The sequence below is a fragment of the Malus domestica genome, chromosome 05 (genome assembly GCF_042453785.1).
Source record: "Malus domestica chromosome 05, GDT2T_hap1".
NCBI classification, from domain to species: Eukaryota; Viridiplantae; Streptophyta; class Magnoliopsida; order Rosales; family Rosaceae; genus Malus; species Malus domestica.
Genome location: NC_091665.1, coordinates 46,531,613 through 46,600,550, shown reverse-complemented (window position 1 = coordinate 46,600,550; position 68,938 = coordinate 46,531,613). Strand labels below are relative to the sequence as shown.

At 38.9% G+C, this 68,938-nt stretch overlaps 7 protein-coding genes and 1 pseudogene across 10 annotated transcripts; 1 reads left to right on the top strand and 7 right to left on the bottom strand.

Moving 5' to 3' along the window:
- Positions 1-6,773: 6,773 nt before the first annotated feature.
- LOC114825049 (BTB/POZ domain-containing protein At5g47800) lies at positions 6,774-12,436 on the bottom strand. Of its 3 annotated transcripts, none has more exons than XM_029103372.2 (7): positions 12,078-12,436; positions 10,394-10,465; positions 9,567-9,714; positions 9,281-9,350; positions 8,538-8,936; positions 7,681-8,418; positions 6,774-7,538 (listed from the first exon to the last, which is right to left on the bottom strand). In XM_029103372.2, the coding sequence occupies exons 3-7, from the start codon at positions 9,623-9,625 to the stop codon at positions 6,936-6,938; spliced, it is 1,869 nt and encodes a 622-aa protein (XP_028959205.1). In that variant the 5' UTR covers positions 9,626-9,714; positions 10,394-10,465; positions 12,078-12,436; the 3' UTR covers positions 6,774-6,935. The 3 variants fall into 3 exon arrangements, with proteins under 3 accessions (XP_028959205.1, XP_028959204.1, XP_070679007.1); XM_029103371.2 differs by having other exon boundaries at positions 11,978-12,335; XM_070822906.1 differs by lacking the exon at positions 12,078-12,436 and having other exon boundaries at positions 10,394-10,756.
- Positions 12,437-30,986: 18,550 nt separating this feature from the next.
- Positions 30,987-32,487, bottom strand: LOC103419624 (pentatricopeptide repeat-containing protein At5g04780, mitochondrial-like; annotated as a pseudogene).
- Positions 32,488-32,691: 204 nt separating this feature from the next.
- LOC103419588 (protein phosphatase 1 regulatory inhibitor subunit PPP1R8 homolog) lies at positions 32,692-35,578 on the bottom strand. Its single transcript, XM_008357688.4, has 2 exons — positions 34,674-35,578; positions 32,692-34,103 (listed from the first exon to the last, which is right to left on the bottom strand). Exons 1-2 carry the CDS (start codon positions 35,123-35,125, stop codon positions 33,281-33,283), a joined length of 1,275 nt encoding a protein of 424 aa, XP_008355910.1. The 5' UTR covers positions 35,126-35,578; the 3' UTR covers positions 32,692-33,280.
- Positions 35,579-37,501: 1,923 nt separating this feature from the next.
- Positions 37,502-43,668, bottom strand: LOC103434398 (C2 and GRAM domain-containing protein At1g03370-like). Its single transcript, XM_008372739.4, has 9 exons — positions 42,674-43,668; positions 41,109-42,341; positions 40,558-40,740; positions 40,094-40,377; positions 39,851-39,967; positions 39,425-39,687; positions 38,956-39,121; positions 38,442-38,714; positions 37,502-38,323 (listed from the first exon to the last, which is right to left on the bottom strand). Exons 1-9 carry the CDS (start codon positions 43,020-43,022, stop codon positions 38,135-38,137), a joined length of 3,057 nt encoding a protein of 1,018 aa, XP_008370961.2. The 5' UTR covers positions 43,023-43,668; the 3' UTR covers positions 37,502-38,134.
- Positions 43,669-44,279: 611 nt separating this feature from the next.
- On the bottom strand, positions 44,280-49,447 carry LOC103434399 (farnesyl pyrophosphate synthase). Its single transcript, XM_008372740.3, has 12 exons — positions 48,097-49,447; positions 47,736-47,760; positions 47,515-47,630; positions 47,305-47,391; positions 47,093-47,209; positions 46,922-47,010; positions 46,158-46,209; positions 45,357-45,452; positions 45,215-45,259; positions 45,036-45,125; positions 44,712-44,783; positions 44,280-44,620 (listed from the first exon to the last, which is right to left on the bottom strand). Exons 1-12 carry the CDS (start codon positions 48,205-48,207, stop codon positions 44,492-44,494), a joined length of 1,029 nt encoding a protein of 342 aa, XP_008370962.1. The 5' UTR covers positions 48,208-49,447; the 3' UTR covers positions 44,280-44,491.
- Positions 49,448-52,268: 2,821 nt separating this feature from the next.
- Positions 52,269-54,497, bottom strand: LOC103408739 (U-box domain-containing protein 35). Its single transcript, XM_008347564.4, has 4 exons — positions 53,807-54,497; positions 53,148-53,266; positions 52,902-53,017; positions 52,269-52,802 (listed from the first exon to the last, which is right to left on the bottom strand). Exons 1-4 carry the CDS (start codon positions 54,273-54,275, stop codon positions 52,514-52,516), a joined length of 993 nt encoding a protein of 330 aa, XP_008345786.1. The 5' UTR covers positions 54,276-54,497; the 3' UTR covers positions 52,269-52,513.
- Positions 54,498-59,076: 4,579 nt separating this feature from the next.
- On the top strand, positions 59,077-62,727 carry LOC103426881 (SEC14 cytosolic factor-like). 2 transcript variants are annotated; one of them, XM_008364962.4, is made up of 11 exons: positions 59,077-59,504; positions 59,622-59,650; positions 60,159-60,242; positions 60,363-60,416; positions 60,541-60,618; positions 60,755-60,808; positions 60,947-61,006; positions 61,075-61,170; positions 61,445-61,546; positions 61,700-61,780; positions 62,070-62,727. In XM_008364962.4, the coding sequence occupies exons 1-11, from the start codon at positions 59,450-59,452 to the stop codon at positions 62,385-62,387; spliced, it is 1,011 nt and encodes a 336-aa protein (XP_008363184.1). In that variant the 5' UTR covers positions 59,077-59,449; the 3' UTR covers positions 62,388-62,727. The 2 variants fall into 2 exon arrangements, with proteins under 2 accessions (XP_008363184.1, XP_008363185.1); XM_008364963.4 differs by having other exon boundaries at positions 59,124-59,504; positions 60,965-61,006.
- A 133-nt stretch (positions 62,728-62,860) lies between these two features.
- On the bottom strand, positions 62,861-65,716 carry LOC103426882 (WEB family protein At1g12150-like). The gene is made up of 3 exons (XM_008364964.4): positions 65,239-65,716; positions 64,817-65,068; positions 62,861-64,666 (listed from the first exon to the last, which is right to left on the bottom strand). Exons 2-3 carry the CDS (start codon positions 65,054-65,056, stop codon positions 63,083-63,085), a joined length of 1,824 nt encoding a protein of 607 aa, XP_008363186.1. The 5' UTR covers positions 65,057-65,068; positions 65,239-65,716; the 3' UTR covers positions 62,861-63,082.
- Between the last annotated feature and the right edge of the window lie 3,222 nt (positions 65,717-68,938).

The window sequence follows — 68,938 nt, the reverse complement described above, 5'->3', positions numbered from 1 at the left end:
CTGCAAGAAAGTAAAGAACACAAGATGTATCATGGTTCACCCCAATGTTTGGGCTACGTCCACACTGATATTGTATTTCTCTGAGAGGATTGTGATGGAGAGAGCCTCTGTAATATGAGAGCGAGGCTTTGAGAGGGTGAGAGTCAGGCCTCATAATTGACCTCCCTTAATGAGGAGAATGAAGGGTCCTTTTATAGAATAAGGGCTCCTCACTTATTACATACTTACATTTGAGTCCTCCTAGTATTTATACGAGATCTAAATACGGAGGCCCTAAGTATGGTATAAACAGTAGTCCTCCAAGTCTTCAGTCAAGAGAGTCTTTTAGCTTGAGACTTGAAATTCAATCCATGTGTGGGCCGAAATAACTAGATGTCATCTAGGACTGATACTCGATATGAGGCGGTGCTCAATTTGAAATGATGCTTAACTAAAAGTAGCACATGTTACAAGGCTGCTTTGCTTGTGACTTATGTTGTCTTGGTTGGCTCGGCTTGTGGTGTTGAAGGTGAGGGAGACCCTTTTATAGAATAAGGGATCGCTCTTCAATACATAAATGATGGGCTAGAGTTGAAGCTCGCGGCGAGGCGGTTGCTCAGTAGGCGGCAATGCTCTCTAATGATGGTGAGGGAGTCATTTTTATAGAATAATGGCTCGCTCATTAATACATAAGTGATGGGTTAAGAGTGATGCTCGCGTCGAGGCGGTTGCTCAGTAGGTGACGATGCTCTCTAATGATGGTGAGGGAGTCCCTTTTTATAGGATAAATGCTCGCTCCTCAATACATAAGTGATGGGTGCTCTCTAATGAAAGTGAGAGAGTCCATTTTATAGAATAAGGGTTCGCTCATCAGTACATAAATAATGGGCTAAGTCCCTCCAGTATTTTTCATGTGGCCCAGTTGAGGCCCAATATATGGTACATAATGTAGTTCCCCAAGTCTTCGGTCAATAGAGTCTGTTGCCTGGAAACTTCAAATTGAATCCATGTATGGGCCGAAGTGGCGGTTGTTTGGAGGTGGTATTTATATACCCTGCACTGAAGCTTTGTAGGTGAAGCTTTTCAAGTGAAGCTTTTAAAGCTGGAGCTTTATAAATGAAGCTTTTGAAGCTGGAGCTCTGTAAATGAAGTTTTCGAAGCTGATTGACATGAGTGATGCTCATGAATGTTTATGTTGATTAACATGAGTGATGCTCATGGATGTTAACATGAGTGATGCTCATGAATGTTAACATGAATGATGGTCATGAATGTTTATGTATGATTGACATGAATGATGCTCATAAATGTTTATGTATGATTGACATGAGTGATGCTCATGTATAATTTTATAGTACTGGACGTACTTTTGATCACCTGGTTGGTGATAATAGCGGCAGGCTGCCGAATAATTTTGGAGTACTGGCGTACTTTTGATCACCTGGTTGGTGGTAATAGCGGCAGGCTGCCGAATAATTTTTTGTAGTACTAGACGTACTTTTGATCACCTGGTTGGTGGTAATAGCGGCAGGCTGCCGAATAATTTTTTGTAGTACTGGACGTACTTTTGATCACCTGGTTGGTGATAATAGAGGGTCTGGCTCTTTTGGGCAGGGCCTTTGCCTTTCATATAACATTTTAGCCCATTATTTTGGGCTTGTACAGATGTCTCCGAAAAGATAAGAAAAATAAATCACATCATTCAAAAACAAGAAAAGTAAATCTTATCATTCTGGTGGGGTGTTTATACCTTGCTTTTGCAGTGTGTGTGTTTATTCCTTGCTTTTGCTTTTGTTTCCTACAGCTCATTTGATTGCTTTTGCCTTTCCTCTGTACCTTTATTGCTTTTGTTTTTGTTTTTGCTCTTACTTTCTCTTTTCACTTTCTCAGAAGATGATTTCACATGGCTTTCTTCTTTTGCTTTCTCAGAAATCAGAAAATGATTTCAAAACCGCGAGCACATGGCTTTCTCATTTTGCTTTCTCAGAAAACGATTTCACATGGCTTTCTCATTTTGCTTTCTCATAAAATGATTTCACATGCATGAAAACGCCATCACCGACAAGAAATTTACAAAGCAAGTCTGGGACTTGCTCTGCGACCGATGTGGATGTTGGTGGTGATGGCTTTGGATGGTGCGATTGGAGAGAGGTCAGTCGACGGAAGAGAGAGAGATGCACAACTGACAGAAGTGAGCTTGGTCGGTGGCTTTCGCGTCTCTGTCCTTGGCTTGCTGTTTCGAACCCGAGGTGACCATCCAGTCACATACAAATTATTCCCCCGGTTCTGCACAGACGGACTTCTTGACATGTATCTCGACCTTGAAACAGACCTCGAAAGGGAACCACTGTATCGTTTCGGGGATGGAGAGTAGGAATACCTTGACCTTCTGGGGTACGACATCGTAGCAATCGCAGGCAAAGATTAATCACTCTTCACTTTCCGAAATCAACGATCAATCTCTCGCATTCTCTCTCCTATTTCTTTCTCTCCTCACGCTCTGTGATGATGGTTGATCTGATCGCACACGGATTGAAGGCGGTTAATGCGGCGAGCGATGGCTACGATTTGGCAGCCGGCTTTAGCCAAGTCTAAGCACAACTCGCGACCGAGGCCAGAGGAAGGGCCGATGACCATGACAACTTTGCCGTTAAGGTGGCTCCAAGGCTCCAGGTGGGGGCGGGGATTATGAATCGTCTCCCATACGGAGTTCTAGTAAGTTCGCATCTGTCATCTTTTGATCTTTCAACATCTGGCACAGTGATCATAGTCGGATCCAAAGCGCGTTGATTCGCAGCCAGGTTTTCAATGGCGGGCGGTGCTGGGCCGGGTTATGAGCCAGGATTGGGTTCAACAGTGGCGTGAAAATAAGACAGGAAATAGACCTTCATAAATGTCTCTGCAGTGGAAGAGGTTGCATCTGCTGCTCCATCACCTTGGCCGGCAGTAGTGGGTGTGACGCCGTCATACCCCAGTTCATGCTAATGGATCCGTAGGTGGAGACGGGGGTCGCCAGGAGGAACATGAGTGTGCAGATATTTGGGGGTATTTTCTGGGTTTTTGTAACCGTTTGTTTGGGTTTTTCTAGGAAGTGATTGGAAAAACTGTGATATATCTAAAATCAGATTTGGGTGTTTTGATTTGTTTGGTAGATGAAAATGGAGATCCGTAGGCGTTTTGGATTTTTTGCAGATCCACGGTGGACAGTGGTTGTGATGAAAAAAATGGGAAAGAACTGACATAGCTTTTCGTGTCGATTCCCACAGATGGCACCAAATGTTGATGCACAAAATCGGAGGGGTCTTGGAACAACTTAAATCCGACCGTGAATCTGCAAGAAAGTAAAGAATACAAGATGTATCGTGGTTCACCCTAATATTTGGGTTACGTCTACACTGATATTGTATTTCTCTGAGAGGATTGTGAGGGAGAGAGCCTCTGTAATGTGAGAGCGAGGCTTTGAGAGGGTGAGAGTCAAGCCTAAGAATTGACCTCCCTTAATGAGGAGAGTGAGGGGTCCTTTTATAGAATAAGGGCTCCTCACTTGTTACATATTTGCCCCTTCATTTATTACATAATTACATTTGAGTCCTTCGAGTATTTATACGAGATCTAAATACGGATGCCCTAAGTATGGTACAAACACTTTCCATCTTGGAATCTGATGAAACAAATAGAATTTGTTAATTTTGATGTATTCCCTCATAAACTTGGAAGAAAGCCGATAACAGACCTAGTTCAAACAATTTTTTTGTTCAGGCGTCATTAAGTTTTGTAAGACATAAGTAAAATAATGGGGAGTAGAAAAAGAAGAAATAGAAGACCAAAACCATTGAATTAGACATTTCTACTGTCAACCGTCAACTGGATTCATACAAGGACTGAAGAAGAACTAAAAGAGCCTGAAATGTGATAGCTTAGAGGATTTAGGAATTTTGTGTTCAAAGGCGCTGACTTCGAATCCAATTGAAGCGGAAGTGGAATCCGTCTAATATGGCTTGCGTATTTTAATTTTGTGTTTTGGTTATTTTAAGGGTATATTAGTACTTTTATATCAACTTTTGATTATAATTATCATAAACTAAAAATGGTGGCTATAATTCTATATAAGGTCTTTTCTTTGGTTATTTTTCCAAATTTCTCAAAATAAAACCCTACTTATATTAGCATTGTTGTTGGTGACTTTGATCTCTTGAGTTGGTGGAAATCAAACATAAAAGAGTTCCTAATTATTTCACATATAGTCAATGATATCTTTGCAATCCCCACTTCTATTATTGCTAGTGAAAATGCATTTAGTCTAGGGATGATGGTTATAGACCCTTTTAAGGCATCATTGACTCCTAAAATGGTAGATGCAGTATTGTGTACTAGTGATTGACTTAGGGCGGATGAAGTAAACTTCTACAAGGAACCAACGAAAGATATACTTCAATTTTACAAGGAAATGGAAGAAGTGGAAACAAGTAAGATATGCTTTAATTTTTTTAGTAAATTTGTTATTAAATGGTTTTCAACTTTAATTCTTGCTACTAATATGTTTTCTTTGTTTGTAATGTAGGTTTGACACAAGCTCAATCTTCTACGAGTTCAATGCCTCCTTCAAAAACTTCGACAACTCAAAATTGAAGAATTGATCAATGAATTTTACTTTTTGAAGTTTAGTTCCAATTTTCATTTGGTTTGAAACTTTAACTTCTATTTGGATTGTCAACTTCCTTTTGTTTTGGTTTGTAACTTCTATTTGGATTGTAAGCTTAATTTTCATCATGAACCTTGATGCTTCATTTGAATTATTGTGTGTGTGAATTGTGAATGATGAATAATAGATGAATTTAGGCTACAATGTATGAGATAAAGGTACCCCAAAAAAAAAAAAATTTCCCTTGAATTGGGTTAAAAAAACAAAAATAAATTTTGTCCCAAAACAAAGTGACAATTACCATTGTCATACCATGCCAACCGAACTATTTGACAATATTGAACTTTTGTATACCAAAAGTTTGGTACGGTAATGGTAATAGATTTTGCCAAACTGAAAGTTTGGTACAGTAATTAGTACAAGAGTTTTGGTACGATAACCGTACCGAATCCACCCTTCTTCAAACGAGACAACTATGCCATTTCACTCCTATTTATTTTATGGGTAAATTACACAGCAACCCCTCAGGTTTGAGGTCTTATACAAACTCATACAACATCTTTAAAACATTTCACTTTCATACCTCACGTATCATTTTATTTCAAAATAATACATCCGTTACATTTTTCATCCATTAATCTGTTAAGTGCTGACGTGGTTGCCACATGGCTGCCAAATGTGTGCCACATAGCAAAAAATTTTTTTTTTTAAAAAACCTAAATCTTCTAAATAAATAAATATATATATATATATAAACAAAACTGAAATAAAGCACCCTCATACCCTCCCCACCCTACCCCATCCACCCACCCGCCCGCTCCCCCCAAACCAGAAGCCCATAAATGATAACCCCTCAACCCCCCCCACACCCCACCCCTCCCCACACCCCCACACCCCACCCCTCCCCACCCGCGTCCCTCACCCCAAAACCAGAAACCCAGAACACACCCCCTAACCTGCCACCCTCCCTCCCCAGATCCCCATTCCTATAACCAGTTCGTCTTCTCCCCACATCCGCACTCACCCTCCTTCCCCCTTCTCCTTCCTCCATGTTCATCTTCTTCCCCTGAAACCCCTTCTTGCAACCCGAAAAAAAAAAAAAAAACCAGTTCGTCTTCCCCCTGCACCCGCACCCACCCTCGCACTCAATTCCACCTCACGAACTCGGCGATGGCAGCGTAGATGTGATTTGGGTTTTTTTTTCCTTCCCTTTCTTTTCTGGGTTGCAGGGGAAGAACACGAAGATGGGGGAGAAGAGAGGTGGAGGGGGGAAAGACGAACTCAAGGTTTTTTTTTTCTTTCTAGGTTGCAAGGAAGAAGATGAAGATGGGGGATATGGGTTTGGGGGTTGCGGGGAAAAGAGAGGAGGATGAGGGAAGGCTTCAATTTATTTTTTTTTAATATTTATTTAGAAGATTTAGGTTTTTTTTTTTAAATTTAAAAAAAAATTGCCACGTGGCACACATTTGGTAGCCATGTGGCAGCCACGTCAGCACTTAACAGATTAATGGATGAAATATGTAACGGATGTATTATTTTGAAATAAAATGGCACATGAGGTATGAAAATGAAATGTTTTAAAGATGTTGTATGGGTTTGTGCAATACCTCAAACCTGAGGGGTTACTGTGTAATTTACCCTTATTTTATTTTAAGCCCCTCTTGTAATTCTTGAGAGTTTTTTTGCTTTTTGCAGACGGCTCACTACAACAAGTGTAATAATATAATTGGTTGAAAACTTAAAAAAAAATCAACTAATTCTATTATGACACTTGGTGATGGTGTACGGGACTATGTTTTCAGCACAATAAAAAAATTCTCGTAATCCTGATGGCGTTGACACTAACATTTCAATTGAAATAAAGGCATGTACACTGACAAAAAAAATTAATGAATGAAAATTAAAATCATTCAATTTTATCTATGCTAAGAGGTGAACGAAGTTGCCTAAATCCCACAATAGGCTAGTTATAAAAATTTAGTTTGAACCTTTCTTTCTCGAGAATCAAACCTTAGACATTTCACTTACAAGTGTTGAAGAATACCGGTAGACGGTACTAGTTGCATGGTTTTAAAGTCGTCTTCTAATGGATGGTAAAACCATCCAGATATTGGTGCCATGGCAAGAAGTTCCCACCTTTAAGTTTAGAGTATGACACAAATGGTGGACAGTACTCATCATAAGATAACATTGTTCAGAACTGAAACATTTTCTCCAATTCCAGAGGAATAAGGAACAAACAAAAAGAAAAACTTAATTACAAGAAGTTAGAAGTGCAATGGGAACGAGGATGAGATGTTCGTGTACGTTTTTGCTACCTATCTTTACCTTTGTCGCGGCCATGGTCCGGCCTACTTCCCCTTTGGATCATCTTCTTAGCGTCCAACTTGCTCCCTGCTCCTGCAGATCCAGATGCTCCTTCTCTTAGGATTTCCCTTCTGGTATTATGTCCTTGATGATCTACTTGTTGCGTTTCCGATCTGACACCTTTCCTTTCGTTTTCGACTGTTAACCTTCCGTCTGATCTTTTGTTTTGCATCTGCAGCAGCGCATAATCTCTCTTTCCAGTGGTACTACTACTGAATTTATCATGAACATTTGCTGCTCCAAATTTTACCTTATCATGACTATGACTATCTGATTCTCTGCTAGTTGGCACTGTTTGTTTCCCTGGCTCCTGGGACTGGGAGGGTGTAACCGGCAGTGGTTTATGTTTGCGACGATCAGGAGTTGCTGCTGCTGCCTTGGAGTTGGAATCTCTGTCTCTCTCTTGTTCAAAGAAGAGGACTTGCACAACAATCCTCAATGGTAGCCGCTCATTTTTCACAGCGTGAGCACGTACCTCAGGCGACAACTTCTGGCAGTCTAAAATGTGGCACAGGCGCTTCTTGTCTGCCTTGCTCAGATCCCCATGCTCCTGCTTATTAACACATAAGTTTCATCAATGAATTAGTCAATCAGCATTTAGTAATTAAATATACTTATGGATTCTAAATGGCAATGACATTCACTTCTTATATTTGCCTTTGTCGCAGCCATGGTCCGGCCTACTTACATACCTTCAGATAAATGTTAATAGCCTTGTAGATGCTGTCATGGTCTTCCCTTGCAATATCCGGCAAAGCTTCAGCCAGTGATACCACTTTTGAAACTGGCATGTTGACATCCTTGGCAACGACTTGAAGGTACGAATCAATGAGTTTCCCAACCTTTCTCATTGTTCCTAAAACCTGAGCGCTTCTGTTCAATTCAGAAGCAGCTGCAGGGGATTGTCTTCTCCATAGCACCAAGAAACTTTCTAACACTGCCAAAACCAAGTCAATATCGTAAAATTCTGGGTTAGCGGGAGAGTGTGAAGGAAAAATCAGGTCATCCACCGTTGCCTCTTCGAGTTGTAGACCGGACCTCCTTAACAATTCTGTCTTTGTCACTGGGGACACTCCCAAGTAATTGGCAATGACAATAAGCCTTAGCAAGAAACCAACAGAAACTGCTCCCTTGTCTTCGGGAATCATGTTCACAATGCTATCAACAATTCTTCGATTCTTTTCCATAAATTCCTCACCTGTTTGTGGAGGTGTTCTTGTGGTGTCTGGCAGCCAACGACAAGCATAGACGTGCAAGGCTTCCCCAATGAGCTGCGGTGGCAGCATAGACGTGGATCTAACAGCAGTAATTATACATCGAAACAGGTCTACATCAAGGTCTGATATATCCTCAGTCCACCAATCCTTTGGGACAGAATGATGTTGCTTTTTGGTGTAGCCAGGCCTGGTATAAGTGTAGGACCATGAAACCTGCAAATTAAGATTGACTAACCTTTCTTAGTTTGAGCAAATCAATAAGGAAGAATAAAATAAACCGATTGCTGACAGAAGAAGAAGAATAATAAATTTTTAAGTACGCATTATGCGACCTTTGCTGTAGGAGTATGGATTTTCTCAACAATTGAATCAATGCACTTTCTGATGATCCCAAGATTCTCAGACCACTCAGGAAACTTCACTGTAGTTTGTAGTGCAGCAATAGAGTCTTTCCAACCTTCAAGAATGCACGAATTGAAGAAAGCCTCAAGTTTCGGAACAAAATTTCCCTTCTCTACTGACTCAGTCATTCGGAGGAACTTAGCAGCACAAAATGCAGGTACAAAGTTATAGGCGCTGAGATTAATCATAATTCCGTAACAGAACTTAGCACACATTTCGAACGCATCTTCACCTCCTGGAATATCGTGAAGCTCTATGCTGATCTTTTCCGAATCACCAGAGTGAGAGCAAAGCCGTTGTAAGAGGCCAAATTTTGGAAGAAGTGGAAACTGCAGCTAACAAAAGCACAATTATCCCTTGACCAAGAGCAAGCACATCTATGTGTACATGCAGAAGAAGTGCCAGCTGTATTAGTCTGCTGTATGATTTTACAAAATTGGGAGAAATAGTGAAATGTTCATTCTTATTCAATGTTTTTCCTTTCCTTCATTTCTCCAGTACTACTATCACGCACTGAAGAACTTTTTTTTGCTTTAAAAACACTGAAAAATTCTACACAGGAATGCGGAGGAAGTACTGATCAGCAGAAAAATTGCACATCCGTGACTGCACGAGAAAATGAAATTGGTGCATTTCCACAAAACATTATTCCTTGTAAATGATCAGTTCATACCGTATGGAGAAGATAACTTATGTCGTTAATTTGTATGACAAAGTCGCTGGGTACATCTGAAATCACGGTCCTGCACACATAGTGAATGCAAAATCAGCTGAAATAAAATTGTTGTGAGGACAGCTCACAAATCAACAAATCAGTTTAATTAAAACCGAAGTGCACAAAGTAACAATTTCATTATGAACGTGAGCTGTGAGGACGTACTTGTGAGGATATTGATTCTATGCATAACCATTCAACCTCATCTATGGAAAAAAGGTGGGGAACAAGTCATAGCAAGTACCTGGTAGCATCTTCAGTGTAGAAGGTGTCCGGCTTGGTTCCAATTTTCATAAACTTCATTTTCAGATTAGTACTTCGCTTTTACAAGAGATGATAACAGGTTCTCCCTTCAAAATACTTGTGCAGCAACACACCCTTTTGGATGATTTCTGAAAGAGATTAGTTCAATTTCAGAACTAAACTAAATCATTCACTTCACTACCTATAAGCCTAAAAGAATGCTGTATATATGTGGAAAGAAGAAACATATATGGGTAATGCATTTTGGGAAAAGTATCTATTCATGCGTGATATAATTTTCCATATTAAGGGAACCAAACTGTAAATCGCAAAGGCTATATGGCAGGGAGATTTTAATTGACTAGCTAGCTAGAAATTCACCAGACAGACCAAAGCTATTTGTCTGATCGAATTATATCTCCATTATATACACAAATTTTATACCAAAAATAACATAAATATCTTGTTAATGAAGCTGAAACATTAACTAATTAGTAACAATTAGCATGTAGATGGTTGCAAATTATGAAAGTAGGAGGCTGGTTTTGATTGTCTCAGAAGCCGAACAAGGATGCAAGTTTGAATCGTCAAAATCCACAAATAAAGATATAATCATGGAAATTCTATATATATATATATATATATATATATATATATATATATATATATATCTCTCTCTCTCTCTCTCTCTCTCTCTCTCTTTCTCTCTCTCTCTATATATATACATATGAATTAATTGTGAAGTAGTAGGATTTATGGCCCTTAATTACAGAAATTTAAGAATATGAATTAAGTTGTGAAGTAGTAGAGTTTATGGCCCTTAATTACCTGATAATCATCTTTCGTCCAGCCAACAAGGTGTCAAGGATCCACGAACATCAGCATACATTGTTAATCAACCTGCAACTCCTCCAATTTATACATACATAAGATACAAATACATATATACACAACCCAAATAATTAGTTAAGGGATTTTTTCCTAAACTGCATTAATAATAATTAATAACAAGAAGTTAAAAACAAGTGGAATTAATTTTTGCTCTGAGAATAGTCAGACTCGATTAGTAGTGCATTGTGAACTTTCAAACTACTCTCATTCAACTTTCTTGTGTTGCCACAAGAACTAAGGATGCCATGCAAATCATTTTTTTAATATTTTGTATGCATAAACTTGTTTAATTTGGAAGTTACACCGTCCATGGATGTATTTGTATTAGTGGACGAGTTGGATTAATAATTGTGGTTGAAAATCATTTAATTATAAGAAGTGAAACACGGCCACATGGACTAGACACTGACTACAGATAATTGACAAGACGTATATTAATAATCAACTATATGCAGTACAGTGAGCAAGCAGGACATTAAGTTGTTTCTCTTGTATATAGCCTTGTGTGTGCCAATTTCTCACAGTATGATATATGATCCAACCCAACCCAAGCCCCAGACTCATGACTCGCATCGCATGACCTAGCTTACTTTTGGTCTGAATATCTATCCTTGAAAGAGTAACCATATATATACTGCTAATGCGGCACAACACGCAGTACTCTTATATTTTTCTTCCAATTAGCAGGCCAGAAGGAATATTACAAACATTTTTATATTAAAAAAAATTCAATATTAGTTCATATATATAGCAGAAAAGAGAAGCATCGATCGGAAGAAACGTTTGTTAATTAAAGGTAGATTAGCTATAACAACTTAGCTAGAACACCATAAACAATCTACTTTCTACTCATATAACCTTATGACGTCGATACATATAAACTATAATATATGAGTGTGCATGGCCTCTCAAGTTGTATGTGTGTATATTATACATACGAATATATACGTACTGGAGGGTGGAACCGTTTAGCTATTTAGGGACGCGCTCACTTTTGACATTGATAAAGAGCCCCTCCACAAGCTTCATATATATAAGATGGTTTTGTTCATTTCTTTTTGTCCATATATTCATCGAATTCAAAAAAAATTTGGCAACTTTTTGGCTGACTTGTAAATAATTGTTAAGGCTCTCCCGTCTTACAGTCTCCTTTGGACAGTGTATATTTATCCTTTAGCAAAGTAGGGCAGAATCTTTCTTTCATTGCTGAATAACAGAATGGAAAGACAACCAAGTTATTTACCTATATATGTATATATAATACATATACATATACGCATGAACTTATGAAGTTAATTATAACAGGATAGAGTTAACTTGCAAGCTAGAAGATTAAGTTTTATGTATGTCAAATAATCACACTCCAATTTCCCTCTATTTATACTAAATAGCATATATATCATTAACAATATTGAGTAGTAACTGGGACTAGGACGACTTAGCAACTGATATATATACAGGCCAATATTATTCCCAATGAACAGTAATTAAGAAATATAATGATCAAAAGAAGGTACGTACCGCAAGTAAACAATTGAGCTGAAGGAACGTTGAATTCCAAGGCAGCAACAGCAGCTAATTTATACAGTCGATCGGAAAAGAAGCAAAGTAATTTAATTACCTTCAAATGACTCCAAGTGATCGAGTGGACCGAACGATGGATTGGAGAGAGCAACTGTATAGATGCGCAGCCAAATTAGTAAATCCAATATTTAATACCTTCTGATGGGAAGCCACTCTAAGTACTAGCCAACGAGATGCAGCAACGTGAAATATAGAGAAGAGGGTAGTATACATGTCATGCATATAATCCCGAGAGAGAGAGAGAGAGAGGGGGGGGGGGGAAGAGTCTGAGAGACGACTGATAATTAGGGGTTTCTTTAGCTACCTAAGCTTACTAGCTAGAACAAGTACAACTGTGACCGCTGTGAGTGTGAGACACCAACGGGAGAGGGAGAGAGAGAGAGAGAGAGTCTGTCTGCAGTGCGTGTGTGGGATTGGTTGGGATTAGTCAACAGGGTAATGTATGAAAAGCGCATTATTCAGAATACATGCATCATGTGACATATATGCATTATATGTAATATATGATAAAGTGCTTGAATTATAAATAATGACAGAAAAAGCGGGATCAACCGGTCTCTTCTGGCGATGGAGCGAGCGCAGGCCAAAGTCAATGGAATTAGTGCTCTAACTCTGATTGAATTATTCAAATTAGAATTTGTTCGAGATATGTCAACAATCTATGATGAATTTGTATATGTTAATAAATAATAAAATTCGAACAGTGTATGAACAATGAAATAATATTTAACATAAATATTGAAGATCGAGGTTTGCGTACCGCAATGTCCTTGAAACATAAATTTCGCCCCTACTCAATGCTTGTAGTTCTACAGACGTCTGCTTCACTAGGATTCAATGATCAAGTCAGAATTCCAACACTGAAAAACTTGACTTTTGACGAATTTCTGTGTGGTTCTCTGATAAATGATATTTGTGATTGTAGAAGAAGAATGTTGATTTTCTATGTACTAAATATCATGCAGATGGATGTATATATAATATAATTATGCTTCATCGCAATAGGTATGAGGAAGGGATTCATCTATTGGGAGACATCTTCTCACAGGGGTGTTTTCTTTATGCGTTCTTTCACACTTTAGACTTCATCTCAAATAATGAATCTGTTAATAAAATAATAATTAATTAAATTCTAAATTAATTAAAAATAATTAATCAAATCCGAAAATAATTAATTAAAGTATTTAATTATTAGAGTCCGAGGCCCAAGGCCCATCTTTTGATAATTAATTATATATTAATTATCAATTAATTAGCACACCCCAAAGCCCAACTCCAAGGGTGAGTCCAATTTTATTCTCCAATGTCCATAACTCCAATAACTTTCAATAAAGGATAAAGCCTAATAAAGTGAAAGAATTTTATGATGGTGAGCAATGTGAGACAATGAAATTCTACTCAAAATTTCCAACATAATTGAACTAAATAATTACAAAAAAGCATGCAATGTATGCAAGAAGATTGCAAGTGGGAAGTGAGAAGGCCTTAAAGAAACAAAGTCAAAAAAAGCTCAAAAGAGTGCTCCTCCTGAAACATCATGTCCATCGCGTGGGACCAGATCATGACATCTTGCTGATTTCTCTTACTGCTTAAGGGAATTGGATCCCCTTCGGACCTTAGTGGCCGGAGTCTAGGAATCAAGCAATTTGAGCTACTCATTTGTGTGGAAAAGAAATCGAAGTTATTAGTTTGTGTGAGTTGAGCTAGCATAATAAGTTTGAGAATCATCAGATTTGATTTGTATGGTCCAAATTGTTTGATCTCTAGATTCCAGACACTAAGATACAGAACAAATCCAAATTCTTGATTAAGCATCCTCTGCCTAGCTTAAGTACTATAACCTCCTCTGCCTAGCTTAAGTACTATATATTATCTATATTCATCCCTCCGTTTCTTTTCTTTTTTTTGTTAAACATATTCATTTCTCCGTTGAAATTGAAATGAAAGAAAATAAAGCAATATCCCATTAATTAATTAATTGATTCCCAGTTTCCTATTTCCTCATCAACAATGATGCTTTTCCCCACTAAGGTAAAGGTATATTCTCCTTCATCTTCTAATCTAGGCTATCTAGCAATTGCAAAAGATACTTGGTTGGCTCCTCTTATTCTGCATGTGGGCCACGTGTGTCGTCCTCTACCGTTTGTTACATCTCTTGCACTCACAGTCACACTGATGGGATTGTCATGCCTCCCCATTGTCGGTTGCTTCCAGGGGCAGACGCAGACAAGTATTCTCTTCTCCCCCACTCTCAAGTCTCGAGTCTCCACCAACCAACCAACCATGCATCCTCATTTTAATTTCTAAATTGGGTAAATTATGGTTAGACTTCCTAAACTATCATCTTAGTTGAAATTGATCTTTTACATTATTTTTTTGGTAAATTAATCTCTGAACTATTTCAAATTAGTCAATTAATCTCTTGCCGTTAGATTACGGAATCAATTTTGTCAAATTCAAGAGTAAATTAGTCATTTCATCATCAGTTGTTACTTGTTAGTTATAACCACCAATAAAATTTTGACACATGGACACAAAATAAGTTCATAAATTCATTGGTAGTTATAGTTGACAATTAATAATTAACGAATGAAAGGCTAATTTTTCTTTGAATTTGACAAAATAGTAGATGGAATCTACCGACAAGGGGTCAATTGGCTGATTTCAAATATTTCAGGGGGTTAATTTACCAAAAAATAGTTCAGGGATCAATTTCAACTTGAGTAATAGTTCAAGGGGTCAAATGGCATTTTACCCTTCTTAATTTCTCTAGTTTATGCCCTACCAACACTTGGAAAATTTTCACATGCCCAGAATTTAAGAAGTATTGTACATATCATAATACAAGTAGAGAACAAAAAATATTTTTTTGTGTCATTTCCTTTATATTATAACACGTGAAATAGCTCCACCAACACAACATATGCAATATTTTGCATATATATTATATTAGGAGAATGTTAGGGAAACTATTTTTTTTTTTTTTTTGCCACACGATGTGGTGGTTGATGGTTGAACTTATTTTTTAATGATTTAAAGAAAGAACTTTGTTGATGCACAAAATCAGTGAGGACTTTGGTACAACAGAAAGTGTTAAGTTTGTAACATTCGCTAGATTGCTCCGGTCACTAGTGTGGATAAGTATGTAAATGGATAGGTACAGAGAAGCAAACACAAGATGTACGTGGTTCACCCAGATTGGCTACGTCCATAGAGTAGAGGAGTTCTCATTAATTGTGAAGGGTTTACACAAGTACATAGGTTCAAGCTCTCCTTTAGTGAGTACTAGTGAATGATTTAGTACAAATGACATTAGGAAATATTGTGAGAGAATGATCTCTATTTATATAAGAGAGTTTCTAGTTTTATTCTGACATTGACACGTGTCGTGTTGTGATTGGCTTTTGATGTTGACACGTGTTGCGCTATGATTGACTTCTGATGTCGATACGTTTCGCGCTGTGATTGGCCTCCTAGTTGGAGGGAAACTCTTCTGGGTCCTTGACGGTATAACGTTGACTGGTGCTCAGTAGTTTCGGGATTGGTCAAGTATGGTACAAACAAACTCAAACATCAATCACTACATTTATATAATTTACAACACCGACTATATTATATATACACTCACTCGTGTCCAATTATATATTATATTATGTTTGTTTGGGGGGGGGATTTGACTAATGGATCTTTTTGCCTAAGTTAATATCTCTGATAAAAGTGAGTGTTAAGGCTTGTATGCGTAGTCAAAAGCATACCAATGAAAGGTAGAGATAAGGTATTTATAGGAGGTGGTCGGCCATAGAATTAGGGTTTGCCCTACCCACGGTGGCTTCTAATTGGACAGGTGAATCATCTAAATGGATGAGAAAGGAATTATCAGGTAAGTATCCTTGATTGATAGTGATGAGGATTCCTTACTTGTTTGAGTTGTTCTTTAATCATAAATGTATTAAAGATGAGCTTGGCGATGTCGTAGACAGCTACACAAGTCTCCATAGATGTTGAACTGCGCCTGGGAGTATTTGTGTGTCCTGCCCATTTAATGAAGGCATTCTTGTCTTCTTCGGAAAAAAAATCAACGTGTCATCTTCAGGATCATTGTGAATATTTTATTTTCTATGAGGTTAAATGATCTAATGGCTCTTATTTAGATGTATAATTTTTATGTGCATTAGAGAAAGCCTTGTAAACCAATTGCATGAGATATTATATTACATACTCCAATTCTAAAGGCCTCGACCTCTGTGCTTTAAAGCATTACAGTGACATATATCGAGTTAAGATCTGTTGATGCACAAAATCAGTGAGGACTTTGGTATTACAGAAAGTGTTAAGTTTGTAACATTCGCTAGATTGCTCCGATCACTAGTGTGGATAAATATGTAAATGGATAGAGACAGGGAAGCAAACACAAGATGTACGTGGTTCACCCAGATTGGCTACGTTCACAGAGTATAGAGTAGAGGAGTTCTCATTAATTGTGAAGGGTTTACACAAGTACATAGGTTCAAGCTCTCCTTTAGTGAGTACTAGTGAATGATTTAGTACAAATGACATTAGGAAATATTGTGAGAGAATGATCTCTATTTATAGAAGAGAGTTTCTAGTTTTATTCTGACATTGACACGTGTCGTGTTGTGATTGGCTTCTGATGTTGACACGTGTCGCGCTATGATTGGCTTCTAATGTCGACACGTGTCGCGCTGTGATTGGCCTCCTGGTTGGAAAGAAACTCTTCTGGGTCCTTGACGGTATAACGTTGACCGGTGCTTAGTAGTTTCGGGATTGGTCAAGTATGGTACAAATAATGCTCCCCTAAGTTCCCGAGTGAGGGAAGCTCATCGGTTGGGGACTTGCAAGATCCAAACCATTGAGTAATCACGAAACTTCTAAGTACCGAAGTGTGGTATCATTTTCACTTACCTTATCTGTCTCATATGTAGATGTGGCATCTTCTCTGGAAGTACTTTTCCTTCATCCAAGCGTGGTATCTTTAACTGATGAAGATGCACAAGGATATGTATCAATTTCACTTGAAGCTTACTTGTAGTTTCGGACTTGGTCAAGTGCGATACAAACCCTATAATAGAAGTCCCCCAAGTCGCCGAGCTAGGAGATTTGCCGAAAGAGGTAATAGACAAGGTAATCAATCAGACTTCTAAGCAAGCAACCTGGATCGGAGATTCGACTTCGGCTTCCGGTTGATTGTTCTTATTCTCCTTGTGTCGTAAACACCAACAAGGATAAGGACAAGCAAATAGAGAAGATATGATATGAGATACTTTTACTTTTGAAGAAGTAACTTTCCACAGGCTTATTCTTGAACTGAGCTGGAGGGTTTTCTAGTTTCCTCCAAAGTATAAGGCCGACTCAAGAATTTGAGGGTCAAAACAAGTCAATCAAATCTAGAGTACGTTCGACCCTGATGATATGGGATACTTTTGCTGTTGACAAAGTAGTGGATGTATCGGCATATGTTCTGTTACGCTTGTCTTCACATGCTTCCTTGTATCCTTCTCACTTGCCCTATCTGTTCCTCAGGCAGATGTGGTATCTTCTCTGGAAGCATAATATGTTGAAGATGAGTACTTGAGAGCAATGCCAGGTAAGTAATCAGGCAAGGGGTTCCAGGTAGTCAGTTCCTGACTGGAAGCTTGATTCCAAGTGCTGACTGATTGCTCTCTTTCTCCTTGTCTTGTAGGTAAGAACAAGGCCAAAGGAAAAGAAAAAGCATGATATGGATACTCTTACTTTTAACCCTGATGATATGAGATACTCTTTCTCTGGTATGGCTTGTTTGTAGAGGTATCATCGGGGGGGGGGAAGAAGCTGAGTATTTCAAGAGACTCTGCTGAGAGTGCCTTTTCGGATGTGAAGAAAAGTTGAGCATTTTTTTTATTTGCAGGTCTGCCTGACTGTGGAGGATAGAGGTCGACATATATAGGAGTCTCTCTAACAACAAGCAGTAGTGTTATTCCTTTACCCTTCTTGGTCACATCAATGTAGTGGGAGCTACAAGCTTCATGTGTTTTAACTTTGTTAGAGCACTTTGAAAAAGTGATATGTGGTATCTGGAAATCTGGCTCTCGAAGTTTGGAGAGCGGTGCCTTTTTTGTTGTCGAACAAGCAATCTTGTCGAGGATCTGGCTCTCGAGATTCAGAGAACGGTGCCTTTTCGATTTTTGAGAAAACAATCATGTTGGGAGTCTGACTCTTGAGATTCAAATAGCAGTGTCTCTTCGATTTTTGAGAAAGTAATCCTGTTGAGAGTTTGGTTCTCGAGATTCGGAGGGCGGTGCCTCTTCGATTTTTGAGCACGTAATCTTATTGGGAGTCTGGCTCTCGAGATTCGGAAAGCGGTGCCTTTTCAATTTTTGAGCAAGCAATCTTGTTGGGAGTGTTTTCTCGAATGTGAGTAAAGGTTGGGCATTTTTGCCAGTCTGCCTTGCCACGGAGCAAGGAGGTTGACACACATTGGGACTTTCTAGTTATCAAGCAGTGATGTTGTTCCTTTACCCTTGTGGGTAATAGTAGGGTAGCTGGACTTTCAAAATTTATATGTCTAAACTTTGTCAGAGATCTTTGGCAAAGTTAACTGTGGTACCCGAGGAGCTGATGTTGCGTGTGGAAAATAGTGCCTCTTCGATTTTTAAACCAACGGTCCTGTTACCCTTTTTTTTATAAGGGCACCAATTGTGTGCAAGAAGTACATTCAGAGAGTTATTGCTTGTAGGAATTTTCCCCTTACTTCAAAGATTTATTGCACCTCATTTCTCCTTCATCATTTCTGAGAATGTATGGCCCATCCGACTGTCGTTTTGACTTGAACTTTGGTGAAGAGGCAGCCATGCCTTCTCAAGACAACATATGACGCTCATCCTTCTTATCCCCAACTGGTCCTCTTACTGTTGGGGACTCTATGATGAAGAATGATATGACCGCTGCGGTGGTGACCAGGAACCTTCTCACTTTCAAAGATAACAGACTGCTTTCTAAACGGTCTGATGAGTTGGCTGTTAAGGATTCTCTGGCTCTCAGTGTTTAGTGTGCAGGTTCTGTGTCTAATATGGCCCAACGCCTATTTGCTCAAACCCGCCAAGTTGAATCATTGGCGGTTGAAGTGATAAGTCTCAAATAGGAGATCAAATGGCTCAAGCATGAGAATAAACAGTTGCACAGGCTCACACATGACTATGCTACAAACATGAAAAGGAAGCTCGACCAGCTGCAAGAATCTGATGGTCAGATTTTACTTGATCATCAGAGGTTTGTGGGTTTGTTCCAAATGCATTTATTGTCTTGATCTTCTGGGGCTGTACCGCGTAATGAAACTCCAAATGATCAACCTTCGGTGCCTCCTTCTTCCAGGGTTCTGCCTAGTACTGAGGCTTCGAATAATCACCCTCTGGTGCCTCCTCTTTTTTAGGCTCTGCTGACTGCTGAGACTTCTCCTGAGCAACCTTTGTGAAAGCTCCATCTTGTTTGTTTATTTTGATTCATGTATATGTACATATTTGTAACTTATCGGAGATATCAATAAACAAGCTTTTCTTCATTTCAACGTATTGTGTTAAATACACCAAGGCTTTCTTCACTAAGTTTTTTGAATTTTTCCTTTTATTGAAGTTTGTATGTTGAAGCTTTGTGAGTGAAGCATGTAGGTTGAGGTAGTGCTCCCTTAATTTCCCGAGTAAGGAAAACTTCTCGGTTGGAGACTTGAAAAAATCCAAGTCACTGAGTGGTCGTGAAACTTCCGAGTATCAAGGTGCAGTAGCATATGATAGGAGTCCCCCAGGTCTCCGGTCGAGGGAGTTGACGAATAAGGTGTCTTGCTAGTAGCCAAGTTTCCAAAGTAACAAAATTTCACCATTTTCCTTACTAAGTGGTAGCCTAAAACTCCTCATTCATATATATTTGTTATGAAGTTGTTAGGCCTAAGTAAGAAGAGGCCAAGGCTTTTTTTTTTTTTTTTTTTTTTGAATTTTCAAATTTTCAAATTTCCGAATTTTCAAATTTTCAAATTTCCGAATTTCTGAATTTTCGAATTTCTGAATTTTTGAATTTTTGAATTTTTGAATATATATATACATATATATATATATATTAAGCTTTATAGGTGAAGCTTTGAGGTTGAAGTTTTTGTAGGTGAAGCTTTTATGGGTCAAGCTTTTGTGGGTCAAGCTTTTGTAGGTGAAGCTTTGAAGCTGAAGCTTTTGTTGGGTACCATAAATTGATTTTGCTTCACACTATCTTGATCAAGATAGTGTGAAGCTTTTGAGAATTTGTAGTTGTCCTCCATTGATGAAGCTTTTGCTGGTGAAGCTTTTGTAGGTGAAGCTTTTGTGAGTAAAGCTTTTGTGTTGAAGTTTTTGTAGGTGAAACTTTGGAGTTGAAGCTTTGTAGGTGAAGCTTTAAAGTTGAAGCTTTTGTTGGGTACTATAAATTGATTTTGCTTCACACTATCTTGATCAAGATAGTGTGAAGTTTTTGAGAATTTGTAGTTGTTCTCCATTGATGAAGCTTTTGTTGGTGAAGCTTTTGTGTTGAAGCTTTGTAGGTGAAGCTTTAGAGTTGAAGCTTTGTAGGTGAAGCTTTGAAGTTAAAGTTTTTGTTGGGTACCATAAATTGGTTTTGCTTCACACTGTCTTGATCAATAGTGTGTGAAGCTTTTGAGAATTGTGGTTGGCCTCCATTGATGAAGCTCTTGTTGGCACCATAAATTGGTTTTGCTTCACACTGTCTTGATCAAGAGTGTGTGAAGCTTTTGAGAATTGTGGTTGAACTCATTTGATAAAGCTCTTGTTGGCACCATAAATTGGTTTTGCTTCACACTGTCTTGATCAAAAGTGTGTGAAGCTTTCTACGAGTTGTAGTGTTTGCATTGTTATAGAGGGGAAATGTCTAAAGCAGATGCAAGAAGGCTGAATAGCTTGATCTTCGTATGTCATGCATTGAAGTTGTTATTGGCTTGCAATAAGACTTTGTTGGTGACTATAACTCTTGTTGGGCATAAGTGTTCCCCTAGTCGAGTTGTCAAGCTTGAGAGTTTTTGATTATTTGTGAATGCTAGAAGTTCATATGTACAAGTTGTACCATTCGTCTTCTGGTAGGTGGAATGAATGGTGAGTTTCTTTCATCACTTGGTTTGTGGTACGAAGGTGAGTTCCTTCATCACCTTTCATCACATTTCATCACCTGGTTGGTGGCACAATGATGAGTTCCTTCTTCACCTAGTTGGTGGCATGAGTGGCAAGTTGCCAAATGATATTAGAGTATGGGTTGTACATTTCATCACCTGGTTGGTGGCATGAAGGAGAGTACAAGTTGTACATTTCATCACCTGGTTGGTGACATGAAGATGAGTTCCTTCTTTACATTTCATCACCTGGTTGGTGAGAATAAGGGCAAGGTGTCTAGGCACATTGTAGTAAGTGTCGAATGACACAAAGTATGTTGAACCCTTTCAAAGCACAGTTGGCTTATGTATGAATGTATTGGAGTGTATGATTGAACGAATATACTGTGAAACTGTTCGTTTATTTGTATAGTCTTGTTGACATATACTTAGACTTTGTTTCATGTTGGAAGCATTCATGTTGAAGCTTTGAACCCGAGTGTTTCATTGCTAGAAATGTAAGAGGATTAGGACCGAGTTGTCTAAATCACCTCTTTATTGAATTCATGCAAATAGTCTTCGTTACATAGGATGCCGAACGGCTGAAGCTTAACACTTGTACAATGTGAGTTTACTTGTAATAGTACTTCAAGTTATCAGCATTTTATGGATGGCCAAGAGTCTTGCCATCGGAGCTTTTAAGCTTATAGGAGCCAGGGCGACTGATGCCAACAACTTCAAACGGTCCATCCCAGTTTGGACCAAGTGTTCCTCCATTCGGGACTTTGTCGCAGAGTAATCTTTTCTTCAATACCCAGTCCCCCACTTTGAAAGAACGAGGTTTGACGCTTGAGTCATAGTAGTTGGAGATGTGCTGCTGGTAGGCGACATTCCTCAAGTGAGCCTGGTTTCTATGTTCCTCGACTAGATCTAAGTTGAGGGTAAGTTGTTTGTCATTTTCACTTTGCATGTAGTTTTAGACTCGGAACATTACTTGCTCAAGCTCAACTGGGACAACTGCCTATGTACCAAAAGCAAGTGAGAATGGGGTCCGATACGAAGTGCGGTATGACCAAAGAACTTAGGGTACAAATTCTGGCTAACAACCTTTAGCCTTATCCAAGCTAGTTTTCAAAGTTCGCTTGATTATTTTGTTGATGGCTTTAACTTGTCCATTAGAATGGGGATGAGCTGGGAAAGCAAAACATAAGTTGATGTTGAACTTAGAGCAAAACATCCTGAACTTATTGTTGTCGAACTGTCACCTGTTGTCAGTGACTATCGCATTGGGAATGCCGAATCTGCAAAGGATGTTCTTCCATACGAAGTCTTCTATTTTTGCCTCAGTAATGGTTGCCAAGGGTTCTACTTCGGCCCACTTTGTGAAGTAGTCAACTACAACGATTGCATAGCGAACCTTGCCCTTCCCTGCAGGTATTGGGTCGATCAAATCAAGTCCCCATTAGGCGAATAGCCAAGGGCTAATCATATGAGTGAGCGGCTCAGGAGGGGAGTGAATAATAGTTGCGTAGCGTTGACACTTATCACATGAGCGGGATATTCTGATGGCATCTTGATAGAGTGTTGGCCAGTAATATCCTTAACGAAAAGCCTTGTGTGATAGGGATCGAGATCCAGCATGATCTCCGCAGACTCCTTCATGTATTTCCCGAATGACAGTTTCCGCCTCTGCGGGCATAAGGCATCTTAGGTATGGTAGGTTAAAACCCCGCTTGTAGAGTTGGTCATTAATGATGAAATAACGGGTAGCCTTGTATCGAATCTGCTTAGCTTGGACTTTGTCATTTGGAAGGGTGCCATAAGTAAGGAATCTATAAATCGGGGTAATCCAACTATCCCCCTGTTGTAAGTTGCACACTTCCGCAGCCATGGTGCTTGGTGCTGCAAACAATTCGACCTAAATTTCTCTCAATCTTGTCTTCCACCGCTGAGGCGAGGCGAGTCAAAGCATCTGCATGATTGTTTGCCGCTCGAGGAAATTGGGTGATCTGGTAGTGGAAGTGTTTGAGCAACAATTGTGTTTGTGCCAGATATGTTGCCATGGAGTTATCCTTAGCGTCAAAGTTGTTGGTGACCTGGTTAACCACCAATTGGGAGTCACTGAAGATATCAATTCGTTTAACCCCAATGTGTTTGGCCAAACGTAAGCCTGCTACGAGGGCTTCATATTTAGCCTCATTGTTCGACGCCTTGAATTTGAAACGAAGAGCATACTCCATCGCCACTTTGTCAGGGGTCGTAAGCACTAGTCCTGCTCCACAACCCTGTTGGTTGGATGAGCCATCAACATATAGACTCTATGTTGGGGTTGTTGGTTATATTTTCTAAGCTTCCGAGGGTAATGAAACCACTTCTTTAGCCATAGAAACAATGTCAATATGATATGTGAAGTCGGCGATGAAGTATGCCACTGCTTGGCCCTTCTCAGCTGGCTTTGGTTGGTAGGAGATGTCAAACTCACCCAATTCTATCGCCCATTTGATCATTCGCCCATAAGTGTCAGAACTTTGAAGTATCTGTCGAATATGATGATTGGTAAGCACGATGATGGAGTGTGCTTGAAAGTAAGGGCGAAGTTTTCGAGCAGACATGACCAATGCTAGAGCCAATTTCTCAATGTTGGAGTATCGTGTCTCTGCATCTTGTAAGGCCTTGCTAGCGTAGTAGATAGGCCGTTCGACATTACCATCATTTCGAATGAGAACGAAACTTACTGCTAAAGCCGATACCAACAGATAGATAATGAGAGTGTCACCAATCTTAGGTTTGAAGAGTAGATGGGCTTTACTCATGTAATCTTTGAGGTTCTTGGATGCCTCAGCACATTCATCAGTCCATGTAATGTACTTCTTACTTCCTTTAAGTGATTTGAAGAAAAGAGCACATCTGTCTGTGGCCTTAAAGATGAACCTAGTTAAGGCTGCCACCTTGCCAGTAAGGCTCTGGATGTCTTTTGAAGTTACCGGTTCCTTCATGTCGATGATTGCTTTGATCTTCTCGAGATTAGCCTCAATGCCTCGTTGGCTTATCATGAAGCCTAAGAATTTGCCAGAGCCTACGCCGAAGGCACATTTGTTGGGGTTCAACCTCATTCGATACCTCTTCAGAATGGTGAAAGTTTCAGATAGGTTGGTGATGTGTTGGTCAGCATGTTTGCTCTTGATTAGCATATCATCAACGTAAACTTCCATGTTCTTCCCAATCTGTTCGGCGAACATTGAATTAACCAGTATCTGATAAGTTGTTCCTGCATTCTATAGGCTGAAGGGCATGACTTTATAGCAATATAGTCCCCTGTCAGTAGTGAAGGCTGTGTTTTCTTGGTCCGGAAGGTTTATGAAGATTTTGTTGTATCCTGAGTAAGCATCCATGAAGCTTAGAAGTTCACACCCTGCCGTATAGTCTATAAGTTTGTCTATGAGAGGAAGAGAACAGTTATCCTTCGGGCATCCTTTGTTTAGGTCGGTGTAATCAACACGCATTCTCCACAAGACCTTTTGGAGCAAGAAACTTTCCTTGGTTGGATTCTTCTTAACAAGGATAACATTTGCTACCCACATTGGATAATTGACTTCGCGAACGAAGCCTATGCCTTTGAATTTTTCAACTTCTGCCTTCATTGCCTTGTATCGTTCAACGTCATAAAATCTTCGCTTCTGTCTCACTGGCTTGGTCTTGGGGTCAATACTTAAGCGATGACAGATGATATCGGGAGAAATGCCTGGCATATCCTCGTATGACTAGGCGAAAACCTCAGTGTTCTCTTGCAAAAAAGAGATCAATGCCAACCGAATGGGTGGTGACAAGATGGTGCCAATCTTCACCATGTGATCCGGATAATCTTTTGAGATAGAGACCTTCTCCAACTCTTCAGCAGGTTATGCTTGCTGGGTGAAAGAGTCATCTCGATGATCGTCAGGTTGACTGTTGCCACCGTGAAGATCCAAGTTAGCTTCGTCTGGGCTGGTCTTTATGACTTGGTCATGTATAGAAAGGGTTTCCTTGGGCACAAGCAGGTGTTGTTGCTTGACCAAAGTGTTGTAACATGATCGTGCACTAAGTTAATCTCCTCTGATGTAACCATTGCCATAGGGGGTTGGAAATTTCATCAACAACATATGTGTGGATACCATAGCCTTGAGATCATTGATGCCTGTGCGTCCGAAGATGACATTGTATGCCGTTGGGCAATCAACCACCAGGAAGTTAGTGGTAATGGTAGCTGTGTAATGGCATGTACCGATGGTGAAAGGTAAGTGTATGCTCCTCAAAGGTTGCACGATATCACCGGAGAAGCTTATCAGAAGAGAAATTGAGCGATTGAGCAAGTGTTCAGCTACATTAAGTGCCCTAAAAGCTTCAGCAAACATGATATTGACCGAAGCCCCCGTGTCTACCAGGATTCGTCGTACTTCAAAGTTGGCTATGTGAGCTTCCACGATCAGTAGGTCGTTGTGAGGGTAGATGATACATCTTTCTTCCTCATGGTAGAAACATATTGGATCCCAGTTAGGCTTTTGATACTTACCTCCCCTGATGTTTTCCACTTGAAACACTTGGTAGCCAGACTTTAAAGCTCGTTCACTATTTTTCATGGCCCTGTTAGAAGATTTAGATATGGGTGTGCCACCACTTATGGAATATATCACATTCACCTGGCGTTGGTTACAGTTACCTCTTGGAGGGTGAAAGAGGAATTGATTAATTTTTCCTTCACGTGCCAAAGCTTCAATATGATCACGAAGGGTGATACACTTCTCGCCGTCATGGCCGTTATGCTCGTGGTAGCAACAAAACGTGCCCGTGTTCTTCGTGGGCTTGTAATCCAGGTGCCTTGGCTTTGGCTTCGGTATCAGGTGTGCTATGGTGAGGTAAATGGCCACGCATGTGGCGTTCAAATGTGTGTATGCCTCATACCTCGGGGTAGGGGCTGTCCTGACACATGCTTAACCACTATGTTGACTGCCTAAGGTTGGGGATTATCATGGCGATACCCTTGGTTATCGCGGTAATGTCTCTTACTCTTTTTACTAAAATGAGACTGGTGAGGATGGAAATCTTTCTTTTTGCCCTGAGATTGATATGTCTGTTGACTTGGCAAAGTATTAAGTAAGGCAAGGGGATGCACCGCTGCCGTTTGGAAGGTCGAGGTCTTCTTATTTGGTTGGATCTGGCTTCCACTCCCTACTTGTTGATAAAGGGTGGCTGTGGGTGGTTTCCCTTGATATGTCCTTGCCTCGACGAAGGCATGGTTGTAAACCTATGCCATCACCTCAGAGTAAGTCTTCCAAGTGTTGGCATTGATCATGTGCTTGAAGAAACAATCACGTAGGCCTGCCGTGAATACCTTGAAGGCAGTCTTGTCATCTGCTTAAGCGCAACGAGAATACTCATGGCTGAAACGACCGGCATACTCTCGTAGTGACTCGTCCGGCTTCTGGTGAATAGTGTACAAGTCATCTACAAAATGCAAGCGATCGGTCTGGAAGATGTGTTGAGAGACAAACAGTTTCTTCAGTTCCTCAAATGAGTCTACTGTTTTAGGTGGAAGACGGCAATACCAGTTTAGAGCTCCGCCAAAGAGGGTGGAGAGGAAGAGAAGATATCGCTCTTCGTCGGTGCATCTGATATGCCATGGTGGACTCAAAGAGATTAAGGTGTTCAATTGGGTCATCCCTTCCAGTATAGAGTTGTAAACCAAGCTTTTGTTTTGTCTTTACTTGAAGGAGGGTGTTGAGGATCCTCATTGTGAGAGGGTCAGGCCTGGGTTGGTTCCAGTCAGGTATATTGGCCTGACGTTCGGCCTTCAACTTGTTTACTTCCTCAAAGAGCTGTAGGACAAGGGGGTCCTGAGTGGAGTCATGTACCATTGCGATTTTCTTTCGTAAGTCTCCATCGCCTCTTAGAAGTAGGAAAGTTCGAGCAAGGGCGTGTGATTTTTTCTTGGACTCGCCGTACTGACTTCTAGGGCGAGTCTGTAGGAATACCTCAGAGTCCCCTGTACCTTCATGTTCCTCTGGGACCTGTCATTCTTTCCCTAGATTGGCAGCTGGCCTGGGTCATGGGAGGGGACCGAGTCTTTCAGAAACCCTTGGGTCATTGATCTTTGAGCATATGTGGAGGGGATTCTATCGACGTTGCTTTAGGAAGTCTCGACAGTCACGATAAACGGCTTTTGATCCTTCCAACCCTTCTGCAATGAGGTGTCTTCCTCCACTTCTCCTGCTTCGGGTCGAAGCAGCTGGGTTGAGAGAAGTCTCATGTTGATAAATGTTTTGATGATTAGCTCGCTCCTCATCAGGGATACCCATGTCGAAGGAAGGTGACCCTCCGTGTTAGGGGGCACCCAGATGATGGTTGATGTCTACAGGGGTAACGAGCTCGCGTGTTTGAGTACGCCTAGTTTCGTGAAGCTTCTCATACTGCTCTTAGAGGACCTCATTTTTCATTGCTATCTTGTTGTTCTGAGCTTCTAACTCATCGACTTTAGCTTGAAGAGCAACCCTTTTTCCTTCCTTTTTTCGTTGCTTCGCACCAGGTGCGATGGGGGTGTCATTCTATGTGCTGTGGCTTCCTTCGCTCTCCATGTTGGAGAGGGATGCATGGTCAAAAGAGAGTGTACGAATGGTGGAAACTAGCTTGATAAAGCTGAAGAGAATGGGAATAAGTGTCGTTCCCACAGACGGCGCCAAATGTTGATGCACAAAATCAGTGAGGACATTGGTACAACAGAAAGTGTTAAGTTTGTAACCTTCGCTAGATTGCTCCGGTCACTAGTGTGGATAAGTATGTAAATTGATAGGGACAGGGAAGCAAACACAAGATGTACGCGGTTCACCCAGATTGGCTACGTCCACGGAGTAGAGAAGTTCTCATTAATTGTGAAGGGTTTACACAAGTACATAGGTTCAAGCTCTCCTTTAGTGAGTACTAGTGAATGATTTAGTACAAATGACATTAGGAAATATTGTGAGAGAATGATCTCTATTTATAGAAGAGAGTTTCTAGTTTCATTTTGACATTGACACGTGTTGTGTTGTGATTGGCTTCTAATGTTGACACGTGTCGCGCTATGATTGGCTTCTGATGTCGACACATGTCGCGCTGTGATTGGCCTCCTGGTTTGAGGGAAACTCTTCTAGGTCCTTGACGGTATAACGTTAACCGGTACTCAGTGGTTTCAGGATTGGTCAAGTATGGTACAAACAAGATCTTACATCCGTTAAATAATTTGTTAAACTAAGATGAGGTGGTAAATATGAGGCCCACATTTTTAATGACGTAGATGCCAACTTTGCATTATGTGAATAAAACAAAATGCTTAGTTATTAGAAAGAAAAAAAAAATTGAAGTTAAAACTAATCTAAAACAAACTTTACAATAACAAAAAGGGGACACACTACAGTTTAGTGGCTTTCCTTTAATTTGTGAGTGAAAAATCTTATGTTCGCTTTTTGCCAAAAACAAATTTAAATCACATTATTGCCAACTCATTGTGAGGCACAGCTTCCTCCTTACCCGAACCCCAAAAGATATATAATATCGTTTGTTAAAAAAAATACAATAACAAAAAGTGGCTCCTCTTTCTCTTCTCCAACACCGCCTTCTCTTCTCCGACATATCACCTTCAACCCTTCTGAGTTTTATTCTTGTTTTCTCCTACAGATCTCAAATTCTATACAGAGGCAGTCTATCTGATCGATTGTCACAATTATATTAGACTTTATATATTTCATAAACAACTAAACACACTAACCTAAAAAAATCTATAAATTATGCTCAATTGATAAAGTACTCGAAGTCAACATGGCATGTAGGAAAGATGAACCATCTTTGACAGAATCGTGCGGAATAGACTCAACCATGGACTTCTCCTTCAGTGGAAATCATATTGGAATCTTTTTTAATAATATGTTAGTTAACCAAAGTCTTCTGCACACTCAACACTCATTTATACTCGAACTAATGAGGTGTTCATATGAGTTTCTGTGTGATATGAGCAAGGACCTTAGGCTTGTATTTATATAGACTTAACCCTAATGAATCTTCCACTGATAATGTCATTAGGAATCCTTCCAGTCTAAGGATAATTGATACACCAAATCTCATTCCAAATAGGATAGAATTAGGAGTCCTTATTCCCCAAGGAAATCCGAAATATATTAACTTTACTTGGGGTACAAGCTATAACTATTAACTAAATCCTAATCTTATTTATATTCCAAGTAATCTTTAAATTAACTGTGTAGACCTATTAACCATTGGATTATGATCCAACGTCCAACAAATTATACTATAAGGATGAAGATAAATCTATATTATCAGCAGGAGTGAGTTTCTTTTTAACTAGATTTGTTGCAGAATTAAAAAAAAAAAGTGAAGGTCTTGCCAACGGCGATAAGGAGTGTGGTCGTTGGAATATGTAACGTACTCTAAGAGGCTTTGGGTATGCTGTCCCGAAAATGGTGTCTCCTTCATGTCTATTTCTTTATTTATTTGACACGTGTACTACCACTTAACTCTAACCTAACTCTGTTAACTTTTACAAAACTGTAAAATTAAAGGCACCAGAGCTGATGAAACCTTTCAGCATCTTAAAAAACCCTTCAACATCCTCCCCCAATCTATCATCGCAGCCACTAACCACGACCTCTCCACCATGCATTTCGGCCATGAGATGGATCGATTATATTAGATATTCTCTATCGATCACCATAGCCACCAACCCCAACCCTTTAACATCCTCCCCCAATTGATCTATATGATGTTCTCAAATTTCAAACTTCACACATTGTTTGCCGCTGTGAGGAGCAGCATCAGCGGCGATGGGGTGGTGTCACTGGTGTGGTTGCAGTGGTCGGCGACGATAGGTTGTGTGGTTGCAGTGGTCATCGGCAAGGGGATTATGTAGTTGCAGTGGATAGTTATCGAATGTGTTTTTATTTTCTTTAATTTTTAATTCTTCAATTAGTTTATAAAAAATTAACAATGTTAACATTGGTGTTAAATTAACAGACAAATGTCAAAAAATTAAGAATGAAAAACAAATGAGACATCAAATTCGAGACAACAGATCCCTGGCCACTCTAAGACTCTACCGTGACTAAATAGAGAAAAGTGACGGGGTTGAGAGTAATATCTTTGGAGCAAGAATGATCTGAAGAAGGTATGGCTGTAGCTGGCTGGGGGGGGGGGGGGGTGGGGTGGTTGGGGTTAGGGAAGGGTTGGTGGAGAATGGAGTTGAAGATGAGAATAGTGGTAGGAAGTGGGGCCCGTAGATTATTGACAGCCACATCAAAAAAATAAAATAATTAGACTCGTAGTTGCCGTACCAGTATTTTTAACGGTTAAATTGATGAATTAATTAACGAATATATGACAGAATCAAACTATAAGTTTGTGTATGATATTATAACATTTTAAAAAATAAATGTAAAGTTACAATTGCACTCAAATTTAAAAGTGCAAAATATAATGTACCTACATAATCTCATGTAAGCAGATTAGACAGCGCAGGGCCCAACCATATATCCCTAAAATCTCTTCATGTGAAATGAAGATGGATGGGCTAACTGCTAATTATTCGTCAAAGACCCACCAATTATATTACGACAGGGAGGCTAAGCTTAGTAGATATGTGATATCATCAGTAAAGTTAAAGATAGGGAGATTAAGGCACGTAGATTACCTTCCACACTCTGCTTTTGATTGATCAGATATTGTTATAATTGCCCAAGTTATCCGAAACTAATCTTTTTCTTGTTTAATTAATTATCTAATTACCATGTTAATACATGGCCCCCTCAGTCCTAATAAATTAATATTTAATCACTTCACATTGTTCACAACCAATTACTTATTACCGTAATGGAGAATATCCGAAAAAAGTATGTCACCAAAATTCCCCACAAGAACAATAACCATTCTTGAAATGGTGAAACCTGTTTGTATCCCTAACGATGATTTCCCTTCCCCTACAACTTGAACTGACCTTCATAAAAGCATGGCAATCACCACAAATCCTAAGATTCTTCATGATCCTGATAGGAGCATTGGAAGGTAAGCACATCAACCCAAAAGTAAGAGCAACTTTCTCACAGTGGTGCCTCAAAAGTTCATGCTTTCTGCTCTCACCCACGCAATGAAGGTCGTGTTCAGTCTCAGCCTTGTAGCCCATTGTCTTCAATTCTGTGACCAAACCGTCCAACTTTAAATAAATCTCATCAATTCTAGTATGTTTCCTCTATCCGACCATAAATGAGTGAACTTTGTCCTTTATTTCAATCCAACTCTTCCCTATGTCTTTCTTCAACTCGCTTTCTTTAAGAATCTCCCTCCTCCTCGCAACTTCCCCCCACTTGTTATTTGCTGCATAAACATTTGACAGCAATATATGGTTTCCTGCATTATTAGGTTCTATCTCAGACAAATGCTTTGTTGCGACCTCGGCCAAGTCAATATTTCCATGGATCCTACAAGAAGCCAACAGAGAACCCCACATAGAAACAGTAGCACCAAACGGAATTTTCTGTATCAAGTCATAGGCTTCAAGAATCAACCCTGAGCGACCTAAAATACCAACCATGCATAAATAGTGAACAGCATTTGGTGACACATTTTGCTCTGTTATCATGAGGTTGACATATTTCTTTCCACTTTCAACTAGTCACATGTGGCTACAGGCATAGGTTACTTCGCCCGGGAACATACCTATCTGCTGCATTTTCTCAAATAAGACCATCACCTCTAGTGAGCAAGCATGTCTAGCGAACCCTGAAATCATGGCATTCCATAAAACAATGTTCCTCTCGTTCATACCTTGAAAAACACTGTACGCTTCTCTAATGCTACCACATTTTGCATACATGTCTACAAGAGAGGAAACAACAAATACGTTCAAACCAAAGCCAGTTTTAGATAACAGAGCATGCAACTGCTTTCCTTCAATGAGAGCTGCCAGACCTGCACAAGCACAAATAGCAAAAGAAACTGTAAACTGGTTCTGTTCTAACCCTATGCTTTTAGCTCTATGGAACAACACCAAAGCCGCTTCATAAAGCTCTTTTTGCACATACCCGGCAACCATCGAACTCCACGTAACATCACTCCTCTCTGGCAAAGACTCAAAAACAGAGCTTGCATCCTTTATCAAACCAGACTTTGCATAAACGTCAAGCAACGCGGTTCCCACATAGACATTTAAATTCATTGCTAACTTAACAGCAAAAGCATGCAGTTGTTTACACTCAAACACAGCACATTTGGCAGCACAAGCACAAAGAACACTCGAAACAGTGAATTCACTGAAAGGGTTTCATAGTCTTTGCATTTGCGCAAGTGACCCAATCATTGTATTCCATGAAGCTAAGCTCTACACACGTTGAACATTGCTACTATTAAGGGAAACAATAAACACTTTTTTTCTCCTCCCACACCCCTGTTTGATCTTTTTCCAATATTTCCATTTGATTTATTCAATTTCATAACCAGAAATAAAGAGAGGTGTGCGAAAAGCTAAAATGAATTCGGGTCTATTAATCATATTGCAAATGATTCTTTGGTAGTTCAGTTATAAGAATACACAATTCGTGAATTAAAAAACAGAGTTTACATGCAAATTATAAGCCGACTCCACCTCCTGTGTTACAGCCTAATGCATTAAAATGTGCAGCAATCCTCAACCAGTTTCCGAGTTAGCAGGGCTACATTGCGAGGAGATATCAACAGTCATCTTACTACAAAAATACGTGACTCCCCCCCGTCCCCACCAGCCAACCCACATCAGCATCTCACAAAAGACTTCCTGTCAGGTTAATAATAATATAAAAGCATAAACCACTTCACGTCAGATAGAGCAGGGATTGGATAAATGACCTACCTAGCATCAACAAACATATTCTCAACCATTCCCCCACTAACATTAACTGACTCGGAGATTATGAGTCAGGCCATGCCAATGCTAAGAATTTGTTGTTTAACTAAAACTATACTCCCATTCACAAGGAAGCAAGACCATATAATTTTCACCAAAGCTTTTCCATCTTCAAAACATTTTCAAACCCCAAAAGAGAACAAAAAATCCATCCACTGAGTGCTTGCTTAAATCAATCACCAAACAAATCATCTTCGTCATCATCAACGTGACTTGAGTTAGTTCCATGGTTTACACTTAATGCCTTCCCATCAGTATCTCTACTTGGAGAGCCTCGTCCACTGCTTGAGTCCACAGAAGAAGGATATGCCCATGGCGAACCCACTTTGCCAGAAAAAGATTCTCCATAAAGGTCATCATAAATCCCACCCTTTGGAGCAGTTTTGACTCTATTTAAGACCTCCTGTAATTTTTCAGTCATGCCTTTCTGGGAAGAATTGCCTTCCTTGACATATAATTGTTCCTTCCCTTTGGGGATTACTGTAATCTGCACAAGGGATTCATATTTCCCGACAAGACTTCCTTCTTTTACACCTACTGGACCAGGTTCAGTTTCTACGTCCACACCATCTGAAATCCCAACTACTTCAACCAGCTCTCCTCCAACTTGATCCCTGAATGATACTCTTGCCTTCCTAATTCTCTTAGAGGGCCTCTCTGGCTGCTGGTTGTCTCCTTTTGCGCCTGCTGAGTCACTAGACTTGCGGGACTTAGGGACTACGTCAGGCCTGGTCAGACCATTACGATTTAGAAGCGTATTATAAGCCACAACAGCGTCTTCATCAGACGGATCAGGAGGTGGTGGCAGATTAACCTCTTCAGGTGGTGGAGGACGAGGAAAAAGAGCTGCGTCATTCTTTCTCAAGACATAAGTTCTAGTTGATGCAGCAAATCTCAAAGACTGGCCCACTTCAAGCTCAACAGGGGTATCTTTAGTCACTCTTTCATTTGCAACAAAAGTACCATGTGCAGATCCCAAATCAATTACATATATGCTGCAGAAGGGATAAAGCTTTTAAATGGTTTCGGATCACCAAAGTAAACAAAGAAACCAACATCATACAACTACTTAACGCATGGGAAATAAAAAGCAATCACCCCCACAATGTCATGAGGATGAAAGAACACGGCCACGGCCATGAAGTACGGTGAAATAGGTGAATCCATGAAGCTCCGAATGATCAATTGAATCATGTGATTGATGGATCAGGTTGTAGGGCTACTCAGGCATTGTCCAAAGATACCACCCTCTTATTTAAATCTAAAAGCATAGAAAAAGTAAACAATCCAGCTCTCTAATCTGAATGGGACGATAAAGTTAGTAGAATATTTGTTCTGTTACCCCTTTCTTTACAAGTTTTGAAGAGTGGCAAACCCAAACGAGAACAAACCTTTACTTGGTCAACAAAACCAACAGCAAGCACAGGACAGGATACAGATATGAACAATCGAGATGGACTTGAAGTACAAACCAATTACACTAAAAATCCAGTTAGAATAATGATATATGGCATGCACTTTAAGTAAATAGAAAGAAAGGAAAAGTGAGAGAAAGTGCGGCCAACCTTCCATTCTTGTGAGGAACAACCACAGCATGCTGGCGGGAAACGGACTGATGATCAAGCACAAAGTCACAAGTTTGAGATTGGCGGCCAAAGATGTTGCGACGCCTATCAAGGGCAATGCGATCAAGAACCTGACTATCCTTGAGAACCTCGAGAGAATAGACACCGGGACGAGGGTCGATTGCCCAGTCAGGGGGCCTCCACGTGGACTGACCCGAACCAAGCTGAGTGAGATGGTTCTGGTGGGTCTGACCCAACTCAACAAGAGGGGCGGTATCGGGCGGTGCAAGAGGAAGAGGGAAATGGGGAGGGAGGGGGGGTTGATGGGAGTGTGAAGGAAAGGGCTTGGGAGTGGATTTGGAAGGGGAATTGGGATTGGGATTGGAATTGACAGAGAAGGGTTCCAAGGACTGAGCTTTCTTAAATCGATCAAGGCCCGCTCTACCGTACATGATTGTCAGGATTTTCAGGATTCTCAGGAGGAGAGTGAAATTCCTCAAAAATAAGAAGCTTGGGTGGGAGAGAGGGAGGAAGAGGGAGGAAGAGGGAGGAAGAGTCGCAGGAGCCCTGTAAGCCCCCCAGTGACCAGTCCCTCCTCCGATTATCCTATACCTAATTCTTATTAGTATTAGCAGAAAGAATGATGATCATCTAATCATAGCAATCAAAGTTACAATATGAGAATCGAATGCCGCCGACCGAATGGTTAGCAAAAGCAAAAATTTAGGATTCTTCGGAGACTTACGCAACGTCGCAGTCTCAAACTCTCAACTGAGAGTCTCCAAGAGAAAGGGGCGGATGCCGACTGGCGGAGAGGCTTTCGTTTGGGGGAGAAAGGAAGTGCAGGGCAGAAACCTACCTTGGGAGGAGCAGGAGACTGGAGAACTGATAAACAGCACAACAAACAAACCAACCCCTCCATTATATTCAAATATTAATTTTTTAATACAGATGTTCTCATAAAACCAATTAACAATAGGCTTCTCACCAGTCACGTGTGGTGAATTTTCAAATATAACACCTGGACAACAGAAGGAGGGACGTGGAGCACGTGTGATCATTTGGCTTCACACGTAGAATAATCTGCTCTTAAAACTAATTGGCAATATGAGTCTTATAAACTCATCATGTTCATAACATGTGATGTGTACAACTAGACCTGTAAACGGGTCAAGTTTATTGAGTTTGGGTCGGATTGAACCCGACCCATTAAGCTAACATGTCACCCGTTTCATCCGTTAACAATTTTTTTTTTTTTGCATAGAGTTTATATTTTGTTGTTAAGACTGTACTAAAATTACTAAAACATCATCAACTAACATGTGTTAACGGGTCTAACGGGTTGACCAAAAATGATCCGTTATTTAACGGGTTCACCCGTTAACAATCCGACCCATTAAACATTCATCTAAATACTAATATTAACGGGTCGAATCGGATAGGATCTGGTTAACAGGTCGGATCCAAAATGTCAGTACAACCCTTAATATATTGCAATATTACTACACGATATGTGATGTGTATTACCTCCTATGCGGTTGGTGGTGCTGTGCTTGATCTCATTTTTTTAGCACTAATAACAGATTAAATTGAAAAAAAAATAAGAAGCTATATATTATAATTTATGATCGCAAGCATGGAAGAAAATATCCAAAATATCGGCGAAATATCGCAGATATTTTCGTTTTTTTGGATTAACGATATTTTAATGAGTATCTAATGAGTTTTCGTCAAAATATCGCGATATTATCGATAATATCGCCTAATATCGCGATATTAGCTATAATATCGCGATATTTTGTTCAAAAATTCCTGAAAATTTTGAAAAGTTACAATTTTGAACACAGAGGGGTTCGAACCCCTCCCACGTTAACTCCTTAGCGCCTTAACCACCATACCACTTATGTTGTTGTGATAATATGCTACAATATTTATATATATGATTTTTTTTTGAATTCTTTTTACAAGAAACAAATTTGCACATTTTCCAAATTTTTTGTGGTATTATATTTTAAATTGTGTCAATTAATTACTTAGTCAATGGCATGTGGTTTTTAATTTTTCTATTTTTTATTTGGTCACTTACATGGTAGGGCTGGAAAAAATTCCGAAAAATCCCAAACCAAACCGAAAAAGTCCCAAACCCAAACCGAAAAATCCCAAACCAAAACCATCCTGAAGTTCGAGAATCCCATCCCGAAAAATACCAAAATTTTCGATATGGGATTGGTTTCCAAATCCCATTTGTTTGGTAATCCCGAAAAATACCGAAGTATTCGGTTTCTTATTGACTTTTGGGTTTTGGTTCTTGAAAACCATTGCCATGGTTGCTAACTACTCTTTAAAATACACTCACTCTACACATAGAGATGATGAAGATAGTGAAAATTTTGAACCTCATAGGAACTCTATGTGGTACTAAGTCACTCATGTATCTTACCATGCAATGTATAAAGTGTAAAATATTGTACTAATTCATTATATATAAATGATTATGGTGTGTTTAGACTTCTTTCATTAATTTCTACATATTTTCTACACTCACAATGTTTGTCAGCTCGCTATATAATCAACTTGATAATGTTAAATCCATCATGCAATGCATTTCCTTCCAATTTTTTGTGATAAACTAATAGATAATTGACTAAATAAACATCCTTCAAAGTTTCAATAAAAATTTCCAAGTTTTTCTTACAATTTCCGTGGTTTCCATGTAATTTTTATCGATATCGATATTATCCCGATATTTCTATCGATATTTCCGTGTTTTCGGACTACCGATATTTCCGATATTACCGATATTTTCTTCCTTGATCGCAAGTTAACAATTGATATCGGAAGGAAGGAAGATTCAAGTTATACAAAATGGTTCTCGTACAAATTTCAAACTGCCATATACATATGGACACATCACATTTAACAATTTCGTATTGCTATTCATAATTCAAACAAGGAAATATAAATAAAATCGGTACAGGTTTGAGTTATTCTAAAAGAATAAGAACCACGCGGGCCACCACCACCAACAGCGAAGTACGGCTGCTGTTCGGCCAGAAACGGCAAGACCACAAAAACTAGACCTGCCACTTCCATGTACACTAGAAGGTTATTGCATAATCTGCACCTGTTATTCACAACCCAGCAACTACCAAATACTCTTCCTCCTCCTCCCCCCCCCCCCCCCCCCCCCCATAAACTAGTCCAGATTCTGTCCCAGAAACACTAACTAAGCACTGTTTCGTCCAGGACCATGCTGCTCGCTAGAGCATCAACACACACGCTTCCACCTTCATATCAACCACTTCCATCATACATATGTTATTGCCGTACCTCTGCAAGCCAAAGCTTAAAGACACTTTTTCATTGTCTCCAAGCTGGCATATCACCCAGTCCAGCTCAATCCAAGCTGCCATATGTCGTGTCAAATGTCTACAATCCCAGGAATGCACCAAATCCACCCACTATCTTGTGAATTCCTTCTCAACTACACTGAAGGTGTCCTTCAGGCGATCTTGCAGATTCTTTAGTACATTTTTTGTAATTCTTTTCTGATGCCGAGTGCTTTTGAGCCACTCAACCCCAAAGTATACTTTTACCTGGCATCCCTTTGGTGTTGAGGGCAAATCCTCGATTTGGTATCGAACGTGAAGCTGCAAATTATGAAAAGGGACTAGTCAATCATGTAGTGAAACAAGTGACTCAAGGGGAACACACTTACGAAAAAGGATTATTTAAACAGAATTCTGCAAAGTTCAATGTCATCCATACATTGAAATAGTCGCCAAGCGGTACTGCATGGAGGGTCGAGACCTCTTGTACAAGCCAACCATTTCTATCAGAGAGGCGGGATTTTTGCTGAGTACTAGTCACCTCTCCTCTATATTGAGACACACGTTTATCAAATCTGTAATATATTTGCCTCACACAGACATCACCCTTCTCTGATTCCCATGGGGTGTAAGAGTAGTTAAGACAACCAGCTTTCTCCATAACTCTACGGTCCAATTCACCTCCGCCAAATAGCTCTATGAAGAAATTTGTCTATTTTCGCGAACAAGACAAATATGACGGTCAATCGAGAAGAAACTAAAATAACTAGAACTAAGATGTGTATAGTCATGAGTACCACACAGCAAATAATCTAGATGAAAGCTATGCTATTCTAATTCCATGAGACAGCTTAAGCAGAAGGGACAAGCGAGTTGCAGTCTTGCAGACGAAATTTTAGTTTTAACAAAGATACACTATGAGAGAGAGAGACAGAGAGAGAGAGAGAGCTCACAGGAACGGAATGAGCTGCAGAATAAACCTCAGACATGCTGACATCATCAAGGCCCAAGAAAGACCCGCTCTCTTCAGCTTGGATCTTGACATCAGATTCTTCTTCAACTATTTGCACCTTCTGCTCAGGACTCAAAGACCTAGCCTTCCAAAGAGCCATAATTGTCCTATTCAGAAACATCAGATGTTGCGAGTCAAATCTTTATGTCCAAGCAAGCATCAATTGTTCAGAAAATGGTGTAAAGTCAGTGTTGAGATGGGGTACTTATGCACAACCACCACCAAGCAAAAGAAAGAGCAAGGAACGGCAGAGATCTAAACTAAGTCAAAAGAAGGCAAGGGGAGACCCAACATACACCGAATAAATGATATCTAATAATTAAAGAGAGAAGAAGATCACAAAAATTAATAAAAGAGTTTCAACTTTGTTGAAGTGAATGCCATGCTATTCTAGGAAGTCCTTCGAGTACCTGTTAGCTACATTGAAAGATACAAAGGACTGGAAATGGAACTTGAGCCTGCCTTCCTCATCTTGTGTCTTTGCACCATGCCTTGCATCCATACCTCTACCCTGCCGCAGAGTCATGACTACAATTGGACTGCCCATAGATGACAGAGTTGGAGGTACAACTTGAATATCCTCTATATCCTCCCACAGGAAAAAGAACTTTGTCTTGTGACCAAATAAATTTGCATGGAATCCAATTATTCTTGCAGAAAGAAATAGGCGGCCCTGCACGGGAAGAACTATAAGATAAGAAATATAAATAACATATAACAGAAAATGAGGAGCAAGAAAAGGTTGCATGCTCTACAGGTATGGCTCCAAGAATCAAATAGAAAGTTTAATGTCAATAGGACAATTTCAACAGGGTGTATAACCATATTAACAGCACCTGCAGGGGCATTTTTCGTTTCAAGTGACAGGTAAAGTCGTTGATGAGAAATTCCTCCGGTGGAAGCCCAAACAGTTTTTGGAATGCTGAATTTGTTTGAGGAGACCGCACAGTTATCTAGAATAGTTTTCACTAATAATCATGAGTAATAATATATGAAAGGAATGTAGAACACTACTAAAAAGGGAATATCAGCAAAAGAACACCGGTAATGTGAATTTCGAAAGTAATGGACGGCTATACCTTCTTTCCCACCTCCTTCTCCATCTTAGTCAAAAAATGATTTGCTACATTGCCACCTCTTGTATTGTTTAAGAAAATTCTCAGGTGGAGTTTTGACTGGCATGCCTGAGCTAACTTTCCTTGAAGAGGAACCCACAAGTCAGCTAAATCTGATATATTAGTTTTTACAAAATTGATTTCAGCATGACCCAGTGAGGTAGCTTCATCAAAAGGTCCATCAAAATCATAAACTTCCACATCCAACACAGAAGGAGGTTCATCCATTGCATCAAACTCAAATATTTCTGTGGAGACCAACAAGACATCAATCAGACCAAGATTTAGTTCATATAAGTTTGCATAATCTAGACATATTCTAAACTGTAGATTGACATTACTGTTCAAATATGCATTGACAAATGTCATTGGAAGAAGTATAAATGCAAAAGCAAACAAACTAAAAAATCAGGTAAAAGGAAAATCACCATTCCATGTAGGATTGCATTTCTGAAACTTGATTGAGCTGGTTCTAGTTTTCCCATTGCAAGTGAACACCACGTATGGATCAGAAAACCCACTTGTATCGACAGCTGCTATGTTACTTCCTTCAATCAAGGCAACAGTTAGCAACCAACCATCTCCTTGGGCTTTGACTCCGTGATCACTGCCTATAAGACACACAAAGATGATAACTAATAAATCGCATTTAAAATAAAAAAAAATATAACAAGATAAACATACGGACATCAAGAAAATTAGGATTTTGAACAGCTTAGACACAGTTTGAAAAATGCACATCTGTGTTCTCCCCATTGAAGAGAAAAATAATTGTTGAGCAAGCAGCATCAGTAAAAAATGTAGTATTCTTAAACGTTAGAGTTTATGGAGTAGATAAAACCTGGCAGGTATAGTGATAGTGATAATGACACAAATGGAATTAATTGTTTGATGAAAAAGGATCACACTGTCAACTAGAGAAGGGCAGAGGCTAAGAGTCTGTTATTAAAGCAAAAGCAACCACTAAAAGCGATGTTACCGTTTTGTGCTCTGGCCTGCATGAAACGTGAGATCAACCCCAGAACCCTTTCTCCTTGAAGAACCAAGACACCACAGACGATGAATTCACCAATTGAGTCTGGCAAGTCAAGCCCAACAAACTCCAGCCCTTGAATAGTGCTGGGTTGGGCAAGCCAGATGTGTACAAGCATATACAATCCAATAAACAATGTGGAGATCACAGAGAAATTGGCAAAATATTGTACTGCCAGCTTCCAATCAGACTGGGGTTCAGCTTGCAGTGATGCCAAAACCTGATCCTTGTTGGATCCAAGATCCTTTGAATCGACTGGCTTAACATTCTGAGACAATAAAGTAGCAAAGTGGTCAAAACTGTCCTTTAAACCTTGTCGAGCTCCATTTTCTATCATTCCTTTCATCATGGTGCTCTGCAGAAAATTCATCCGCCAGGATATTACCAGACGTGAAGATTGTTCTCCTGATGGCAGCTCGGGGCCAGGTGTTATGCAGTAGAGCAACTCCGTCTTAAAAGTGCGCCCATAGGGAACATCAGGAGTGCTTACGCTTGCTAAAACAGCAAAAACCTTCCCGTCGGCTTTGAGATACGTTTGGTCCTCAGTTCCTTTGACTGCCTTTATCAATTTAGTTGCAGACTTAATATATGTCACCACTCTTTTGACGGTCTCGGTGCTGGTATCTAATTTCCATTGTCCTAGATCCAATTCTGTAGTTCCATGGACATCTGCCACTTCTTTATGAAAACCTGAATCTGTTGAAAATAGTAACGTGTTTAGGTCTTGGGGTGGAGTGACATAGAGTTGATCGAGAAGCACTCCTCCAGGCAAGTTGGTTGGGGTTTCACTCTCTTGATCTCGTGAGAGTATTGTTTTCATCAATTCTTCAAATGTCGCGGAAGAGGACTGATCCTCAGAGCTGCTCTCACAAACGTCGGGTTTAGCAGTTTCAGAAAGCTCGGATAAGTCCACTCTGCTAGAGGAGGCTGAAAGTAAATCTGGATTTTTATTGAATATCTGAGCTATGCGACCAGCAAAGGTCTTCTGAGAACAAAGCTTTTCTTCCTTAAAGTCCTTAAAAGATGCAGTTTCTTCTGGTCTCACTCTCACAGGAGAAGCTGATTCTGAAACACAACTGAGAGACCTTGAAGGTGATTCAATTCCCATGTCACCACCCTCAGAAGCCAAGTCCGCGAATGAATTGTTTGAAGAAAAATGTAATGCAAGAAGAATCTCGCCTGTCAGGAAGACAATCAGACAGAGAAATATTTTAAATGAACTGACTTGGAGACAAATCCAACCACATTATGACATTTAGCTAGAATTCACAAATGGGGTATTGGTAATTTGGTATTGCCTGCCAGTAAGCAATGTTCTTTTTTTGAAAAAATAAATAAAAGAATTCATATCTAAATGTGGGACAAGAATCCCAAGTTTTGTACTTGGAAAGCATGAAACGTAAGCATTTGGATGTGGAGACTAGTGCACCAGGTAGCATGAGAAATTTTAACAAGAAAAAGAAAAGGCGAGTAGGCATATTTAATTTAGCACAAGAATGTAAAAGTAGTACCGCAATCCTTGTTCTTGGATTTTTTACTCTTGGGGTGGAGAGGGTACCAAGCAGTTTCAAGGGACTTGTTGCGGGCATCGAAGACTTGGGAAACAGGGATGCGGACGCAGCCAACGAAGTCGTCGTTGAAGTACTTGTCCTCGTCGAGGACAGAGAAGACGAGCTCGCCGTTGAGGTCGTCGACCCTGAAGGCGAACTCTTCCCCCCAATAGGGGTTTAAGGTCTTCTTGACCACTTTGGTCCTGAGCTTGTGCTTCCCGAGCTTCACCTTCACGTACGGATCACTGAAGCCGTTGAGATCCATCGCTGGTAGATCCCGAGCCCCCAATACTTGAACCACCAGCTTCATCTTTTCTTTTGTTTCTTCTGATGATGATCAATGGCGAATGATGTTGTAATTCTATCTAATCTGTCTAACCACCACAATTCAATTCAATTCAATTCAATGCATGCAGCAAAACCACAACCCACCAACAGACAACAAAATCCCTCCTCCCTTGCTTCTTTTGTTTTGTATTTATTGGATTGGACTGTACGTTGGTATGATCACCATTTACAATTTATCAACAAAACAAATCCGTCAGTCAAAATTGATTGTTGTAATCAAAAGGGAATCGTAAATTATACGAATAAGATTAAAGATTAACAGGGAAAATAAATTTGAGGAGGAAAAGCTCCGACGGCGACGAGGAGTTGTCACGTCATGGTAATGCGGGAAGAATCACTCGCCTGATCTGATCTGGGTTTCTTCCTGAATAATACGCAAACTCAAAGCTGACAAGTCATAACAGAAGAAAACAGATTGAATGAATGAACGAAAGAAAGAGGAGATGGCGACGAGACAGGAAGTTAGGAACCCAACGGCCAAGCCCCTTTTTTGGAACAAATATATTACTTTTTTCAGAACAAGGAACAAAGAGACAGTGTTTTTTCTTTCTTTTTTTTTTGGATAAAACCAAGGGATGATTAAAAATGGAAAGGGAAGGGATGGATGGGGAGATTTTTCAATTAAAAGTTGAAATTTTAAAGCTGAGAGACTTTTGGTTTATTCTTTTCTTTTCCTTTTTTTCAATTTCCTATTGAGTTTAGGATATTTGACCTGTTGACTTTTTATTATTTGTAATAATAGTCATAACTCTCAAAATGACGAGCTTTCAACGTACCAAAAATGCTCTTTTCTTCTTAGAACTTTTGAAAGAGATGTTTCATCCCCATGTTTTTCTTTTTCTCCACGATGGAACTAGAAATAGTTTTGTTGACATTTTTCTTTTGAATTTTTTAAATCACATTTTAAATATAAATTTAAAAAATAAAAATAAAATGAAAGAGAAAAGAGGCTAGTTTGTAATAAATAGATTGGGTATTGTCCTTGTATTAATTATTAGTTGGTGACCATCTTCTATAGCATTGCCTACATTTTCTGTATCAGATTGGAAGTGAAATCGACTAGGATCAAGTGTGACATGGAGGAGTACCTCGAGGCTCTCGAGAACGGTATCTGCTAAACAGATCAATTAAGATGGAGATGGAGATGGAGATGGAGTCAACATTTGTCATCAATCTGATTCTCAGCGCAGGAGGCTGGAGGAGTTAATCACTAATCAGGTTGTTTAATATTCTCAACTGGAAACTGAGAAACTTTGTATTAATTAACGTGGATGCTTATTGTCTGTCTGCATTCAACACTGATGACTCAACTTATAACTAAGTGAAGCAAACCTGACTCTGACTGACGCAAACCAAATGCAACTGCATGTTTTATTACAAATGCACCAAATACAAATAGGAGGGGCTGAACTGAATCCAGATTTGAGATTTCTATTTCTGCCTCTTGTAAATCTTGCCCAAGAAGGACTTCAACACTGCTTGCACCGCTTTGCTTGGGTGCCCTTCAATCCAACTCGTCAGTTTCTTGTGGCTTTTGCTCTCATAATCCGCAAATACACCCTACCACAATCACAATCACAATCTCAATTCAGCATCTACCAGTCATCTTATACTATTACCATTCATCATACACAATCAATTAAGTTCAAACCTCAATATCGAGTTCTTTGTAGAGGGCCTTTACTTTTGCCACATTTTCTGGGTCTGGTTTCCCATAATTCTCCTGCGCAAACACGTACAGAAATCATAGTCATTAGTGACTTAGTGAGTGAGAAAATCTAAAGCTGATTAGAAAACAGCAGACAAGATATATATATATAGGGACTTGTTATTGACCCTCCAAAAATCTCATTTTACACTTCAAACTTTCTATAATTAGAAAAAAAAATACACTTGTGAGTGTAGAATGAGATTTTTAGAATGTTAATAACAGTTCCCATATATGAAAGCCAAAGGAGCCACATCTGATTCTTACATGTAGTACTTTCTTTTGTTCCTCGTTGCAGAGTTCCAAAGCTTTCACCACCAGCCAAGAGCACTTGAAATCTTCAATATCTGTTCCTATCTGATATCCCAAACTACTTATTACAACTCAACTCCCATCAAACAAGAAACAAAAGAGAAATATTTAAGAGCCATCTCCCTGAATCTCACCTTACCAATCGTTTCCGGATCACCAAAGCAATCCAAATAATCATCCTATTTAAATAAAGGAAAAAAAAAAAAAAGAGTTAACGAAAGCAATAGAAGAGTTCCAATAGGGACTCTGTTTCTGTGTATTCAACAAAAAAATTACCTGTACTTGAAAGTAAATCCCCATCTCAACTAGAATGTTTTTTACGTCAATATGTTTTTCCAGTTCCTCACCTGACATAAGCAATGCACATGCAACCTGAGTAGATAGCAAACAGTTAGGGTTAGCATGTCTTTCATTGTAAAACACCTGAACAAAATAAGAGGACATGCCATACAATGTGGATGTGCATATCTTATGATATGAATACAGAAAAAGGAACCAAAATGTCGGGTTATTTCTCAGATTTTATTTTTTATTTTTTTAAGAAAGCTGAGTATTTTTTTATTTTTTTAATTAAAACAATAATGTCACATCCACTCCAGCATTGCTATCATGGAAAAAAATATTATTGTGAATATATATTGAAGAAAAAAAAGTAAAGATACAATAAGTTAGAGAGGACATGAAGCCAAACCCTAACAAGAAGTAGAAAATTATTAGAAACAAAAATCAATTAAGAGAACTTCTATGAGAAACGAAAATTTGGAAGCCCCAAAAGATTGTGAGCAAAAGCCACAACTGCACACGGCAGACAAGAATCCCAACATGATCAACACCATAGTTTTGCCAAACAATATGCCACCTGATTTCCTTCGCGATAAATGTGAGAAAACCGAACATGCATGAGAGGATGGGACAACAAAGACCAAAGAAATCAAATTTCACAGACTAGGCATAGAATATACAGGATAAACATGCTGGTTTAAAATAGCGTTCCCGCACAAACACTGAAACAGAATTAAGGAACACTAACAATTCAAGTATTTATTGCTTTTAAGTGCTAAAGAAGTAAGTACTTACTGAAAGGTAAAATGAGTAATAGGCAGTCTTGTACTGAACAATACGCCGGTGACTGCAAAAGATCCAAACCATTTGTATATTATCAAATGCACAGAAAATCGAAAAGTACCATGTCATAGCTGGACAGAAATAGAAAACTAATATGCTCATTATTTGAATAAATAACCAAAAGAAAAACGATACAGTCACATTGTGAGAGTTGTCTCAGGTTACCATGCTCACCATACTCATAGCCTACGAAAAGGTCTCAAGAGGTTCCAATTTTTAACATACCCGGCACCCCAAATGAATATTTCTATTCCTAAGCAATGAGAGTTGTCAGAAAAATTTAACAGAGAAACATTCAATCAGACGGTGAGATTTAACTCCACTGGCCAGCATACATGGCAAAACTTCATAGCCTACTGAAAGGAATCCAATAAGTGGTCACAAGCGCAGGATGTTTAGACTGTTTGGACTTTGATAACCCATAGCTGACAGGATGCACAAGGAATTAAGCATTACATATTATGAAGATGGAAAATTGTTCCAATAGTGAAAGCTTATGAATACACCAAACAAAATAAGGCAAAGGATCGGTCTCTGTAACAAGATTCATTTCTCAACGTGCATCTGTGAATTGCATGGAAACCCTTGCATTCTTTTCTACAGCATGGTGCATTGAGATTCATAATAGGCAATAGCATATGGGTTTGAATCTTAGCATGCCTACAAGCATTTTATTAGGGGCAAATGGCAATGATCTTGTACGACTTTTCACTCACATTGACAATGAATATTTGGATAGGTCTTTTTCTCCTTCGATAGTAGTGATCAAATCTATCATCTGACCTGAGGCAGTTTGAAATTCCACCTGCGGAAACATGACATAAGTTAGCGTTTAGCTCTCTATGAAGGAGAGAAATTATCCGGTCAACAATTTGCAAGTCCCCTACCTCGTTGAACAAATCAAGAAGATCCACATAATATGGCTTTTCTCTGAAATGCTTTCTGAGAATCCTTGGGATATGGTTTCGAAGCACAACACCATCGTTTACTGCAATCATACCAACCTACATGGTACAGCTTCCCAAGTTAATTGATTTAACTACAAAGACAACACAAAAATGAATAAATTAACGTACATATGGTTGCTCCTCCTACAAACCTTGGGCAATCTAAACCAACAAGGTTGACCACGCCGTGTGTGAGAGCCGTCCATGAGGTCATCATGAACCAGAAAGAATGCTTGAAGCTGAAAGTAGTAAAACCATAAAATTGAAAGCTTCTCGTGCAATGCACTAGAGTAATGCTGAAACAAGCTAAACAATAATATGTAGAGGCTCAAAAGAGAATGGAAGTGGTTTAGTTTCCATACCCATTCGATGCACCAACCGAGAGCGCTGGCCAGGAAGATTTCATCTTCAGTTAATTCCCTTCCTTGTTGCAACAACTGATAGCTGTCGATAACAGACAATCCCCGATTAAGCTTCCCTGAAGGACAGGAAAAGAGTCAGAATCCTTTGACAGGCATACTTGAAGGACAAGCTGATGAATTGATCGCTTAATTAAGAAATTGAACTGAAACTCAAGTCTCGCCTCCAGGCACATTGTAGTCCAGCATCTGTAACAGAAAAAGGAAAATTTGGCAGTCAGTACAGGATTCAGGAGAGAATCCCAATCGTCTAAATGCAGGTGGGCTTCAATTATTGCAAGTGATGGGGCTAATGATGTATGTAAAATCCCGACGACGACAGATTGGAATTAGATCACCGAAATTATATCAAATGTGTTGTTTTGACTTCGTAAACAAAGGAAGGAAACAGTTGATGGATTATGGTTATGGAGTTCCAATTTTACTTGTAATAAAAATATGAGAAAATAGACAGCGATACCAAACGAATTCATTGAATTGAATTGTATTGGTGATGGTAAAAGTGAAGAATGAAGAGATCAATACCCGCTCAACCCATTGGCGAGAGTCATTGGTGAAGTCGAAAGCAGGGTCTTCCAACAGCTCCGATTTCAGAACGGAGTACACCTTCAGAAACTTTGACTTGAGATCCGCCATTGACAATTTGCCAATCTAATCTGCCACCAGACAGATACTACCACTCTCACAGCCCTCCCCAGATAAGATCAGACTCGCAGACTCAAAGACAGACAGAGAGAGATGTGTGCTTTTCTTTGTATGGACAACAGGACTTTTATTAGTATACAGAGAGGGAAGGGAAGTTAAATAAACGAGTCACTGACTTTCAGCTTTTAAACTCAATCATTTGGGTACCAATTCTCTCACAATTTGCACTTGTTGCCATTCTTCATTTTCTCACTTCACAATTTTTTCTCTCTTTTGTTTCTTACAAGTTAAGTAACCCACTGAAACTTTCATAAAAACAAGTAGAGAATGATACACATTAAACGACTGGTGTGTCAATCTAATAATACATTATCATGTGTAAAGTATTTTTTAATATTAATGTCTTTTTACCCTCTTAAAAGGTAAAACTTGTGAATAATTAATTGCAATTTTAATATGATAGTTGATGACATGAATCCTTCCCAATTTAAAAGCTAGGTTCGTTTAGGAATTGACATTGTTTGCAATAATTTATCATAATATCTACACATCATGCATGTCCGACCGTTTACAACATGATCCAAATTTTTTTTGATAATGAACACACTTGCCTTTACAGTATGATGGTGGAATGAAAATCACTTGGTCATGTTTTTCTTTTCTTTTGATTCATGATATATTTGTACTAAGGAGATTGCAAAATAAATTAGTTGAAAATATTATTATTTTTGATATTTTAACTTAAGACTTGTTACTTAAAAGTAAATAGATATATATTTATAAATAAAGAGAAGTGTGTGATAACTAAAAACAAGTGGGGAAAAATACGTCCATGTGATGCACGAGCTATATATGATATTTAAGTGGTTATATTGTAGTAAAGACGAGACGTTATTTTTAGCAAAAACAAAATGCATGCATGGTTGTTAATAGTAATATTCTACTGGTTTGGCTTCAGGCAATTTCTTTCCTGCCAGCCACGACAAGGACAATGGCACAATCGTGGTTAGCACACAGGCTGAGGGTCATAAGATACAAAGACGTACAAAGTTCAACTCCCAAGTAATCGAGGGACAGCGGCAGCACTCCACTGGCGACTCGTTGCTTGTTTGTTTGACTGTGGAGTGCTTCTGCTAATTTTCCTCTCTCTCATCATAATTCATAGTCACACTCAGACACATACATAATGCCTTACACGTCAGCCAGGCGGGCAGGCAGCACAGCAGTATTCACGTGAGCCAGGGTGTCATCACATTTCAATTTATTGTGAATGATCCCGTTCTCGTTTTTATTGTGAATGATCCCGTCCTCGTTTTTATTGTGAATGATCCCGTCCTCGTTTTTATTGTGCATGATCCCCTACTCGCCTACTTTTTTTCTTTTTTTTTTGACGGATATTTACCAACATATTTTACAATAAATACTTTAATACAAACTATAACAAATTTAAACAATTATAAACTTGTTAACCTTAATTAAGTGTCAAACTTCATGTAAATATGTAAGACTCTAACCAAAAATATTTTCTAATTAAGTGATGACAACTACCGTTATGTACATCATTTGTGCCTCTAGCATGGACTATGGAGTATGGAGGGGAGCTTCTTTACTCACCACCTTAAATTTTGGTGTATGCGTATCATATACATAATCATCTAACACATGTTATTTCACTTAATTATGGTAATTTTTTTTCAAATTTTAAAATTTAATATTAATGTAAAAATTAACTAGAATTAAATAAAAAAATACTTATCAAATAATTAAGTATATAATAAATATACATCATAATTATGATGATAAACAAAAATGTACCTATGGAGTGAGCAAGCCGGCCATCAATATTGAACATATTATTACTTTAAGTTTAGTCGAGTTGCCACATGGCTCACCCACCAATATACGTTTTCATCGACGGCGACTTTAATTAACTAGAGCCTACACAGTACAGCCGCCGTATTTGAATTCAGCTTCGCACTCTTTCTCACACACTATTATAATTTACTTTATTCGTGTTGCATTTCCCTTATAAAGGTAAGGTTGAAATTAACACATTGAGTATAACAAGTTTTTGTAGATAATGCGTCAACACATATGAATAATACAGCTGTTATTCAGATGCACAAGTTAATAATGTAGAATTTTATTACATAATACATTATTATAATTAGTAGTAAATTTTTTCAATATAACTTGCCAATTATTATCTTACAAATGGAAGATTTGATTTACCATGTGTTTTTTTAAGCACCAGCCTTGAAACTTAATAGGATTTCAGAAAGGATAATACTATGCACATATCCCTCTATTTATGAATAACGTATCTTGAGCATATATAAATTTAACGATCAAAACTATTCAATTTATTAATCATCATTTGAGGATCACTTTTACGAAAAATTAATTGAATCGAAAATTAATTATATAATAATTCAAAGTGTCAAATAAATGAGCAGTTTATTATGAATATGTTATTTGGTACTTACTATGTTAAGTTGTTATATATTTTAATGACTAAATAATCCCTTATTCAAATGATTTTTTATAGGAGTGGTATTTAATGTGGATGATGAAACTGAAACGGTTTCCATTATAAACTTTGTGCAGTTAATATATATTATTTGCATGCGAGATAATTATGAGCTCATCCCTTGGAGTAGACTACCATACATAAACCACTTCCATTAGTTTTTCTCTTAGAGTCAGGAATAAACCAGTTTTGCATGAAGAAAACTGGCTTGCTTGAGCAAGGGCGGAGCCAAGTACAAGGCTCCCCTAGGCTATAGCATAGGGAGAGTTTGATTCTTCAAGCTTAAAAATATTAGTTTTTGGGTTAGTTTATGATTTTTAATTGTCATATTTCACTTAAGAAATGAAATTTTTTTATTAGTAAGGTTGTTTTTAAGAATAATAAGAGCTAATAGATGTTAAATAAACTCATCACTTTAACCAATATTATATTTAATAGTAATAAATTAAAACTTTCATACCACAAATGGTTTCTTATTTTATTCACTTGAAAGCTTTGAAGGCTAGAAACCTAGAAAAAAATAGCATAAAATTCTTGCTTCAAATTACTACATTCAAGTTTTTACTATTATATAACTTTATGAAGACAAAATATGATTAAAATTTTGATTTCGGATTAATAATTTTAGCTTAGCCCACCCATCAAATAATTTATGGCTACGCCATTGTGCTTGAGAAGGTGAAGGTCCAATGTATATTTCGTAGATTAAGATGAAGGCCGAAGAAATAGTGGATAAACATTTAAGAAATCAAATGCCAAGCAAGCCCTACACCGGACTTAAATTTTGTCACAAACTGACAAGATCGCTCAAAAATAAAAATATATGATAAAAAATTTAACCATAAATAAAAATATACTAATTGTAACATTGTTAACATTAAAGAAATATATTTAAAAATAAAAATATTTTATTATTCAAATAATTAATAATATTATTAATACTCAAGGATCTTAATTAAAAATTGAAAATAAATATGATTTTAATTAATAAAGTAACAAAAAGAGTGATGTGAACCTAATTTTCCCTTATGAGAAACTGCGTGTTTGTTGTTGTGGCCTGTTGACAGTTAGAAAATTTTATTGCACAATTATTGCCTCCTTTCTTCTTGTAATGCAAATTGTTGCGTACCAGACATACACCGTCACGGGGTTTAACTATGATAAAAGAGAAAGTTTTAGGATCGGAAGTCAGACCATCTTATTAAATTAGGTTGCTTATTGTGTAATTTAACCGAATTATCTATTTCTTAATATAAAAATATCGATGTACTAAAAAATATATATACTCATAAAATCTCCCATGGCCCACCACTATCCTAAACCCTCCCCCCACCATCCGGATTAGGGGTTTCGTACCCAACAACCTTCCCTGAGAAAAAGACTGGTATAAGTCCTCTTATTCTTCATCTTCTGTACTGTCCGTACCCTATGAGATTTGCAAAATATCTCCGATTAACAGCTGTCAACTTATTCGTGCATAACGATTTAAAACTTAACAATTGAAAATATAAACGATATGAAATTCAGATAGAAATAGAACTTGGATTGCAATCCGGTTTCTTGAAATTCAGATAAAACATATGCATGTAATTTGTTACAGTGATGATGACCATTCAAGTAAATATCTTAACAAAATGTATAATTGTTACAATGATGATTTTGAACGCTTGGGAAAGTCAAGTAAAGGGTGTTCACCAAAAAGGTAAAGTAAGGGTATGGCCATTGCCCATGGGGCTCTATCATCGCTACTGTTGCTGAGTTTATATATTAAGACTTGGGTTTAAAACAGAAGAATGAAGAGGCCGGCTTTTCAGTCCTCTGATGTTGGTCTCCTTGCAATTGCATAGAGTTGGTAGTTCTATTAGTAGTACTAATAATCGTCGTTGTACCGTCCTTGGGAGGTGGGGAGAACGACGACTCAGTCGGTGGCTGAGGCTGATCCATCATCGTCTTTGTCACTGGGTTTCCTTGGCATATGATGTTTACCTCACAGCCTTCGGGTGCACTTTGAAGTATTTGAGCACCAATCCCGCTGCCTTTCTTAGACATAACTTTCCTACGCACCAATGCATTTCCAGATATATAACTCACCAATAAATTATGACCGATTGAGAAATTTGTTTAGCTTATTATAATAAATATATTGGTTAATTACCTTAGATTAGATCTGTTAGTTCCAATGACAAGCTTTGTTATGTTGAGAATAGGGATGAGGTCCAAAATAGCCCTTCCGATCATATCACTTTCAATCAGTATTGTATCCACCTTAACCTACGCGCATACACTAGTATTAATGTAATAAAGGGAGATGGTGATGCAGTTCAATGTAGTATATATAACAATTTGGTGTCTCGTTTAATTTGCAGTATTAAGTAATGGGATTAATGAAACATTATTGTACCTTTGCAGCTGAGCATTTATCAATGAACTTGTGAAGGAGCACTCTCCTCTTGCCTCTTTCCTCGGCCATGTAAGTTTCTACCTGTTGTGAGGTCACTTGGTTTTTTGGAAGCTTTCCCACTACAGTTATCAAATCATTTAATTTCAAGCTCAAGGGATCCGATCACTCGCACAAACTACATACAGATGCAATAATTTTAGGGTAATGCTATTTTCACTTCTTATGCACCATTTTCATTCCGGCCACAAAGAATTGAAGAAGATCAACAATACAAAATTAACAAAGGTGCGTAAGACGTAGAAATAGGTTTGTAGGAAGTAAAAATGAGTGTATAAATAACACTATCTTAATTCTATATAAGCGTGCAGCAGAGCATATACTTGTTAAGAATAAGTAAATCATCACGAACATGGACTGGGTAGGCTAGTTTGCCTTAAATTTTCCTCCGTGATTTATGCGAACTTGATCGATGATACAAATAATAGGATTTATTTCAACTTGGTAATTAAGTTGTCTGATAGCTTAATTAGCTAGATTAAATTAAAAAGAGAATTAAAAAGGGGAAAAATCTTATCACATATATATGTAACATTAGGTAATTAAGGGAAAACATATGATCACTGATCAGGAAATGATTATTCAGAGTGAGAGGAGCTCACATGGACTGGGAATGTAGGTGACCTCCGGAAAAACATGTATGAGATAGACGGTGGTTGACGATGACGGATCCACCGCGTGCTTTAATGACCACGTCAGCGCGTCCATGCTGGACTCGCCCTTCCCTACTCCCACATAAACGCTCTCATCGTGGCTGCTATGATCATCGATATCTTCTTTGATGGAGGGCATCGGCCGCGGGTACCCTTTGAATCCGAAAAGCTCTTTGATCTCGCTTGGTATTTTAATCTTACCCTTCTTCTCATCATCGATGTCATCACCTTCCTCTTCCTCAATCTCGGATATGCTACTGCTTGATATGTTGTACTTCATGTAGTAATTTCTGTACTCGTCGTCGTCATCTTCATCATGCTGCGGCTGCGGATCATCGCGGTACCCGGTACTAGTACTTCCGGCGCCACTAGTACTGGTACTACCCCATTCCCGATCTGCTTTGGACTTCAACGACATTTTGATATCACTACTGCTTTGTCAGCCACTGGTTGTTGATCTTTCAATAGTATTTGGTGCTAACCATATATAGCTAGCTGTACAAGGACGACTAGTTATAATATGTTGACTTTTGATATCTTCAGGGCTTCATTTGTAATTCTCTCTACCTGCTTTGGTTTGACCGCTCCTCTCCCCGTATATGTTTGAATATAATACTTGATATAATGCAACAGCTCATATCCATCATTATTTTGTAGTATACATGTAGATGTCGTGTGTTTGCGCCAATAGTGTTATGCCACGTGTCACACTATGCCATATGAAACAAACATATATTTTATATGTAAGTATTTTTTGGTGACATAGTTTAACAGGACAATGTTTGTCTTCAGACGGGCAAGCACAACATACAACATATATAGGGCTCCAGCGAAGTCATTTCCTTCCGCATTTACCTTAATTTACATGCATCAAAGCAGGAGCGTACGTTTAAAATGTCATGCTGAAAATACACTTTGAATTTTGTAATACGTAACGCGTACGGAATATTCGTATAATTAAAGGGAATCGCGGCCGCTTACTAGTCTTTAATAATAATAAGCAGCAATCAAACCATAACAACGTATTATCATTGCTATTAGCCTATTATTATAGATTAATGATCGATCAATGTATTGATGTTTAATATTTAAATATAGATTTGTTCAAAAAAAATATATATAAATATTGTGATGCTCGCGGCTGCAAATTTTAGAGGTTAGGGGTCACAGCTTTGCGATTGCCAATTCTGTTGTATTTTCCTTCTAGTGCTTAACTACAGCTTACATCATCTAAGTTTAAATTAATTTTTGAAATAGATTATGGAGTTTCAAGTTTCTCAATTTTGTGCCATGCAATTTTAAAATCGTATCAACTAATGTCTTTGAGTTGTATAACCGTTTGGTCCTTCGTTAAATTGATAACATAAAAAATATAGGACTCGTTTACAGAATAACTTGATATAAAAGCCTCACAGTGCAAATTGATATAATGCTAAAAGCTCATGGTGATTGGGGGTAGCAGTTGTTGTAAAGGAAGCGGTGGCGATTATGCTTGTGGTGGTGGCGGCGGTGGCGATTATGCTTGTGGTGGTGGCGGCGGTGATTATACTTGTGTTGGTGGTGGTGGTGGCATCGGTGGCTGTGGCAGTGAAAATGATGGTGGTGATTGCAGTTGTATGTGGTGGTGATGACGGCGGTGGGAGTGGTTGAGTTGATAGTGACGACAATTGTGGGAGTGTGGTGGTCCGGGTGCAAATGTAACGATAGTGGTATGGTGGCAGCAACGACAATGGTGACAATTGTGGTTGTGAAGACGATGCTGACAACGATGGTGGTGGTAATAGCGGTGGTTGTGTTAGGTGGTGACTATCATTTTGTTCTCCCATAGATAAAATGTGTACTACAAAGAATTGAAAATATTCATTAAAAGCTCAATTCAGCTTTTAATAAAAGTAACTTTTAAAAGCAACATACATGTTGATTTTAAAAGCTACTGTCTGGAGACTATTGTTTTTAAAATAAGCAGGATATTTTAGTTTTACCAAGCACTTTTTATTGCTAAACTTTAAATTTTAAAATAAAGCAGTTTTTGATAAATAAATAAAAAACAATTCTAAGACCAACTCCAATGGTTAGGGTTAAAACTTAAAATTTTTAACCCAAAACATTTAGGTTCTAACCCAGAAACAGTTTTCCTCCTCCAATGGTTTTGGCTGAAATTTTTTGCCCAAAATATTGAAGAACGATTTTAGCCTTTTTTTTATAATTTAAAAAAAAAAATTATGTCGATTATCCTAATTTATTTTTATAAACATTTTAACCTAAAATATTTAATTTATAATAAATGATGAACACACATGCACCACATGAAAGAACGTGGAAAACCTCACAACCGATCCCATCCTTAAACAGAAATACATAGGTGGATAGAAAGAAGAGTAAATTATAGTAATGGTCCCTCAACTTTAATCAAATTGGAGCAATGGTCCATCAACTAAAAATCCATTACCATTGGTCCCTCAACTCATCAAAACGTGTAGCTATGGTCATTTTCATCAACTTCGTCATAATATTGTCAAAATGAGTTATGTTGGAAAGATCATTGCTACAATTTTGTTAAAGTTGAGGGACCATTTCTCCAGTTGAATTAAAGTTGAGGGACCATTGGTAATTGATTTTTAGTTGAAGGATTATAGCTGCACGTTTTGATGAGTTGAGGAACCAATGGTAATAGATTTTTAGTTGAGGGACCATTACTACAATTTACTCTAGAAAAAAAAATGAAGAATTAGATGAAAGTGATTTTGTGTGGATATTTAGACAAATACAAAAGCGTTTATAGAATTTTTGGTTGAATTTTGATTTAAATAGATTTTTTTAATTGTTTAGCGGTTGGATTTAAGTTTAGATTGTGAAATTCTTTTTTTATCGTTACATTTACTTATATTCAATCCCAACCATTATATTTAATGTATTCATATATTTAATTTAAAAAAAAATGAACTTGTGCCACATTGGGTTGATTGAATATGGCAGGCTGCATGACTTGTTGTATGTTAAAACGTTATTATGTAACCATAGTCAAACATGCTTTTCTTTTTCCATGAAAATTAAACAGAAGAAAAGCAAAGTTCACGTGTGAAGTGTAAAGTGCCAGGAAGCTTCCTCCGAGGAAAACGTAATCAAGGATTAGACACGTACTTCACTGGGCTCGTGTAAATAGTCGTCGAAGGCCCAAGTCTCGCAACCTATTGTGAGCATCTCCCACGATATTAGGGTAGGGTAGGGTAACAAACTACGACAAACCCACGCCACTATATAAGGATTTATGATTTCACTCCATTAACAAGTAGATAGAGTTACTTGATACTTTGAACTCAAAGCCTACCGGTTAACTTTGCTCTCACTCTTGAAATATGCTCCTTGTTGCAGGTTAGAATTGGAGTTTATAGCTTTTGAATTCCAGAATACTCACTTTATGAGGATTTATATTCCAGTATACTCACTTTTGAATTCCTTTTTACCCACCTATAATAATACTAATCTTAAACTCTTTTTGGATTCAAATTACTATTCTTAATGCCACTTAGTACTCCACTCCGGTCTAGTAAAAATTTCTCTCAACTTGTAAGTGAGATATCTTAATTCAATTCTCGCCAAAGGCAAATTTGAATCATATTATTGCTAACTCATTATGAGACTAAACTCATCCCCTCATTGTAGGGTTGATAATATCATTTATTAAAAAAATATTACTATTCTTAATATAAAAAAAAAAAGATTAACAAGTGGCCCTTTACCACAGTGAAAGAAAGAAGTTGAGCTCTTATATATCAGTGTGGTTTGAATTCCGTTGGTACCTAATCTAACATTTAATCTAACAAAATCTAAAAAAATTAAACACAAGAAAGAACGTGGGTAAATTACATAGTAGCCCCTTAGGTTTGAGGTCTATTTGCAATCTTATACAACAAAACATTTCACTTTCATACCTCAAGTACTATTTTATTTCAATTTTATACAACCGTTACATTTTCCATCCATGGATCTGTTAAATGCTGACGTGGCTGCCACATATATGTCATGTGGCTGCCAAATGTCAGCCACGTGGCAAATAAAAATAATTTTTTATTTTTTTTTTAAAAAACCTGAAATTGGAAGAAAAAAAAAAGGACCGAACCCCTACAACCCAGAAGAAGAAGGAGGAAGAAGAAGAAGAGAAGAAGAAAGAGGAGGAGGAGGAAGAAGAAGAAGAAAAAAAAAAAAAAAAAAGGGACCGAACCCAGAAGAGGAAGGAGGAAGAAGAAGAAGAAAAAAAAAGAAAAAAAGAAAGGGACCGAACCCAGAAGAGAAGAAGAAAGAGGAGGAAGAGAAGAAGAAGAAGAAGAAAAAAAAAAGAAAAAAGAAAGGGACCGAACCCAGAAGAGAAGAAGAAAGAGGAGGAAGAGAAGAAGAAGAAGAAGAAGAAAAAAAAAAGAAAAAAAGAAAGGGACCGAACCCAGAAGAGAAGAAGAAAGAGGAGGAAGAGAAGAAGAAGAAGAAGAAAAAAAAAAGAAAGGGACCGAACCCAGAAGAGAAGAAGAAAGAGGAGGAAGAGAAGAAGAAAGAGGAGGAGGAGGGAGAAGAAGAAGAAGAAGAAAAAAAAAAAAAAGAAGGGACCGAACCAGAAGGAGGAAGAAGAAGAAGAGAAGAAGAAAGAGGAGGAGGGGGAAGAAGAAGAGAAGAAGAAAGAGGAGGAGGAGGGAGAAGAAGAAGAAGAAAAAAAAAAAAAAAAAAGAAGGGACCGAACCAGAAGGAGGAAGAAGAATAAGAGAAGAAGAAAGATGAGGAGAAGGAAGAAGAAGAAGGGAAAAAAAAAAGAATGATCAAATCCCCTGCAACCCAGAGGAGGAGGAGGAGGAGGAGGAGGAGAAGAAAAAAAAAAAAAAAAGGGACCGAACCCAGAAGAAGAAGAAGAAGAAAGAGAAGAAGAAGAAAGAGAAAAAAAAAATTGGCAGACAGGTTTAAAAAAAAAACAAATTATTTTATTTGCCAAGTGACAGACATTTGGCAGCCACGTCAGCATTTAACAGATTCATGAATGGAAAATGTAATGGTTGTATGAAATTGAAATAAAATAGTACTTGAGGTATGAAAGTGAAATATTTTAAAGATGTTGTATAAAATTGCAATAGACCTCAAACATGAGAGGTTACTATGTAATTTATCCAAAAAACGTGGCCGGATTTTGTGGTGTGGGGTCCTACACTACTACCGAGAGTCGACGAGGAGGAGGGATAGAGCTGACCCATCATTGATTGGGCGATCGGTTTGGGAGGAATCTTTCAGCTGGGATACCTGTGCTGTGCTGTGCTGGCTGTTTGGCACAAGTACTAATTTGGCGCAAATCACATTGCTTTGCCTCCCATTTTTAGATTTAGATTCCATCCGAATCCTAAAATTCCAACATTCTAACCATCTATCATACATAATACGATTAAAAACTATTTTAAATTTATTTATTTAAAATTAAACATAAATAATACCTAACGAAAATTAACAGAAAAACGGTCATATGAGAATCCATACAAAGAGAACAGAGACTCACTCTGATCCTCCTTAGAGAGTTAGAGAGAGTTAGAGACACAGGCGCACAGCAGCAGCAGAAGAGAAATGGGGATCGTTTCTCAGGAAGCGATCAAGCAGTTCCAAGCTCTGATGGACCGAGGTGTGCTTCCTCTCTCTCTTTCCTCTTTCTTACCTTTTGGTGTTTTATATTTTTTATTTTCACTGTTTCTGATATTTCTACTGTTTTTTTTATTGGTGGAATCTGGGGAAATGGCAGTTGATGAGCCTCTCAAGAGATCGTTTCAGGTTCGCATTTTCCGCTCTCCCATCTTTCTTCTCTTCTCTTGTCAGCTTAAACTCAGCTCAACTCTCGTCTTCTGCTGCCGCTACCGACTTTCTACTTTCTTTCTTTTTACTTAATTTATTTGATTTTAATTGACGTGCTTTTTAAACCTTTTGGGTTTGGGGTGCTGCTAATGCTAATGCTAATGGAACTAGTAGACTAGTAGTACACACTACCATCTTGTGAATCATGTGATGATTAATCAACCCAACACCACTAGAATCAATCCCATCGCATCATCCCATTGCTTAATGTAATCTTTCGTCTTTTTTTCTTTCTTCTGGGTAATTTCCAATTGCCCATTTGGCATTTGCTGCCACTCAAATCATGTTACTGGAGTTTAAACTAAAAAAATCTATTTCTTTGATTTTAATAACATGAACATCAAGTAGGGGACAAGACAGACACTTGAGTCTTTATAAATTTCTTGTCTTGTATGGATGATCGTTGTAGTTGTTTCTTGGTTTATAGAATGTTCATCAAGGCTATCTAGTTGAGACTTTCGGCCGCTTTCTCAAAGCAAGGGATTCCAATGTTGCCAAAGCCCATAAAATGGTAACACTGCATCCCTTTTGCCTCCACATTTCACCTAATGATATCATATCCATTGTTGGCTCACTTGTTTTGCTTTTGTTTTTATTGATGAAATCAAATGGTATGTTTCTGATGTTCCAGTTGGTCGATTGTTTAAACTGGAGGGTACAAAATGATATTGACAATATATTAGCCGTAAGTTTATCCTATTCTCCTACTTGTCTAATGTTTGCCACTGATTGCCAAATTACCATTCTAATGTATAACCATGGTGGCCTACTGCTGCTGACATTTCCTGAATCTTATTCCTCTGTTGCAGAAGCCCATAGTTCCAACTGAACTATACAGAGGAGTGCGAGATTCACAGCTCATAGGTCTTTCGGGTTACTCAAGAGAGGTGCTCATTCTTTCTTAAAACTAATCTCTTTTGTGGAGTTTACACTGTCATGTCTCTTCTACAAATGGTTTTTCTCTTGTAATTTGTGTGTGCTATAAGCCTGTGAAATGTTTATTCATTCTCCTTTGCTCTTCAGGGCTTGCCCGTCTTTGCCATTGGTGTTGGGCTAAGTACATTTGACAAAGCATCGGTAAGTATTAGATGAAAATGAAAGACCATCTTGTCCTACAATTGACAACAATGTTACCTACTTCAGCCATTTTAACTTGGTGCTGGGGGTCCTTCAGTCTTGACAATCTTTGAGAAATATTTTTCTTCTTGATTACAGTTTCACTACTATGTGCAGTCACACATTCAAATTAATGAATATCGAGATCATGTAATTTTGGTGAGTACCAGATCTTGAATCTCTAAGGTTTCTTGAGTCATCCTTCTGACCTGTGTGTTTGGCTGTAGCCTTCTGCATCGAAGAAGTATGGTAAGCCTATTACCACCTGCATCAAGGTTTTAGATATGACTGGTTTGAAGCTCTCGGCACTAAGCCAAATAAAGGTACATATAACTTGAGTAATGATGTTCTTTCTTTTTGTTTGTTTTCGTTACAGTTTAAACTCATCTTGTTCTTTCCTATGACAAGTACAAATCACAATTTTATTTAGGTTTGTCCAATGTTCCTTAGCGAGGAATTATTTTTATAAATATATGAAAAAAATATAAACCAGGATGATTATAAATCTCATGTAATGCATGACTGTGATGATTCTACTTTGTATGCGTCTACATGAGTTCTACAGTTCACTACCTTATATTTTGCATGTCCGTGCAGTTACTGACAACTATATCAACCATTGATGATTTGAACTACCCGGAGAAGACAAATACATACTACATTGTAAATGCCCCTTATATATTCTCAACTTGTTGGAAGGTTAGTCTTCACATTGTTAATCTTTGTGATATAATGTAATCTTAAATCTTTTGTGTCCTGCATAAGTACAATTGAGGTTGTTGCATGAGCCCTTTTATATATTTTAGATGCCCTTTTAGAATTGGAGTCGTATAATTCTTGGCCTGTTATCAGGTTGTCAAGCCACTTTTGCAGGAGAGGACAAGGAAAAAAGTGCAAGTGTTGTCTGGTTGTGGTAGGGATGAACTGTTGGAGGTAATGTGTTTCCTATAATGCTTGATGTATTGCGAATTTGAATGCTTATGAGTTCTTCTCATATTACTCAAAATCATCTCTCTTTTTTTTCGGTAACATTAAACTACCTTTCTTATAGTTAATTTAATATCCTTAGTATTTTCACTGCACATGAACATGTTTCCTCTTCGTAAGTCAATGTACTTGTAGAAACTGGATGCGAAGGCAAACCCATGTGATGGACATATAGCCAATTTTGCTTCTTGTATTTAAATGGACTAACCTTGTAGTTGGATTTGATGTTTGTTAGATAATGGATTATGCATCCCTTCCACATTTCTGTGAAAGAGAAGGTTCAGGATCATCTCAAAATTCACAGAATGAAGCTGACAATTGCTTCTCCTTGGACCACCACTTTCATCAACAGCTCTACACCCACATCAGGCAGCAGTCTCTGATGAAGGAATCCGTTCAACCAATCAGACACGGTTCTTTTCATGTGGATGTACCTGAGGCTGCTGCAGAAAGAACTCATATTGCTAAAACGATAGAATCTGAGTTTAACAAGTTTGGTAATCGGAATGGGCTATCTGAGTCTTTAGATGGCCTAAAAATCAATGGCGACTGAAACCAGAGTTTGGTGCCATGCAAACTTGCGATGAATCTTATGGCTTTGTGATCACTCTAAAGCTGCTGGACAAGGAGTCTTTGCATTACTGATCCTAGAGTTGCAATCATGTGAAATGATTGGTTGTAATGGTGACTGCTGACATTATCTACGTGAACTTAACAATTGCAGAGCTAATACAGTGTATGTAATTTGACATATGGGGCTGCCCCGGATAATTAGTTCAGACCTACGAGTAGCCTAATATGCGTTGTAGTAGTGCAGCAGGAAAATTGTCATCCTTAGTTGCACAGTTCCAAACGATATAGTAATTGCACAGATTAACCTGTTTTAACCTTTAGCGATTTCTAATTTTTTTTTTTGACATGTCAGTTTCTGGTGCTGGTGCTATTTCTGTAGCGAAGACTCGTCTGCGGATCAGTTGGTTAAAGTCTGCATGCTGACTTGTTAAATTTTGCCCTGAAGAACCAATAAAAGCAGAAAGTATTGTTTTGAGTATTGAGATAAGAAAACGGGAGATGTACGTGTTTCCCTGTTTTTGAACCACTGAGACTTACAATTAAGTTTTCCTGAATACAATCAATACACCAAAATGGGACGTGTTGGATTGGAAGTTGGTGTTTCTCCCTCAAGGACTACGAGAGATCCCATTCCCATCCAACTTGTCTGCCATTGTGATCTTCTCTTGATTCCTGCTAGAACTGAACGGGGAATGATACTGATGACTCGCCCACCACCATTTGTTCTTCTTGATGCCGCTTGCGAAGTTCTCCCTCAACTGCTGATTTTGCCGACTCTGCCATCTCTGCTTTGTTCAATGCCATGTCTGTTGCAGTCTTGATTTCCTCTATGGCTTTTAAATTGGCCTCCAGCTTTTTATCTACTTCAGTTTTTCTTACGTTGAGTGCTTCCACTTGGTTCATGCTTTCTGCCTCTTTCATCTCAGCCAATTTTTCACATTCCTCGACTTTCCTTCTCAAAGATTCAAACTCCTCCTCCGATAGTCTGATCTTGGCAGCACCGGTCTCTGAGTTTGAAGACGAACCTTCTTCCTGTGTTCCCCCAGATAAGAACTTCAGCTCCCCAAGGACTCTTTTTTCTGCTTCTCGTGCATCTTTAGCTTCTTCGAGGGCAATCTTCAGTTTCATCTCTGCTTCCTCTGCTGCAACTCTGCTATCTTCAGCTTCTCGTTTATGTTGATTAGCATTTTCCTTCATCTTTTCTGCTTCCAGCCTTGTGCTTTCAGTTTCAGATGACAGCTTCTCAGCAGTTGGGCTGTGATGTGCATCGTATTCATGAGGACTAGGAGGTGCATTACGATGTGCCTCTGCCTCTTCTTTGGTTTTCTGTATTTGATCAGTTAGTTTAGTAGCGAGAGCTTCCATTTCCATTTCTTTGTCCTTCAATTCAGCCTGTTCCCTCTTCACATCTTCCAATTCCAGCCTGAGGGAACTCACAAAGCTTCGGAGAGAGCTCTCTTCGTCCGCCACTTCCTGCAGCATCTTTGTGGCTTCATTGAGCTCCATAGTCACCACTCTCACGGAGTCCATTTCGCACGCGTGTGCTTTCTTCATCTCTTCTTGTATAATTTCAATCTCCGATGTTGTTTCTTCAAGCTTTGCCTCTAGTTCTTTGGCCAGTTCAGGATCAACCTCATTCTTCAAAGATAGCAATTTGTCTTCTGCTTCTTGCTTCGCACTTCGGTAGGATCGAAGGTGGGCCTCTTTTTCACACACGGCGTTTGCCTGCTCCTGTTGGGCTTGCAGGGCGGCAAGTTTGAGCTGTTCAATGGATCCCTGCATGGCTGAAACCTCCTTTGACAGCTCGTTAACCCTGTCTGAGTTAACGTTTGCTGACCGCTGAGCTTCTGCTGCCTGTTGGAATGCAGCCAGTTTTGCTTCAAAGGCGGCATCAAAGTCCTGTCGGATTTTGGTAAGCTCTTGCTTTGCTGCATCGAGTTCGGTCACAGTGGCTGTGTACTCATTTCTTTCGTGGTCCAATTCCCGTTTCCAAGCACTACCTTCAATGGTTTCTCTGGATTTGACCTCTTCTAGTTTCTTAGCCCGATTCTTCACATCTTCGGCGTCTTTAATTGCTGATCGCTTGGAGTCTGTTACAGTTTTGAGCTTGGTGTTCAGATCCTGCAGTGTTCTCTTGGCCTTATCAAGCTCAGAGAGTGCTCTAGCTTTGGTAGTTTCCGCACTCCCTAATTGTTGCTTAATCTTGTTTAGTTCTTTCTGTGCCAACAGAAGTTGCGTCTCCTTGTCCAGTGCATTAGTCTGACAAACAAGAAATCCCCAGTTAAATATCAAATCATTCAGAAGAGATGATATACGCAATACAAAAATAGAAAGGCTGTTCTCTTCGCAAGACGTTAGCATTTTGCAATGGCATTGGCGTTGAAGGGATATATTGATTGAATATTGCACCTCCGGCGAAAGCTTTTTCTTGACGGCATTGGCATTGGCATTGGCTTTGGGGCTGGCACTGGAATTGGAATCGGAATTGGCATTGGCATTGGAAGATTTTCCTCCTCTAGAAACGACTTGGCCAAACAAACTAACAGCAGCTTTGACAGATTGGAAGGGTGCTCGGGTGTCAACCTCTCCCACCTCCGCCCTCGGGGAACCGGGAGCCTTCTGCTGATCCTTTATACGGACATTCGCCATTTTTGGTTTCTTCTGCGGGCAACACGCATGCATGTATGAATGTACGAGTCACAACAATGTACACACACACACACACACACACACACACACACATATATATATATATATATATATCAAATATTTGAACAAATTATTTCGTCTGAATAGAATTATAATAATATTGGAAACGTGAAAGCACGTACCTGCAACCAAAAAAGATGATTGAGATGGAAAAAGTTGAAGTCAGAGGAGGAGGATCATTCAATACACTTAAGAATTCAAAAGTAAAAAGAAATCAAATCAAATGGGTTAAATGGCAAACCCAGAGATTGAAAATAAAATTTTGAAACAAAATGTATAATTGTCAAAGAAAAAGAAAAGGGAAAGAGGAAATGGCAGACGGTGGCCGTTGGAAACCAGAACAAGCGCAGAGATGAAGAGAGCCGAAAGAGGAGGAGGAATGGATATGTTAATTACCGTTTGTACAAATTTACTTATTCTACTATTTTAGCGGGAACCAAACCGAAACACGCGGAGCTTAACGGACAATGCCAACCGCTAACATTTTGGGAATTACAGAATTGGCCTTGCCTTCCACCTGCCGGCTAACGTGATCAGTCACGCAGATGACATACTTGACCGTTGACCAGCCCGTGCGGTGCTTTACCTTCTTTCTTCTGCAAAACTGATGGAGGATCCTCTTGTGGGGATCATAGGGAGTCCTCTCGTAATAGTAGTTCATAATTATATCGTGTGGTTAGTTTTTGTTCGATACTATTTATATTTAATTTTAAATAAATAAATTTAAAATAATTTTAAACCGTACGATGTACGATAAACGGTTAAGATATGAGAATTTTTAGAATCCCCACAACTTGAATCCGGATGGATCCAGATCTGACAAAAAACAAGTCTGGAACTCCATATCACTATCCAGCTATGCCACTCATCGTTATTAATTCAAAGATTTTTTTTTTCGAATGATTTAATTCAAAGTTTTTTGAACTCCGCCTATGTAAGTTTATCTTACATTGCCGGTCCCAAGCCCGGGTAAAGGAGGAGGGGGAGGGCGTCAGGTAGTCGACAGCCGGCACTCCACAGTTACGTCGAATCCTTATGAAAATGAATTCAGAACGAAATCGCGCTAAAGCTAGGGCGTCACCCGTAAGTGGCGCGTTGTGTGGCCCGAGCACAGTGATAAGTGAGCAAAGGTCGCTGTATCTCCATAGGCACCCGGATGCAGTGTTAAATGAGCAAGGGGGCCATAGAAACTTCTTTTCGAACGACTCCACTCAAAGTTGTTTGGGAGCATATGCACCTATCAACTTTACACGGGACACACAAAAGAAGTACTTTGATTCCATTGGACGGGGGAGGGTGAAGAAGCTAAGACAGAAGGGTAGAGTTCAGGAGAGTAGAATGCGTTTAGGAATGTGGAATATAGGAACCTTAACGGGAAAATCTATGGAAGTAGTGGAAGTTATGGTGAGGAGAATGATAAATATTATGTGCCTACAAGAAACTAAGTGGGTTGGTCTTAAGGCAAAGGATCTAGAAAACTCAGGGTTTAAACTTTGGTACTCGGGCACAAATAGAACGAGAAACGGTGTTGGCATCATCGTGGACAAGACCTTGACACAAGATGTTGTAGATGTCAAGAGGGTAGGAGATAGAATCATGGCAATCAAGATTGTAATAGGACAAGAACTTATCAATGTGATTAGTACGTACGCACCTCAAGTAGGGTTGAATATGAGTTCGAAGGAGAAATTTTGGGAAGACCTTGGAGACTTGGTGCAAGGAATTGCTCAGACGGAAAAGTTATTTATAGGAGGAGATTTAAATGGACACGTGGGCAGGGAGACAGGCAACTATGGAGGTTTTCATGGTGGCCATGGTTTTGAGGAGAGAAACGAGGATGGGGAAGCTATCTTGGATTTTGCAATGGCATATGATCTCTTCTTAGCCAACACCTTCTTTAAGAAAAGAGAAGAACATGTGATCACCTACAAGAGTGGGTCGTCAAAAACACAAATAGATTTTCTTCTAATGAGGAAAAGGGATCGTATAACTTGTAAGGATTGCAAAGTTATACCAGGAGAGAGCGTGGCTAATCAACATCGCTTGTTGGTGATGGATGTACATATCAAAAGAGTGAGAAAAAAGAACAAGACTTGGAAGTGCCCAAGGACTAGATGGTGGAATCTAAAAGAAGAAAAACAAGTCATTTTCAAAGAGAAAGTAATCACCCAGTGTGTGTGGGATAGAGAGGGGGAAGCTAGCCAAATGTGGGATTCCATGGCTAGTTGTATCTGAAAAGTAGCAAAAGAGGTATTAGGAGAGTCCAAGGGCTTTGCCCCACACCAAAAGGAATCTTGGTGGTGGAATGAGGAGGTATAAACAAAGGTGAAGGCTAAGAAGGAATGTTGTAAAGCCTTATACAAGGATAGGACCGATGAAAATGGTGAAAGGTATAGAAAAGCGAAGCAAGAGGCGAAGAAAGTTGTGAGAGAAGCTAAGTTAGCGGCTTATGACGATATGTATAAGCAACTAGATACCAAAGAAGGAGAGTTGGATATCTATAAACTAGCTAGAGCAAGGGAAAAGAAGACAAGGGACCTAAACCAAGTGAGGTGCATCAAGGATGAGGATGGAAAGGTACTTGCTACAGAGAACGCGGTTAAAGACAGATGGAGAGGTTATTTTAATAATCTTTTCAATGAAGGACATGAAAGGGGTGCTTCTTTAGGGGAGTTGAGTAACTCAGAAGAGTATAGAAACTACTCTTTTTATCATCGAATCCGGAAGGAAGAAGTGGTTGTAGCTTTGAAGAAGATGAAGCATAGAAAAGCAGTAGGCCCAGATGATATACCAATCGAAGTGTGGAAAGTTTTGGGAGAGACAGGTATAACATGGCTCACTGACCTTTTCAATAGGATTTTGAAAATGAAGAAGATGCCAAATGAGTGGCGAACGAGCACTTTGGTGCCTATCTACAAGAATAAGGGCGACGTACAAAATTGCATGAACTATAGGGGTATTAAGCTAATGAGTCATTCAATGAAGCTCTGGGAGAGAGTCATTGAGCATAGATTGAGGCAAGAGACACGGGTTTCGGACAACCAATTCGGGTTCATGCCAGGGCGCTCAACCATGGAGGCAATCTATCTCTTACAAAGATTGATGGAAAGATATAGAGATGGGAAAAAGGATTTACACATGGTCTTTATAGATTTGGAAAAAGCGTATGATAGGGTCCCAAGAGACATTCTTTGGAGGATTTTAGAGAAGAAATGAGTACGAGTAGCATATATCCAAGCTATAAAGGATATGTATGAAGGAGCAAAGACTGCCGTAAGAACTCATGAAGGACAAACCGAAAGTTTTCCCATAACTGTAGGATTACATCAAGGCTCATCCTTAAGTCCTTACCTTTTTGCATTGGTAATGGATGAGTTAACAGGACATATTCAAGATGATATTCCTTGGTGTATGCTTTTCGCAGACGATATAGTGTTGATAGATGAAACTCAGGAAGGGGTAAATGCAAAGCTTAACCTTTGGAGAGAAGTGTTGGAATCTAAAGGTCTTCGCCTAAGCCGATCAAAGACAGAATATATGAAGTGCAAGTTCAGTGCAAATGGAGGCCAAAACGAGTTAGGGGTGAGGATCGGAGATCAAGAAATACCAAAGAGCGATCGTTTTCGTTACCTAGGATCTATCTTGCAAAAGAACGGCGAATTAGATGGAGATCTCAACCATAGAATACAAGCTGGATGGATGAAGTGGAAGAGTGCATTCGGCGTGTTGTGTGACCGCCGTATGCCACTGAAGCTCAAGGGAAAATTTTATAGGACGGCAATAAAGCCGGCGATGCTGTATGGCATAGAATGTTGGGCGGTG

What these genes read in the sequence shown, in the direction of transcription:
- LOC114825049 (XM_029103372.2), bottom strand. Translation starts at nt 9,625, where the DNA reads ATGAAGTTTATGAAAATTGGAACCAAGCCGGACACCTTCTACACTGAA. An exon ending in TACACTGAAGATGCTACCAG is followed by an intron (nt 9,351 to 9,566) that starts GTACTTGCTATG and finishes CTATGTGTGCAG; the next exon opens with GACCGTGATTTCAGATGTAC. An exon ending in TCCATACTCCTACAGCAAAG is followed by an intron (nt 8,419 to 8,537) that starts GTCGCATAATGC and finishes CTTAATTTGCAG; the next exon opens with GTTTCATGGTCCTACACTTA.
- LOC103419588 (XM_008357688.4), bottom strand. Translation starts at nt 35,125, where the DNA reads ATGTACGGTAGAGCGGGCCTTGATCGATTTAAGAAAGCTCAGTCCTTG. An exon ending in GTTCCTCACAAGAATGGAAG is followed by an intron (nt 34,104 to 34,673) that starts GTTGGCCGCACT and finishes TCCCTTCTGCAG; the next exon opens with CATATATGTAATTGATTTGG.
- LOC103434398 (XM_008372739.4), bottom strand. Translation starts at nt 43,022, where the DNA reads ATGAAGCTGGTGGTTCAAGTATTGGGGGCTCGGGATCTACCAGCGATG. An exon ending in ATGCAATCCTACATGGAATG is followed by an intron (nt 40,378 to 40,557) that starts GTGATTTTCCTT and finishes TGGTCTCCACAG; the next exon opens with AAATATTTGAGTTTGATGCA. An exon ending in AACGAAAAATGCCCCTGCAG is followed by an intron (nt 39,688 to 39,850) that starts GTGCTGTTAATA and finishes CTTCCCGTGCAG; the next exon opens with GGCCGCCTATTTCTTTCTGC.
- LOC103434399 (XM_008372740.3), bottom strand. Translation starts at nt 48,207, where the DNA reads ATGGCGGATCTCAAGTCAAAGTTTCTGAAGGTGTACTCCGTTCTGAAA. An exon ending in GGACTACAATGTGCCTGGAG is followed by an intron (nt 47,631 to 47,735) that starts GCGAGACTTGAG and finishes CCTGTCCTTCAG; the next exon opens with GGAAGCTTAATCGGGGATTG. An exon ending in ATCCGGAAACGATTGGTAAG is followed by an intron (nt 45,126 to 45,214) that starts GTGAGATTCAGG and finishes TTGGGATATCAG; the next exon opens with ATAGGAACAGATATTGAAGA.
- LOC103408739 (XM_008347564.4), bottom strand. Translation starts at nt 54,275, where the DNA reads ATGTCGTTGAAGTCCAAAGCAGATCGGGAATGGGGTAGTACCAGTACT. An exon ending in ATAAATGCTCAGCTGCAAAG is followed by an intron (nt 53,018 to 53,147) that starts GTACAATAATGT and finishes GTATGCGCGTAG; the next exon opens with GTTAAGGTGGATACAATACT. An exon ending in ACTAACAGATCTAATCTAAG is followed by an intron (nt 52,803 to 52,901) that starts GTAATTAACCAA and finishes ATTGGTGCGTAG; the next exon opens with GAAAGTTATGTCTAAGAAAG.
- LOC103426881 (XM_008364962.4), top strand. Translation starts at nt 59,450, where the DNA reads ATGGGGATCGTTTCTCAGGAAGCGATCAAGCAGTTCCAAGCTCTGATG. An exon ending in ATATTGACAATATATTAGCC is followed by an intron (nt 60,417 to 60,540) that starts GTAAGTTTATCC and finishes CCTCTGTTGCAG; the next exon opens with AAGCCCATAGTTCCAACTGA. An exon ending in GTAGGGATGAACTGTTGGAG is followed by an intron (nt 61,781 to 62,069) that starts GTAATGTGTTTC and finishes GATGTTTGTTAG; the next exon opens with ATAATGGATTATGCATCCCT.
- LOC103426882 (XM_008364964.4), bottom strand. Translation starts at nt 65,056, where the DNA reads ATGGCGAATGTCCGTATAAAGGATCAGCAGAAGGCTCCCGGTTCCCCG. An exon ending in AGAAAAAGCTTTCGCCGGAG is followed by an intron (nt 64,667 to 64,816) that starts GTGCAATATTCA and finishes CTTGTTTGTCAG; the next exon opens with ACTAATGCACTGGACAAGGA.